Source organism: Salmo salar, chromosome ssa19 (genome assembly GCF_905237065.1).
Source record: "Salmo salar chromosome ssa19, Ssal_v3.1, whole genome shotgun sequence".
Taxonomy (NCBI): domain Eukaryota; kingdom Metazoa; phylum Chordata; class Actinopteri; order Salmoniformes; family Salmonidae; genus Salmo; species Salmo salar.
The window spans coordinates 29,352,056-29,424,144 of record NC_059460.1 but is presented as its reverse complement, the minus strand read 5'-3'; the positions used below and the strand labels follow the sequence as shown (position 1 = coordinate 29,424,144).

Below are 72,089 nucleotides of genomic sequence, written 5' to 3'. Positions count from 1 at the left end.
CTGTTATTTTAGTTTTCAGTAAATCTGACTATTCGCTCATCATTGATTTAATTTAATTATTTCAGCAATTTGAGGGTTTTCGGTATAGTTGTTTAATATTGCTGGAGCGTACTATGTCATTTTTGTTCACAGGGCATCACCTGCAAAATCTCATGTGAAAAATATTCACGTGAAACTTCAAATATCATCACATATGATTTCATGTGTGAAATTTCACATGTGAAATTAAAATGTATGTGATAAAAACGTGGAAATTTCACATGTGAAATCATGTTTTTTTCCATAAGGGATGTGTGTGCGAGTGTGTATTTGCTATGAGTGTGTGTGCATGTGTGTGCACGAACGTGAGTGCATGCATATGTGAGTGCGTGCGGCCAAAGCATGCGTGTGTGAGAGTTTGTGCATGCACCCGCGTGTGTGTATGCCTTGGCTCTCTCCTGGTGTGTGGGAAAGAAAAATACACTCTTTTGATGGAAGAAGTCATAAAGTCTGGAGTTGCGGCCACATTTCCTCTACAAGGTGAGGTTCAGATTCCATCCAGAGGAGGGGAGGGGGCAATAAGGGGAGGTGATACTCCCCGTGCCCATCCCCCCTTATCCCGTGTCCCACACCCCGTGCCTGGGGAGTCTGGAGCTGGGTGGGGGCCAGGGCACTCGACGCCAGCCTCTGGGCTCCGCGCTCAGGGAGAGGTCACTTGGCTTGCTTACACAATGGCATTATCTCAGTTCCAGCCTCGGCTACTGCAGCGGTGAGCACTTCCTGTCCCTCTGCGAGCACTTCCTGTCCTTGGCATAGTAGCACAAACTGTCCGCCTTCCAAGCAAGTTCTAACACACTGTAGAGCTGCTGGTCGCCAGACTCGCTGTATAAATGTCTGTGGGCGGCTTTCTTGGGAATTGCACAATGCGACTGCAGAGTCCTTTGTGTTGAGTTGTGAGGCAGTGGTGTTAGTTTAAATCACTGGTACGGAAGGCGTATATATGTTAGCACTCAGATCCCCAGACACACACACAGGCTATTAGAGCCTGAACTTGGTCAAAGCCATAGAAGGGCAAAGGGTTACCAATTTACTTACTACTCAAGTTTAAACATTATGGTTAATTCATTGGAAAAAATACTATTATGGATATTCCACCATACTATTTTTTGATAAATGTCTTCGATACTCTTACATGAACTTGCATATTCATTTTTCACATTTCAAGTCCCCCCCCAAAAAAGAAGAAAAAATCTGACATGAAAACTTACACAAATGAATGAATGAATATACAAACGAACAACCGAATGAATGCTAAAACACACACAGTGCATTCACTGACCTATAGGACCTACAGGAAGTGAATACAATACACGTGTGTGATAATCTGTGTGATTTTATGAATGTTTAGTCTAGGTCTGATTATGACTAGCACCTGTCTGAGGGGGAAATGGAGGGGAGGGAGGGAGAGGTGTTTTAAGGGGGAGGGGGAGGAGTGAAGAGGAGGTAGCATGTACTGTAACAGGTGTTCTCAGACATACACCTTCCACCTCTCTCCATCTTCCATCACATAAGGTGAATGCACCAATTTGTAAGTCGCTCTGGATAAGAGCGTCTGCTAAATGACGTAAATGTAAATCACCGTAAATAGAAATCACACATTTCTTAAGATGATTAATGTCACTTTCTAATTGATATGATATGAGATACCATCAGACCCTCAACCTCCATTTAAGCAAGCTGAGCTGTGAAGCAACAGCTTGTTAAGATCACTTGCACTATAGACCCTTCATTTTTTGAAGCCCCGTAGAATATAGAAACATAGCTAGCTCTCTAAAGCTGTAATAATCCGGCTATTCAGTATCATTCCTTTTTATTGCGTAATCAAAGCGATGAATGTATGTTTGACAATAATATTTATAACTTTAAAAACAAATTATATATTCTTTTTTCTTATTATCTCATGACTAATGTGCTTCATGAGACCGATAGCAGATATGAAATGTTGTGCTCAGGTTGAATGGTCAGGTTATGTTCAGATTGCTGATGTGAAAGGTTGTGTGGTGGTTGAGTGTGGTCGTGTTCATTTCCTACTTCCCTGTGTGAGAGTATGTGACCTCGCCGTTTGGAGTCCACAATCCCACAATCCCTCGTGTGAAGCAGATCAGAAAATTAACCAGGGCAAGATCTCGCTTTCTTTTCTGTCCTCAACTGACATACCTGCCAGTCAATGTTGTTACAGCATAAGAGAATGTGTTGTCATGATTAAATAAAGGCAAATAATAATGTCACTGAATACACCGGCCTCTCTTGGCAAAATGGCTGTGCGTGTGTGTGATAGTGAGTGTATGTGTTTGGGGGGTTAGTAGATTCTCTTCCTCAGGGGAATGCTGGGAACATTCCCTGGGTCAGGGGAAAGGGGTGCATGAGGATGTGTGTGCCTCAGACCAGCAACACAGAGGAAAACCTCTTCCATTGTTCTGGAGGCTTTAATCTGTCAGAGATCTGCAGGGAATCAGGTGGGAATCTCCTTGGGTATAACTTGTCATTGTTATTGTCTGTCCCACAGGGACCAGAGGACTCATTCTGATACCCCCCCCCACCCCACACACACACACACACATAGAACACTCCATCACTATGGCCTGCATGTAGTTATGATAAAAACAATATCTTGTTTATCTCCACAGGTTAGTTTAGAGATGTGTGTATCCGCCTCATCTCCCCGCCTCGCCTTCACTTTCTGTCTGTTTGATTAAACCCAGTCCTGGGTCCAAGACAAATGTTCAATATTCCTTTAGTCATGCTAACAGGAGGATGTTTGGAAACCTTTCGCCCAAAGTTGTGGTAACCTCTGGATTTGTGGACTGCGAGGGGTCGAGCAACAATAAGACGGAAACGCAAAGTAAAATAATCAAAGTCCCTTTCCTGAATACAGGACGTCTATGGTAGGTTTCTTCACTCATGTAGTGTATGGCTTCATAGGATTTAAAACCATTTCTCTTCATTACTGGAATAGAGAAAGGATGTACTGACTGATACAATGAAACTAATGTCAAAACAAACACTCAAAATGTTGAAATGGCAAATCACCAGGGATGTGATTAGAAGGACTAAAAGTAAGATAAGACTTACAGTAAGATTAGACGATGAGTCACTTTAGGTCACTACTGCAGTCTGTGATGTGATGTGATGGAGGAAGTGTGTGTCTGAAACCAAATGAATCCAGACTTCAATTAAGGTACGGTCTGATTATAGTGACCCCCACCTGTCTGTTACAGTGACATGACCTGTGATTGATAAGTCATTGTGATTGATAAGTCATCCTCGCCATTCTATGATCAAAGGGATAAAAGTCTCACTCACTCATAAATCACAATATAAAAATAGAAGCACTAGAATGGATAGTGGAATTACAGGGGTGACCATTAGTGAACCAGGGAAAGGGAAAACCCTTGTTTCCTTATTCAAATGAACAGAGGTCAGTCCCTAAAGGGAGACAATGGTTTCATCCCAAATGGCACCCTATTCCATATATAGCGCACTACTTTTGACCAGGGCCCTGTGAAAAGCAGTGCACTATATAGAAAATTAGGTGCCATTTCGGTTGTAACCAATCTCTTTCATCTTGACCACTTTTACTGCCCTGACCTGACTAAATTTCCACCAGTGACCACTGCATTGTTTTGGCCCCGGGCTAATTGTGACTGAAGTTTATCATATTTATGACTTTATCCGCAAAGACAGAGGTATGGCCGACTTCCTGACTCTCCAGGCTCCTTTTTAGACCAGTCACATTATTAGGGTCAACATTTGACGCCCCTTCTTCAAACTGTATTGTTTTCGGCAGTGTAATAATGTTCACAAACTGATAAGACCCTATCGATTTTGGGTTTTGCGCAGAGAGTGATTTGTCCCTCACACATGATTGGTGTGATTCAGGAAAAAAAGTCTTCATGTGCAGACACCTATAGAGACACTTTGGGACAGCCTGAACAGTAGCTAAAAATCTCTCAGATTTGTGTTGTGAGATGATATTGATGACTGCTGGTGAGAGGATCATAGATTGTATTTAAACGGTGGCATTGTTCCCCTGACAACTAGCCGCCACATAAGTAGTACTCTCCACAACTTCACCTGCATTTGACCATTCTGCCCTGAGAAGAAGTCCCTCAATTCATCTCATCTGTCATACATGCAGATGATGCATAATAACACCTTCCTATTTCCATTCCTATATTGCAACACATTTAGATGCCTATGCATCCAAGTTTGTGTACCTTTTAACAAACTGGTGAGTGCTGAATATGAGTTAATTCCTAATCGGGGCACTGTGGCCCATATCTGTGAATGGGAGGAGAAAGACAGTGGGGCCTTTGTATGTGACAATCAGGGTGTGAATCGATTCATCAGGCGGTCAAACACTCCTCACTCTTTGATGTGTGGCCTTTGCCTGGTCGAGGTGCTAAAGCGTCACTGCAGAACAAAACGCTGATACCCTCAAAGGTGCTAACTGAACACCATGTTGACGACTGGAGCGACCAATACCGATCAATAGCCTGTGATCAGTGGTCTACTGCCTCGCTCTCTCTCGTTCTCTCTCTCTCTAGGCACAGACAGCGAATCTGTGGATCAGTATGGTGAAGCGCGTGAGCTGGAGAAGAAGAGTTAACTCTCAGACTGAAGATAAGAGAGACACCATTGCATCCAGCTATATAGAAACACTTGTGTTTAACACACACTGATCTGGTTTCATTGGACTTTTAGACTTATTCAATACAGTGCCTTATGAAAAACTGTATGCTATTGCAATCATGCCAGTACTGTATATTATGGTTATGTGTGGTTTGTTGATTGTTGTGGATCATTGTGTATGTTGCAGATATTTAATGTCATACATTAGTTATAAAGGGATTGCAATTGGGATTTTTTGACATCATTGGTAATTTCCAGAACTTCCTCACAGACGTAGTGACTTCTCCTTTGATGGTTTGGGGTGACATGCTCCTCACAACTCTCATATCCCCTTCATGTACAATGATCACTGCACCGTCATAATGATACTGACATAATAAATATACAGTGCCTTCAGAAAGTATTCACACCTGAATTAGATTAAATAGAGATGTTTTTGGTCACTGGCCCATAATGTCAAAGTGGAATTATGTTTTTCATTTTCTTAAACAAATGAATTCAAAATGAAAAGCTGAAATGTCTTGAGTCAATAAATATTCAACCCCTTTGTTATGGCAAGCCTAAATAAGTTCAGGAGTAAAAATGTGCTTAACAAGTCACATAATAAATTGCATGGATTCACTCTGTGTGCAATAATAGTGTTTAACTACCTCATCTCTCTACCCAAAACACACATTTCTTTAGGGGGTGGATCAGCTTTAAAATTGCGGATAGATTGTTGCTTCCATCAATGTAAATGTACTGCATCATGTCCAATCCCCCTTCTACTTCCAGCCTATACAGTTGAAGTCGGAAGTTTATATACACTTAGGTTGGCGTCATTAAAACTCGTTTTTCAACCACTCCACGAATTTCTTGTTATAGTTTTGGCAAGTTGGTTAGGACATCTACTTTGTGTTCACTCATTCACTGTATCACAATTCCAGTGGGTCAGAGTTTACATACATTGAGTTGACCTTGACTTTAAACAGCTTGGAAAATTCCAGAAAATTATGTCATGGCTTTAGAAGCTTCTGATTGTCACGTCCTGACCAGTATAAGGGGTTATTTGTTATTGTAGTTTGGTCAGAACGTGGCAGGGGGTATTTGTTTAGAGTGTTTCGGGTTTTGTTGGGCTATGTGTTTATGTAGAGGGGTGTTTGTTTAGAGTCTTCCGGGGTTTTTGGTTATGTTCTATGTTAGTATATTTCTATGTTCTGGTCTAGTCTTTCTAGTTCTATGTTTAGGGTTATTGGTTTGACCTTCAATTGGAGGCAGCTGTTCTTCATTGCCTCTGATTGAAGGTCCTATATAGAGGGGTGTTTTTGTAATGGGTTTTGTGGGAAGTTGTTTTGTTTTTTTGCATAGCTGTGTATAGCCTGCATTACTGTTCGTTTGTGTTTGTGTTCGTGTTTTATTTTGTTTTTTCAGTGTTCTAATAAAAGTTAAAATGAGCACTCAACCCGCTGCACCTTGGTCTACTACATACGACAAACGTTACACTGATAGGCTAATTGACATCATTTGAGTCATTTGGAGGTGTACTGTGGATGTATTTCAAGGACTACCTTCAAACTCAGTGCCTCCACAAGTCTGGTTCATCCTTGGGAGCAATTTCCAAATGCCTGAAGGTACCACGTTCATCTGTACAAACAAAAGTACGCAATTATAAACACCATGAGACCACGCAGTCGTCATACCACTCAGGAAGGAGACGCGTTCTATCTCCTAAAGATGAACGTACTTTGGTGCGAAAAGTGCAAATCAATCCCAGTACAACCGCAAAGGAGCTTGGGAAGATGCGGGAGGAAATAGGTACAAAAGTATTTATATCCACAGTAAAACGAGTCCTATATCGACATAAGCTGAAAGGCTGCTCAGCAAGGAAGAAGCCACTGCTCCAAAACCACCATAAAAAAGCCAGACTACGGTTTGCAACAGCACATGGGGACAAAGATTGTACTTTTTGGAGAAATGTCCTCTGTTCTGATGAAACAAAAATAGAACTGTTTGGCCATAATGGATGAAGGCTTGCAAGCCGAAGAACACCATCCCAACCGTGAAACACGGGGGTGGCAGCATCATGTTGTGGGGGTGCTTTGCTGCAGGAGGGACTGGTGCACTTCACAAAATAGATGGCATCATGAGGAAGGGAAATGATGTGGATATATTTAAGCAACATCTCAAGACATCAGTCAGGAAGTTAAGGCTTGGTTGCAAATGAGTCTTCCAAATGGACAATGACCCCAAGCATACTTCCAAAGTTGTTGCAAAATGGCTTAAGGACAAGGTTTTGGAGTGACCATCACAATCCCTAACCTCAATCCTATAGAAAATTTGTGGGCAGAACTGAAAAAGCGTGTGCGAGCAAAGAGGCCTACAAACCTGGCTCAGTAACACCAGCTCTTTCAGGAGAAATGGGCCAAAATTCACCCAACTTATTATGGGAAGCTTGTGGAAGGCTACCCGAAACGTTTGTAACTGTGCTATTTCACAAAAGTTCTGAACCTATATACATTATACAGACCCTGTATGTTTTACATTTGTTATCTTGTTGTTATTAGTCCCACCCTCCTATTTAGCCAGCTCGCTAAGTTTACAAGGGTGTAGCTATAGCTACTATACATCCACGCTATGCCAGGTAGTTACATTTTTGCTGTATACCTTTATTTTACGCAGAGAGGTCCAGTCGGGTTTGGTTAAATAGTTATGTGGTTTTTGACTGGGTTTCAAGCCTAACTATGTTGTTTATATTACTTCAGGGAATTTTAGCTACTATTACGTTTGCTGACTTGTTTATTGTTAGAGGTGTATGCTAGCGTTAGTGATACCGAGGCAGGGATAAGCTACACACTGGCTGGCCGCCTAATTGCCAGCTAGCTGATAGCTTTACACTTGTGTATGTGCGTACATGTGTGTATATATAATATTTTGGGGGGGAGGGTGAACTCAGGAGGATGGTGATTGTTTAACTACTTGTCCCTATTGTATATTTGAGAGACGATAGTTATCATCTGGTAAATGTTTTCATTTATAGATCATAGCTTGATGTCTTTTTTCCTGACCTGCTGGGGTGCGTTTGTGGTCATCGCTTTTGTCGCCGTGTGGCACAGGTTTGGCACATACTTACTAAATAATCCCACATTTGTAACATTTCTGAACACTCATATAGACATATTGTTTAGCACCAATAACAACTCTGCATCCCCCCCTAATTTTATGGAAGCTCTCCTTGCGTATCTGAGGGGGAAAACATATCCCTTAGTTCAGGTGCTCGTAAGATGTATAAGGCTCAAGTAGATTTGTGGAGAATGAAATTAGAGATCTGGAAAATGAACATAGTGTAACATTTGACGACTCAACTCTACAAAAATTTGACTCAAAGTGATTGGAATATAACACCTGGACAACCCATAAAGCGGAAAATGCTCTTAGGAGAACAAAACAAAACTACTACAAACATGGAGATAAAGCAGGAAAGTTGCTTGCTTAGCAGATAAGACGAGGGGCTGCTAGTAGAGTTATTAGCTCTATTAAGCTACCCAATAACACAATTGTTCACAGTCCTGAGGAAATTAATCTAGTCTTCAGGGAGTTTTATGAAACATTGTACAAGTCTGAAGGGGATGCCCCTGCCACAATGCATGAGTTTTTGAACAAACTCAATTTACAAACTTTAACTGATGAGGATAGAGAGCACTTGGAGAAAGAGATTACATCAGAGGAAATTAGGGAATCCATTTTCAACACCGCTGGGGGAAAATAACCAAGGTTAGACCAATTCCCTATTGATTATTTTTACCCAAACTAATTGAGCCTCTTTGCAGTATGTTTAATTATGCCGTAGAGACAGAAAAGTTCCCAGACACACTTGAACAGGCACTGATCACAGCTTTGTTAAAACCTGGGAAAGATCCTCTGCTTTGTGGGTCGTATAGATCAACATCTCTATTGAACACTATTGATTCTTGCGAAACTCATAGTTCTTAGACTGGATAAGGTTCTTCCGGACTTGGTTGATATGGACCAAACAGGCTTTGCAAGAAACCGCTCATCTAATGATAATATCAGAAGATTATTTAATATTATGCATTATGTAGAGAATGACCAATAATCTGTAGTGGCGGCTTCATTAGATGCGGAAAAAGCTTTTGACCGCATAGAATGGAACTACCTGTTTGAAGTTTTACAGAGGATGAATATTGGACCTAAGTATGTTGGTCTGATTAGATTACTGTACAAATGTCCGGTAGGTCAGTTCCTGACTAATGGAAACATTTCCTCACAGTTCTCCCTATCACGTGGCACAAGACAGGGTTGTCCCGCTAGTCCGCTCCTTTTTTCTTTGGCTATAGAGCCACTGGCAGAAGCTTTTAGATCTCATCCATCCATCCATAGTGTTCGTATAGGTGGGCGTGAACATCTGGTCTCGCTAAATAGCCGATGAAATTTTGCTTTACCTCACTAAACCAGAAATTTCACTCTGAACATTAGTTGACATCCTGAAAGAATATGGGACGTTTTCAGGATATAAAATAAACCTATCGAAGAGTATAATTATGCCTTTTAACAGGGCAGCTATGCAGAACCCAATCTTAGACCAGCCGTTTTGTTTGAAACCACCGAAAATGACATATCTGGGTTGCAAATTCCTTCGGGAAATTATTAAGACATATCAACTGAACTATACTCCACTTCTCAAAAAGGTCGGGGAAGAATTGGATAGATGGTGGGATTTACCTATTTCTCTTACTGGGTGGGTCAATTGTGTAAAAATCAATATATTACCAAAATTCTTGTACCTTTTTCAAACCTTGCCCTTTCCTATTCCCAAAGTTTTTTTCAAACATCTTAATAGGAAGGTTTCTTCATTTCTGTGGAAAGGAAAACCCCCAAGAGTGAAACTCACAACTTTATGCAAACCATACTAAGAAGGAGGACTTACTCTACCTGACTTCCAGTTGTATTATTGGGCATCTCAGTTAAAGGCTGTGGGGGTATGGCAAGATACAACAAGTTCACCCTCTTGGAGACAGATAGGGGAGGAGTGTCTGACCCCTGCTACATTGGCATCTATACCTTATATTAGCCCACCTAAAGCTTTGTTAGGTCTCATAAACAACCCTTTCATGAAAAACACTTTAAATAAATGGATTGAAGTCTGTAAACAAACATTAGCTTCACTGATTACAATATATTTATTAGCATTTCTTTTTTTTTTAATCCTGTTTATCTTAATTTCCATAATTATGAGGTTCTTACTGTGGAATGCAGTGTATGGTTTTCACCAAACATAATGGGACACATCTCACCTAAAAAGTTGACTGAAGTTTGCCAAAAGCATCTGGAAGCACCTGGATGATCATCAAGACTCTTGGAAGAATGTTCTATGGACAGATAAGTCAAAAGTATAACTTTTTGGATGATGGGTTACATTATGCCTGGTGAAAACCAAACACTGCATTCCACAGTAAGAACCTTATACCAACAGTCAAGTATGGTGTTGGTATTGTGAAGGTTTTGGGATGCTTTGCTGCCTCAGCACCTGGACGACTTGCCTTAATACAATGAATTATGAATTCTGCTCTGTATGAGAATGTCAGGCCATCCTGCTGTGAGCTGGAGCTGAAGCGCTGCTGGGTAATGCAGCAAGACAATAATCCAATACACACAATCAAGTCTACATTAAAATGGCTAAAAAGCAACAAATTCTAACTTTTTGAATGGCCTAGTCAACATCCAGACCTAATCCCAATTGAGATGTTGTGGCAGACCTTTGATCACCTCCAAAGCCAATTCCTCCTTTGGCTCTTTCCTTCCAGTTCTCTGCTGCCAATGACTGGAACAAATTGCAAAAATCACTGAAGCTGGAGACTCATATCTCCCTCACTAACTTTAAGCATCAGCTGTCAGAGCAGCTCACAGATCATTGCACCTGTACATAGCCCATCTGTAAATAGCCCATCCAACTACCTCATCCCCATATTGTTATTTTTTTGTTGTTGCTTCTTGCACCCCAGTATCTTGACTTGCACATTCATCTTCTGCACACCTATCACTCCAGTGTTAATTGCTAAAATGTAATTACTTCACCACTACGACCTATTTATTGTCTTATCTCCCCAATCTTACCTCATTTGCACACACTGTATATAGATTTTTTTCTATTTTGTTATTGACTGTACGTTTGTTTATTCCATGTGTAACTCTATGTTGTTGTTTGTGTCGTACTGCTTTGCTTTAACTTGGCCAGGTCGCAGTTGTAAATGAGAACTTGTTCTCAACTGGCCTACCTGGTTAAATAAAGGTGAGATAATTTTTTTTTTAAATAAATAAACTTGAAACAAGCAGCTCATGCTTGAAAACCCACAAATGACGCTGAGTTAAAGCAGTTCTGCATGGAAGAGTGGGTAAAAATGTATTCACAGCGACGTGAGAGACTGATCAACAACTACAGGCTTGCGTTTGGTTGGAGTAATTGCAACTAAAGGTGGCACAATCAGTTATTGAGCGTAAGAGGGCAATTAAGTATATGTCATTGTTGTGTTATTTGTTCACACAGGTTCCCTTTATCTAATATTAGGTTTTGGTTGAAGATCTGATAACATTCAGTTTCAAAAATATGCTAAAGTAGAGAAAATTAGAAAGGAGGCAAATACATCTTCACAACACTGTAACTTTATCCAGCTATACCTGTATCCTTACATGTTTTACAATATAAGAACGCCTTTAATTATGGGGATTCTTTAATAAATGTGTTAAAGGGGTCTCTGCGTTCCATTGACCAGATTGGCGCACCTTTAAAAGAAATCTGATTTAATAAAGTGGATATTTGTCAAATCCGTCATGATTTATGTAATGTAACAGGCCCACAATGTAGTTACTCAAGTCTGATTTGGATATATTTGGCTGTTTTCGCTGCATAACATTTAGAAGATGTCCCTTTTCAAGTTTAGAAGAAGTGACTTCTAAATGCTAACTCCTGTTCGTATAAGCTGGTTAGCATAGCTAGCATACAGAAATTGGTGGCGGTAGTCAGTTGTTTTTAACTGTAATGCAGTTGATTGGTGACGATGATACTCAGATTTTCACCTCAACATAATGTGAAATACACATATAAACAACAGCCTAAATGTAGGCTTACCTTTTCAAATACAGTCTAATCAACTTACAGATTTATTCCATTTAAAACAATGGCTACTGTACATGCAGCTCCTCTCCATGGGCATTATGTTGTCCTATATGGTTCTTAAATGACAGAAAAAGCTGAGTAATGTGCAATGTGTTGTTTTCACACAGCTGTGGTTTTATGGAGGAAATGCACTGTGTGTGAGTGCTTCCTCTGAGCTGTTCCCTTTATACTAACGGTATATAGAAACACATATTACTGACAGGAAGATCCTACTTTATATTGCATTTTAATTGGCTGCACACCTACACACCCACACATGTTCTCATCACTCACAATGTAAGGAAGCCGTACCATTCACTTAACTCTCACATGTAGCTTCTATCAAATTCATAGCCTAAAATATGCCTTCAGTGCAGTCATATATCAAACCAGATGGTTCTTGCCAATAATAATGCCGAACAAATTATGTCTGACCTGTGAAAATCATATTTCTTTTCTTCTTTTGATGACAACTTTTTGTGGATTTTATTTAACTTTTCAGTGCAGAAATGTAATTGAATTAAGATAAGATAATTGAAAAAAAGATGACAGTTAAATGAAAGTATGCAGTTGTCTATGATGTTTATTTTCAGGTTTACTTAAGGTTGGATATCTTTTCGACATCAAGGGGACACTGCTCAGGTTAACCTCTCAGTGTCTGAGTTCACCTGATGTTAAATGACCTGTCAGAGATATTCTCTTGACAGGTCATTTACACACAATGGTGTTGAGCATCCATATCAACTCAGTAACAACTCAGTACCCTCGCCAAGTCAATGTGCCTTGAAGGCCTCAATCTGAGTCGCCTCAATCCGAATATAAAGAGCAATAACAGTTTCCTTCATGAGCACCTAAACCTAGATCCTAAACCCTTTCAAAGTCAACATTAAATAACTAAACAGTGGAGGAGTCTAATTCCATTGATTATGATTTACAGGTACTGTGTACATATTAGGACATGTTAGGACAGCCTCAGTCTCAGCAGGAGGTCCTAATAGGGATACCATACTGGGGACCAACAGCAATGTTAGTGTTGATTACTAGAATGATCAACAGGACAGTGTCTGGATATAGGCATTAAACTTAGCCTCACACTTAACTTTTGACTTTTCCACCTAACCTCAATGACCAGAGTCAGCAGACCAACTTCCCCTATGTGATATACTCACAAGATAAGAGGGAAAACTCAAAGAGAGCAACACAGTCAGAGAGAAACGGAATACTATCCACTGCCATCAGTATACACAAATACACTAAACAACATTCATACACTGACATAGGTAGCGTCCCAAATTGTACCCTATTCCCTATTTAGTGCACTACTTTTGACTAGGATCCATAGGACTATGGTCAAAAGTAGTGCAATGCATGGGAATAGGGTATGTGCCATTTGGGAAACAGTCAAAGGTATATATGGAGACCTCAGAGGAACTTGACCACTTCTGAATGTAAAACATATCTTTCCCGACATTGTGGTCGATGCACAGCAAGTGGACCTTGAACTTTGTAGTTATTGTTACATTTGTGCAGCAGGTTATAAAGCTTTCTGGCTGGGTACCATCCAAAACATTGTCTTATTGCTGGGGGCTGTGGAGTTTGGGCCCTTATCAGATGGCCTTGTGGCCTTACAATAACATTGGCTCTATCAGAGCTGGGCAGACCCCTATCTGGCAACGCTGCCCTACAACAACAATAAATACAGCATGTGAGCAACACACACACACTCAAGATGCTCCCAACCTGGGGTGTATGTGTGTGTGTGTGTGCACTCACTAAAACATGGGAATGATAATAGACTGACCATGACAGTGCTGGGCATGGTCACTATCTGGGGCCATATGTATCATTAGGATGCTGATTTTCCTAGTCTCTTGATACATACTGCCTCTGGCCAATGAGGAGAACAATCCCACTCTACCTGAGGAGGAACGTCATTTGAATGAAGAAGAGACAATATCCCACTGGGGGAAAAACTGGTTGAATCAATGTTGTTTCCATGTCATTTCAACAAAAAAATGCAATGTGATGATGTTGAATCAATGTGGAAAACTGAATGGATTTGCAAAAAGTTATCAACGTAAGGGAATTTCTTAGTTTTCTTCACCCAACTTTTAACTTAAATCCACTTACATGGTGAATTTTTTTTGTTGCATTGACGTTAGCTCACCATGCTATCTCAACCACGTTAGCTCAAACGTAAATCTAAACAAGAAGTTGAACTGACGTCTGTGCCTAGTGGGATATGCTGATGAATTGCTGAAAGCAAATTTCACATTTCAAAACCTGCTGCCACATCAACTACCACATTAATATAATGCAAGGCACTAGTAGTAGATGACATTTTTTGATTCACCAGTGTGGTGCAATAAAATAAATTGCAGCAGAATTGTGACGTAGTGGAACGTATCTCTGATGCTACAATATTCTACGGTGGGTGATGCACAGTTTGAATTTCACTTTATTAGCTATGAGGTCAATCACAGATTTGATGGACCGTTTATGATGAGGTGCAGATCTACTCCCATTGTGTGATGAAGCACAGATTTGATGGACCGTTTATGATGAGGTGCAGATCTACTCCCATTGTGTGATGAAGCACAGATTTGATGGACCGTTTATGATGAGGTGCAGATCTACTCCCATTGTGTGATGAAGCACAGATTTGATGGACCGTTTATGATGAGGTGCAGATCTACTCCCATTGTGTGATGAAGCACAGATTTGATGGACCGTTTATGATGAGGTGCAGATCTACTCCCATTGTGTGATGAAGCACAGATTTGATGGACCGTTTATGATGAGGTGCAGATCTACTCCCATTGTGTGTTGAAGCACAGATTTGCAGAGAAAATCAAAGCTACTGGTTTCCTGTGCTGAGGAAACCCCCTTTACAGAGAATGACTTTATAATGCCGAGTGCCTGGGGCTTCCTTAAAGATAAATAAAAACATAAATAAAAACATGTCCGACCACTTAACATTTATTGTTCCTCTTTCAGGCTGTGAAGTAGGAACCATATTGTTTATAATAAATAAGTCCATTAGCAGTTTTGGGCCAGGTGGGTGACAGGGGCCCCGGGATATCCCGCTATGCCCACCCCAGGCACCTATGCCTCCAGGCCCAGGGCAGAATTCTTCCATTTAAGGCGGTCGTGGCCTAGGAAGGGGGGTGCTGGGTAGTGGCGGGCTGACTAGGCTGAGGCCCTGTCACGTTTTCTCTAGTGATAAGAGCAGGAGCAGGAAGCCATGCTAGGGCAGGAAGGAAGAGCGCTTAAGCTGCCTGGAAGGTGTGAGAGAGGGAGAGAGAGAGGGGAACAGGGAGAAGGAGACTGAGGGTAGAGAGAGAATATATATATATGAGAAGGCAAGGAGAGTAGCAAGAGGAGAGATGGAGTAAGTGAGAGGAGAAGGGAGAGAAAGCAAAGCTGAGTAAGAAATTCAGTTGATTAGTTAACTGTAGTCCAACCCAATGGTTAGTGAAATCTCACTGTCTGTCTAATGAAACATTTTACATTTACATTTTAGTCTTTTAGCAGACTCTCGTATCCAGAGCGACTTACAGGAGCAATTAGGTTTAGACAGGAAACCGCAGGTTTAGACAGGTGTGAAGGACAGCCTTTTGGCCACAGAGTGAACCGGGTCTGTGTCCCAAATAGCACTCTTTTCTCTATGTACTGCTCCACCTTTAACAAAGGCCCATAGGGCTCTGGTAAAAGTAGTGCACTATATAGGCAATAGGGTGTCAATTGGGATGCATTCCTGGACTTCAGAGGGGAAGTGGGTGAATTACTATATTTGGTCAGAGAGGCCGGCGTGTTTGTGCAGGAAACACTGGTACATACACCTGTTTTCCACAGCGTCCTCATACTAGATTCGGTTTGCTCCTAGCAGAACTCAACTAGGCGAAGTGAATGTCTATGCCTCGCATATTCCCTTATAAAACCTTCGCTTGAGAAACAAGAAAACAGAGGCAATAGTATTTGTCGATCTCGAGACACCGTAGCCAGTATACTCTTCCTTAAAATAGTCAGAATTAATCTTAGATGACTCAAGAAAGCTGTCATTAATTTTGACGTTTTTGCTGAGGAGATCTTAGTCGCGCAATTTTACATCTAACTAAGATGTTTGGTGCAGTATTTCTCAGGTGAATTTTTTTGCATGAAAAAGAGTCGTCTCTTGTTAAATGACAACAAACACTTAATTGAAGAATCCCTACTGTTGACTAATCACAGATGAAGGTGCGTAGACTTTGCCTACCGAATTTAGGCTTGCCTCAATAAAATGTTACGTGTGCACGAACCCTTGAACGAAGACCAAAACTAACAAAAACTTCACAAGTTGTCATCATAATATATGCACGAAATGACATGTATGGACATTAGTTAGCATAACGCCATATAGTGGTATTAGTAGAGATCAAATGTGATAATAGGATCAAATGTAACACCTAGATACAGTGACACAGACCTTAAGTCGCTCCTACAGAAAACATATACAGCAAAATACATTCAAATGGCTCCTCCTTAATAACATGCATCCCTATGACAGCAAAAGATGAATGCTTTCGGGGAAATCCCCCACCCATCCTTGTTATATAAAAAGTGCTAATAGCAGCAGTGAAGCCCTGTCACTTGACACACCTGAACTATTTGGGTTGTCACAGTAACCGGAGAGAATCTCAGAATCTCAGCTCTACCACACATCTCTCGTTTTTTTCTGAATTCCCTCTTTTTAATCAGTCTGTTCATCTAAAAAGGATTTAAGGCGACCAATAAATAAAGCTCTCATAATGCCTCTCTGGAAATTCATTTCACGGGAAACGGGTATGGTCATGTAGGTCAATAGTCGCTGCCGCTTTTGTTTATTTTCCCCTCATATGAATGCATGTTTGGGAACTTGGAAAAAGCAATTCCTGTTAACCAAAACTTAACTGGAAATTGAACTGAATTAAATTGTATGTGCACTAGGTTTGACTATATAAAGAGCAGTTGTCAGAGCAATATAGTCTAGTAGGCCTATGGATGGGGAAAAATACAGGTTAGATTGTGGTGTTGCAAACTAGAATGTGCCTTCCCCTGGAGCTAACTGGTATAACAACACTCTGCCAAGGCACTCAGGGCTCCCTTCTATCCATTCTTCTACTTATTGACATAACATACCTATTATTGATTCAGTAGACCATCAACAACATAAAAGTTCCACACACAAATTGTATTCATATTCCATTTAAACTTATACATGCAGGCCTAACTATTCTGAGCTTGTAGGCCTTTTTAATTTTACCGCCCCATGTATACAAATATACAGTATGCTCATCAAATAATAATACATTCCTACATTTGAGACCTAATGTCCTTGAATTCACTCCTTCTTTATTGAAAGGCTTCATCTGGCGGAATGAGATAGTGCACTACTTTTGACCGGAACCCCATGGGTCCTGGTCAAAAGTAGTGCACTACATAGGGAAAAGGGTGCCATTTGAGACGTACACAGCCTTGTAATAATTAAGTGGGTGTAGTATCCTACTAAGTGGGGGTTTCTCCCTTGCTGTAAACACTATCAGGTACAGGGGCCTCCCCGGCTGCCACTAAGCAGTAAATAAATATGAGGCTATTGTATTCCTGCAGCCTAACTGTCCTTGCTCTCTCGTGCTGAGTAAACGCACACATACAATGGGAGGCCGGGCTGCTGTGTCATTTGCCATCACCCTGGATCCCCGCTCCAACTCTCCTCACCATGGGAAAGTGGCTGCGGAGGAAAGGAGAAATTAGGTTCCTAAATTAGGTTTTATATGGAGACAGCCCGCATATGTATGACAAAACAGGCATCTCACAATTTTTACAGCTTCCACAGTGATGTTTACAGTAAATATAAATGGGTCAGATTCCAACAGGGTTGCATTACTGTTGATATGATTTTGAGTTATCTTATATGGCACTCTTTGGGTCACGTTATTATAAAACTTTCAGAGGAGAAAACAACTCTAGCCCTAGGCTTGTTGTTTTGTCCTCGCAGGGTGTGTTACCTCTGGGAGGATAAACCCAAGTAAAAACTGAAAGTTGGGAGGCTTGGTGGCCATCTTAGGGTGGGTGGCTTCCTCTGCTGTGTCTCCGCAGGAAAAAGGCGGACAGCCAGTGTTCCCTGGAAGAATGCGCTAGGAGACCTTGAGGCCTTGAGCTATAGGTACTCAGACCCAGAGAGGCCCCCAGGAGGGGCACATTACTCAGGCCTGTCAATGCTTCAAGCCAAGGAGAGCTGCCCAGGCCTGCCTATGCCAGGCACAGGCGGCGGTCACTGCAGCTCCGTCCCGTAATCACAGATGACATACTTGGAGTAGTTTTCCAGATTGGTTTTCCTGTCTCTCCAGCTGCGAGTGGGCAAACAGCACAGGAAGAATAACAGAGGTTGCAGCCAGGCTCCCAGAAAGTGGTGTTTATAAACAGAGCAAAAATAAAAGTTGAAAGCTGCACTGCTCTCCTCCTGAGAGCCTCAGAGAGAGGGGGAAGTGAGGCCATATCCTATGAGAGTCCAATCTCCCTTAACACCCCCTGCCTCAAAACACCCTGCCACTCAAACCCACACAGTGTTTACAAAAGCAGTGCCACCCCGAATCACCACACTATGCCACCTCCAAATGCTTCCAAACACATCCTAAAAACATTCTGAGACCCCCAAATTACCTCCAGGTGACATTTTTATCACTACAGTATAATGCCATGTCAAACCACACACCTTAAACCAGAAATCAACATATAGACTATGTGAAATAACAACATCAAGCTCATGACTGGTTAATCAGGTGTCAGTGAGCTTTATGTGGTGGCCCTGTTTGCTCAGTCAGTTCAGGTTTACTTGGTGGCTATCATGTAGGTAGAAGATATGGCTCATTGCCATACAGTGGTGCTCCGGTCAGCATTGTGACTGCAGCTGAGAACCAGCTACCCTGCTGCTGTGAGGCTGGGGCTGTATCACTCAAGCTTACTCTGCTCAGCCAATTACTACAGATTCTCATGTCAATACAAGCTAACAGGTGCCCACCATGGAGGGGAAACAGGAGGAGGAGGAGGAAGAAGAAGGTGTTAGGGGACAGACAGATTGTGCCCCCAACGAGAGATGTTGTTGGAGTTGCTACTGGAATTGTCATTGTATGGAGATTGTATGTAGTCACACACATGCAAGCACACACTCACACACACACACACGCACGCACACACACACACACACACACACACACACACACACACACACACACACATGCGCAGGTATTGTTCTTGTCCCTGACCTTCATACATCGCTAACAGATCCCTTTACCTTTGAGAATAGAAGGTCATCCAGAGAGTGCACATTCCACAGACACATCAAAGCCCATTGAAGAAGAACTGGGAATGACAAGTCTTACATTTTATAAGCGCTTGTTATTGGGATTTAGAGTTTAAGTGTAGAGGAAGGTTATGCTTTGTTTTAACAGTCCACTATTTACCTGATATTTAGAAACAACATAGTAAAAGCAACATTTTTATTACCTAATAAATATGTTTTTATTCCTTTGGTATTCATTGAAAATGGTAGCACAAACCATCACTAGAAAAACACAGTTACACATATCAGTAAATATCAAATAATTACCCATTACCAAATGTTAGCATGTAATAGTTGATGAATACATACTAGTAATAATAATAATGAATAAGTATAATGTATTACATTTGTAAAGCACTTATAGGTTATTACATATACCTATGAGGTTATATCCTGATAAAATTCAAGTGACCTCAAACTATTTTGCTAATGAAGTGATGTCCCAGGTGTATTGAGGTACGGAGAAAGCAGGGGGAATCTTTTCCTGTGACGTGTGGACACGGCGACACACCATCTGGAAGGCTCATTAAATCAGTCTCATCAAATCATAAAAACACAACTGCACAACATTCATACACAGTACATACTCAAACGCTGAGTCATAGTGTACTCTGAGACATTCAGGAAGAGCCCTGACGTTATTTCCAGAGGACGTAGTGTAGTAGGGTAGGGTAATGGGCTTGCTAAACAAACTCCAGATGATCACAGTGCGGGTAGCTTCCTGTGAGCAACTCATAGTACATACACTGATCTAAGCGTCCAGGTGATTATAAAAAAAGAACACACACACACAATAAAAACACACACACAGTACATACGACTACGCTTAGATTGAGGATTGTGTGTGTAATCAGTTCCTATATGTGTTTGTTGACAAGCTCTGGGCTCAGGAGCCTCTAATAGAGTATTGTATCTTCTCAGCAGGTCACAGGGGCCACACCTAGACGCCCCATTCTATTCAGTCTATCTGTCAGACTAAAACCCCATTACTGTAATCAGCTGTCTGGTTTTCTGGTGGTGTCTCCCTGCTCCAAAGGCACCCACTCCACTCAATAGAAGGGTCCCCACTGTGTTCCCCCCTGGAGACCGGAGGTCCCATTTACCCATCTCTTCTCTTCTCTCCTTTTCACTCTACTATATCTCCTCTACAACATTAATTCTCCTCCCCTCTCTTGTGTCCTCTCCTCTCTGCTCTACTCTCCATTCTTCCCCTATCCCCTCTTTTTTCTCCTCTACTCTCTATTTTCTCCCACCCCTCTACCCCAAGTTAGCCTGTGAGACTCAGAGGTGGAAGCCCATTGAAACTGTTGGACTGAGACTGAGAGTGCCCTGATGAGGTTATTGTAATCTGATTGTCCAAACAAGGGCTTGATTGGAGTTGCCCCAGATAGACTCATAATTAACTGTTCTGCACTTAGATTTTAATCAGAGACTAATTAATGGGTTTTAATAGGACTGGTTGGTTTTTAAGCTTTTCATTTCATTTCAAGCACACTGCACACCTAGAGTGGAGGGTGGTCATTTTAAGCTGGAGTCAGAAATGCCTTGACATGTCTCCTTAGTGAATCACCTTGCCTATTTATTAATTCAATTATTTTCCAAGCTCTTTATGTTGTCCATTCCAGTGACACGTCTATCAAACAGCCTCTCTATTAAATTATAGAGCGAAATAACATGTGTTTCTAGTCAAGAAGCTGCTGTCACGTTCGTCATATGGAGTAGACCAAAACACAGCGGGAATGTGTATGCTCATCTTCTTATTTATTAAAGAAACAAAACAAAACACTTGAACAAAAACAACAACGAAAAACAGTCCCGTAAGGACAAATGACTATACGGAGAAACAACTACCCACAAATCCCAATGAACAAACACCCCTATTAAATAGGACCTTCAATTAGAGGCAACGAGGAACAGCTGCTTCTAACTGAAGGTCAACCCAATAAACTAAGCATAGAAATAGAATAAATAGACACAGACATAGAAATAGACTAACATAGAACATTGCCCCAAAAAAACGAAACACACTAAACAAACACCCCCTGCCACGCCCTGACCAAACTATAATAACAAACAACCCTTTTACTGGTCAGGACGTGACAGCTGCTGAGAGTCTCAAATCAGACTTTCCTGTTTCCTGTTTGACTTTTCTTCTCGTCCGTAGACAGAGAGACATTCCTGAAGGAGAATTCACGAATGAGCACTATCAGTAGAGAGCGAGTATGTGTAGCTGCAGCCCAATATGGTAACCAGACTATGAGCAAGTGGTTGTGTCGAAGGAAGTGGGTGTATAGAAAGTGAATCAGCTAATTGGGCAGATTTCTTGCCACTCAAGACTGTTTTGTATGGCTGATTGGGCTGCACGGCGAGTTGATAAGCCGATGACTAGAGTACTGGTGTTGTATGGAGGTGCCTGCCAACCTGAGGTGCTTCCCACTGGGCAGCTGTATCAAGGTATTAACGGCGGTAGTTAACGTAGCAATATTTCCTACCATGATTTTATTTCAAGTGGAATAGCAGCCGCTCCATGTGAATCTTATTACCATCTAACAAAAAGATATCAATAATAAACCTAAAAACAACCTGTAAAGATTCTAGGTAGATCTCCCATGCATAGTAGTTGTTTTTTATTTATAGGCACCGACATCATTCAGTAGGCCTCGTGAAGTTAAACTCAGACATCTCAAAATTCACAAAGTCAAACCGACAGCACATCTCGCCCACTTGACCCATCAAAGCCCAAGAAACGTTCCTGAATAAAGCCCTGATCAACCACATACCTGACAATAAGTGACAACTTCAAGCAGACTGGTGCCACCATAGGTCCCAGAGCAGTGGGGCAATTTTTGTCTCCTGGGGTCCAGTGTTTTTCCTTATCTGTTAACCTAACCAGGAAAACTCTAGACCCTTATAAGGTATGACAGCGATTAATCAGTTGTAAAAAGCTTTTATAAGGGCTATGATGGGACCAGTTTTTCCTAATCAGGTCACATGGTTTTAAAAAACTGGGGGGAAGAAAACCCTGTCAAACTAGCAACCTTATACTTGTTCATATGAATTATATTTAGACTAGATTAGAGGGGGATTTCCTCTACCCAGACACATAGACAACAAGTGATAGACAATAGAACTCACAGGGCTGAGCTGGCTTTATGCATGTTTGGATCATGTAGGCCTACGCAAATAATTACTCACATCTGTCATCACTATTATGACGATTGATTCCTTCCAGTTAATAATTTTGGATTGAAAACGTATAGGTAGCACAGCCAGCCAAATTTGGAATATAAACCAATTTTGATCACATTTACATTTTCTCCTGACACACAAATGGACTATAAATACGTAACGTTACCAATTAGTTTACCTGACCAAATGGACAGCGCACATTAGTAGTCTACAATTGTCTCGTTTTCATCCCATACAGCATGTCAGATCTCGAATGTTTAGATGTAGCCTAGGCTGCTGCAACATTTATGTAATGAGTTTTTGCTTGTGTCTGTCTGGAGTGATTATGTGTTATCATCTTTGCTACGTATGTGTTTGAAAGTTTCTTCAAGTGCAGTTGCAAAAACCAAGCGCTTTGATGAAACTGTCTCTCATGAGGACCGCCACAGGAAATGAAGACCCAGAGTTACCTCTGCTGCAGAGGATAAGTTCATTAGAGTTAACTGCACCTCACATTGTAGCCCAAATAAATGCTTCACAGAGTTCAAGTAACAGACACTTCTCAACATCAACTGTTCAGAGGAGACTGCGTGAATCAGGCCTTCATGGTCTAATTGCTGCAAAGAAACCACTACTAAAGGACACCAATAAGAAGAAGAGACTTGCTTGGGCCAAGAAACATGACCAATGGACATTAGACCGGTGGAAATCTGTCCATTGGTCTTATGAGTCCAAATGTGAGGTTTTTGGTTCTAACCGCCGTGTCTTTGTGAGACGCAGAGTAGGTGAACGGATGATCTCTGCATGTGTGGTTCCTACCGTGAAGCATGGAGGAGGAGGTGTGATGATTTGGGGGTGCTTTGCTGATGACACTGTCTGTGATTTATTTAGAATTCAAGGCACACCTAACCAGCATGGCTACCACAGCATTCTGCAGCGATACGCCATCTCATCTGGTTTGCACTTAGTGGGAATATCTATTTTTTTTCAACAGGACACCGCCAGGCTGTGTAAGGGCTTTTTGACCAAGAAGGAGCGTGATGGAGTGCTGCATCAGATGACCTGGCCTCCACAATCACCCGACCTCAACCCAGTTGAGATGGTTTGGGATGAGTTGGACAATAGAATGTTGGAAATGCATACCAGGTGAAGCTGGTTGAGAGAATGCCAAGAATGTGCAAAGCTATCATCAAGGCAAAGGGTGGCTACTTTGAAATATATTTTGATTTGTTTAAAACTTTTTTGGTTACTACATGATTCCACATGATGGAGGGAGGGTAGGGCTACCGTCTTATCGGCTCTTGACCAACCATGCTACATTACTAGTTTTTTTGCGTTGTTTGTACATAATGTTGCTGCTACCGTCTCTTATGACCGAAAAGAGCTTCTGGACATCAGAACTGGGATTACTCACCTCAAATTGGACGAGGAGTTCTTCTTCAATGAGTCAGACATGAGGGATATACTATGGACCCCCGACCAGGCCCAGATTCCCGTGATTCACAAGAAAAGGAAATGTAGGTTTCGTGGAAAGAGATCAGGCTGCCTTGTGAGGATCAGGCGACGAGTGGCTAATCTGCCCTTGCCTTCCGTTTTGCTAGCTAACGTTCAATCGCTAACGTTCAATCGATATTAAAAACTGTAATATCTTGTGTTTCACTGAGTTGTGGCTGAACGATGACATTAAGAACATACAGCTGGTGGGTTATACACTCTATCGGCAGGACAGAACAGCAGCCTCTGGTAAGACACGTGGCGGGGCTTATGCATATTTGTAAACAATAGCTGGTGCATGATATCTAAGGAAGTCTCAGGGTTTTGCCCGCCTGAGGTAGAGTATCTAATGATAAGCTGTAGACCACACTATCTACCTAGAGAGTTTTCACCTGTATTTTTCGTAGCTGTTTACATACCACCACAGACCAAAGATGGCACTAAAACCACACTCAATGAGCTGTATTCTGCCATAAGCAAACAGGAAAACGCTCATCCAGAGGTGGCGCTCCTAGTGGCCGGGAACTTTAATGCAGGGAGACTTAAATCAGTTTTAACCTAATTTCTATCAGCATGTTAAATGTGCAACCAGAGGGAAAAAAATTCTAAACAACCTTTACTCCACACACAGAGACGTGTACAAAGCTCTCCCTCACCCTCCATTTGGCAAATCTGACAATAACTCTATCCACCTGATTCCTGCTTACAAGCAAAAATTAAAGAAGGAAGCACCAGTGACTCGGTCTATAAAAAAGTGGTCAGATGAAGCAGATGCTAAACTACAGGACTGTTCTGCTAGCACAAATCAAATCAAATCAAATGTATTTATATAGCCCTTCTTACATCAGCTGATATATCAAAGTGCTGTACAGAAACCCAGCCTAAATCCCCAAACAGCAAACAATGCAGGTGTAGAAGCACGGTGGCTAGGAAAAACTCCCTAGAAAGGCCAAAACCTAGGAAGAGAGGAACCAGGCTATGAGGGGTGGCCAGTCCTCTTCTGGCTGTGCCAGGTGGAGATTATAACAGAACATGGCCAAGATATTCAAATGTTCATAAATGACCAGCATGGTCAAATAATAGTAATCACAGTGAACAGGTCAGGGTTCCATAGCCGCAGGCAGAACAGTTGAAACTGGAGCAGCAGCACGGCCAGGTGGACTGGGGACAACAAGGAATCATCATGCCAGGTTGTCCTGAGGCATGGTCCTAGGGCTCAGGTCCTCCGAGAGAGAGAAAGAAAGAAAGAGCGAATTAGAGAGAGCATACTTAAATTCACACAGGACACCGGATAAGACAGGAGAAATACTCCAGATATAACAGACTGACCCTAGCCCCGCAACACATAAACTACTGGAGCATAAATACTGGAGGCTGAGACAGGAGGGGTCAGGAGACACTGTGGCCCCATCCGATGATACCCCCGGACAGGAATATGTTCCGGGATTCTTCCGATGGCATTGAGGAGTACACCACGTCAGTCACTGGCTTTATCAATAAGTGCATCGAGGACATCGTCCCCACAGTGACTGTACGTACATACCCCAACCAGAAGCCATGGATTACAGGCAACATTTACACTGAGCTAAAGGGTAGAGCTGCCGCTTTCAAAGAGCGGGACTCTAACCCGGATGCTTCTAAGAAATCCCGCTATGCCCTCCGACGAACCATCAAACAGGCAAAGAGATCGAATTGTACTACACTGACTCCGACGCTCGGTGAATGTGGCAGGGCTTACAAACTACTAGAGACTATAAAGGGAAGCACAGTCGAGAGCTGCCCAGAGACACGAGCCTACCAGAAGAGCTCAATAACTTCTTTGCTCGCTTCGAGGCAAGTAACACTGAAACACGCATGAGAGCATCAGCTGTTCCGGACGACTGTGTGATCACGCTCTCCGCAGCCGACATGAGTAAGATCTTTAAACAGGTCAATATTCACAAGGCCGCTGAGCCAGACGGATTACCAGGACGTGTACTCCAAAAATGTACTGATAACTGGCAAGTGTCTTCACTGACATTTTCAACCTCTCCCTGTCTCAGTCTGTAATACCACCATGTGTCAAGCAGACCACCATAGTCCCTGTGCCCAAGAACACTAAGGTAATCTGCCTAAATGACTACCGACCCGTAGCACTCACGTCTGTAGCCATGAAATGTTTTGAAAGGCCCAGTCATGGCTCACATCAACACCATTATCCTAGAAACCCTAGATCCACTCCAATTTGCATACAGCACCAACAGATCCACAGATGATGCAATCTCTATTGCACTCCACACTGCCCTTTCCCACCTGGACAAAAGGAACACCTATGTGAGAATGCTATTCATTGACTATAGTTCAGCGTTCAACACCATCGTGCCCTCAAAGCTCATCACTAAGCTAAGGACCCTGGGACTAAACACCTCCCTCTGCAACTGGATCCTGGACTTCCTAACGGGCCGCCCCCAGGGGGTAAGGGTAGGTAACAACAAATCTGCCACGCTGATCCTCAACACGGGGGCCCCTCCGGGGTGCGTGCTCAGTCCCCAACCTTTCGGTTACTGGTCCAACACATTAAAAACTAGGCTACCTGCCGCCCCAATGCCTCCCAATGCTTCCACATGCTTCCTTCTTTTCACTCTGTCATTTATGTCAGTATTGTGGAGTAACTACAATGTTGTTGATCCATCCTTAGTTATCTCCTATCATAGCCATTAAACACTGTAACTGTTTTAAAATCGCCATTGGCCTCACGGTGGAATCCCTGAGTGGTTTCCTTCTTTTCCGGCAACTGAGTTAGTAAGGGCGCCTATATCTTAGTAGTGACTGGATGTATTGATACACCATCCAAAATGCCCTTCTTTGCTAACCATTGGAATACCTTCCTGGTCTTTGTGGTTGAACCTGTGCTTGAAATTCACTGCTCGACTGAGGGACCATACAGATAATTGTATGTGTAGGGTACAGAGATGGATGGGGTGGTCATTTAATAATCACGTTAAACACTATTATTGCACACAGATTGACTCCATGCAAATTATTATGTGATTGTTAACCACATTTGTACTCCTGAACTTATTTAGACTCGCCATAACTAAAGGTTGAATACTGACATTTCAACATTTAGTTTTTAGCTAATTTATACAAATAAAAAAATAAAAAACATAATTCCACTTTGACATTATGGGGTATTGTGTGTAGATCAGTGACAAAAAAATCTGAATTGACATGTGATCCACTTTAAATTCATGCTGTAACACAACAAAACGTGGAAAAAGTCAAGTGGTATGAATAATTTTTGAAGGCACGATATATTTATGCATCAGCACAATAGTGCACAAGGATGGATAATTCATAATATTTCCTACTTCACAAGTAGATTCACTCATTATAAATCTTAGAAATGGAATGAATTGTTTCCAATTGTCCTACTGGTGTCTGCTGTTTACTGTTGATCATATGAATCCTTTCACTGCTATCATTGACACTGTCTCTGTTGGTCCTTCAGGAAATTCCTGAAACGGAATATTGATTGTTGCTAATAGACCAAATTACAACAGAGATACACAGTAGAGAAATGTAGGATTAGTTTAGAGAAGGGATCAACAAATTGTGCATGAGAGAGAGAGAGAGAGAGTAAGAGAAAGAGAGAGGAAGAGGGAGAGAGAGAGATTGAGAGAGAGCTTCTAAAAGGAAGCGATTCCCAAACCTTCCATAACAAAGCCATCACCTATAGAGAGATGAACCTGGAGAAGTGACCGATGGCAAGCTGGTCCTGGGGCTCTGTTCACAAACACAAACAGACCCCACAAAGCCCCAGGACAGCAACACAATTAGACCCAACCAAATCATGAGAAAACAAAAAGATAATTTATTTCTTTGTACTCCCTGACGAAGGCCATGCAGCCGAAACGCGTCGGATTTTTAAAAACATTGTTTCTATTGAACATGCCATACTAATAAAGGCATTTTAATCAATTATATGAAGAGTGCCTTGGTCCTCCTTTCTTTTTGATGACCAACTCACCCCTTTTACCAAAGAGCACCTTCTGTCTACCAGCATTTACTATTGTGTACCTTAGTAGCGCTTCCCTTTCTCCTATTTCTACTAATTACGACACATTGCAAAGAATGAACAAAAAAACTGAGCAAACTAGAAAGCTATTTGGCCGGAGGGGCCACAGTGGCAGAATACCTGACCACTGTGACTGACCCAAAAGTAAGGAAAGCTTTGACTATGTACAGACTCAGTGAGCATAGCCTCGCTATTGAGTGAGGCCACCGTAGGCAGACCTGGCTGCCAAGAGAAGACAGGCTATGTGCACACTGCCCACAAAATTAGGTGGAAACTGAGCTGCACTTCCTAACCTCCTGCCAAATGCATTACCATTTTAGAGACACATATTTCCCTCAGATCACACAGACCCACAAAGAATTCGAAAACAAATCCAATTTTGATAAACTCCCATATCTTTGGGTGAAATACTACAGTGTACCATCCCAGCAGCACGATTTGTGACCTGTTGCCACAAGAAGAGGTTAACCATTGAAGAACAAACACCACTGTAAATACAACCCATATGTATGTTTATTTATTTTCCCTTTTGTACTTGCACATTGTTTCAATACTGTATATAGCCATAATATGACATTTGAAATGTCTCTATTCCTTTGAAACTTTTATGAGTGTAATGTTTACTGTTCATTTTTTATCGTGTATTTCACTTTTGTCTATTGTCTACTTCACTTGCTTTGGCAATGTAAACATATGTTTCCCATGCCAATAAAGCCCTTTGAATTGAATTGAATTGAGAGAGGAAAGTAGAGATTTCAAACCTTCAAAATATCCTGTGTATTGAGCTTGTTGTTGTATTTATGTGTGAGAGAGATAGTGTCTCTCAGTCACACATAAACACACACTGTCTGGCGGTTTTACATGAGTATCATGGGAATGGACCTGACGTCAGATTTCTTCCATTCATTCAGGGATCTGTGGGTTATAGCCTGGAAGTGCTGAGCGGAGCAGCTCTTTAGGCCCCTAATCAGCCCTCTCTCCCTGGGCAGGTCGCTGGACCTCAGTCCCCTGGCCTCCATCTTGCGGTTCCCCCTTCCCCACAATTAATAACCATCCCTGTCATTATTCAATGCTTCCTCATGTGAACCCTCAATAAAGGATGCATAAAAAAATATGTGTTGGTAAATTTGAGTGTGGAGTGGGGACTTGTGATGTGTTTTATTGTAGCATTCGTTGATTGGCTGATGGAGCTAACCTGCCTGGCCCTATGCCCAGTCAGGTTGGGGCAGAGTGAGAGAAACATTTTCATAAATGGATAAACATTTGGCAGCCAGAGGCATATGATTCGGGAGATGTGTGGATATTTGGCATAAATTTAGAGCCTTTGTGAGATGTTTTAAAATGAAACAGGAAGTGTGGAGGTTTATGCCCCTGGCGCCCACCCTATTTTCCTCCCCTCGCCCAGTCAAGAAAGACATAGGCCCAGAGATAAAACAGTATGTCAACAGCCTGGCTTCTGCCAACGGCTGGGCAAGCAATAAACCCAACAGCCTCTCAGTCCACTCCAGTTTGTTGACATAAGTAATAAATATTCCAGATCATTTGTTGCCAGTCATCCATCAAAATATAGCTTTCTTTATAAATGAATCTGTTGAAATGTTGTATAATTTAGTGCCCCACACATTTTAATCTGTTAATTGTATAGCATTCACTTAAGAGTAAGGATATCCAAATGTAAGGTTATTTTAGATGTATTTATTTATAAGAAATACTGGGTTGGAAACATTCATCAATAAGAATACATTTTGACAAAAACAAAATATAAAATATAAATAACAATGCTAAAAAATGTAATCTTTAAAACATGTAATAACATTTCCATACTTCTAAATAGTATCAAATAAGTTGGGAAAAAACTATCATTTAAATGAATACATTTTGGAGTTGACATAGACAGGTTGGTTGTTTAGCAACTAAACCGAAGCGTGCACAACTATGGGGCAAAACAGACAGGGTTGGCTTAGATTGCTGACAACATGTAAACTATATTTAGTCTCCAAATGTTTATTGAAAACATAAAACCTTTGCACAATGAGCACTTGTTATCTCTCAAATACATGGTTAGCTAGCTAGAGAATTTTTGCCATATTAGCATAGACATGACATGAGTCCAAACCCCTCAAAACAATAAATGGTATCAATAACAAGATACAACGAGCTGAAACGAGCCACCTACGATTCCCCACATGGCAGCTTCTTGTCATGGTTCCTAGCTATCTGATCGTTCAGAATCATAACACAACACAGCCTTCTGCCTCATCGATGAGAGTGCCTCATTTTCATGACGTTGTCAGCCAACCCATCTATACTGTACACACAAAAATAGCTAAAATCTTTGCCATATATGGCAAATTACATAATTCAGGCCTCCCGTAGGCTGCCTTGCTGGTGATAACTGTACTCCATTGGCTCAGGCCTGCATGGGGGCGGGCTCAGGTACTGTTCAAACTCACTGCGGTCCAGATCATACAGCATATCTAGGTGAATCTGCTCCAGATAGAACTCCAGAGAGAGGTCAGTGGAGGAGAACAGCTGGAGGCCCTGGGCCATGAAGTCCCCCTGCTCCCAATGAGACACAGCATAAGCTGGGCTGGGGGCCTCACACTGCTGCAGCCCATGCTGGGTAGAGTAGTATGGATGAGGCTCTGCTGGGTATGTCCCTGTGTTAGAGTATTCTTGAGGCTCGTTAGGGAATGTGGATGATGGGTCTGGGTAATTGGACCTGTTTGGGTAGGTCCCGGGCATATGGGAGAAGTATGCCTGGGAGTTTGGGTAGATGGCTGGGTTTGGGTAGGCTTGCTGCTGATGGCACTGGTTCTGGATTAGGTAGTTGAGAGGGACCAGGGCCTCCACAGGTAGGGCTTTGGGGCCCTTCTTCAGCTGCTTCTTCCTGCGGGGCCGGTACTTGTACTTGGGGTGGTCGATGGTGTGCTGTACTCTCAGGCACTCTGCTTCCTGCATGTAGGGCCGCTTCTCTGCCAGAGACATGGCCTTCCAAGTTTTACCTGCAGCAACACAATCATATTAGTTATTAGTATAGAAACACCACAAAACACACAATATGCATGCTACATTCAGCTAACTTGTCATGTCTACCCTCATCAAATGGTTAATAGGCTAATAATGATTTTGGTAATAGTTGAAATATGAATAGTCTCATAATGGTTTTTAATTCAAATGGAAATTATGTGAATAAAACTTACCGAGCATTTTGCTGAGTTCTTTGTTCTCTAGTTCAGGGTTGAGTTTGGCAAGGCGTCTGCGCTCCTCCTTGGTCCAGATAATAAAGGCGTTCAGCGGCCTTCTGACCCGTGGCTCTGCCAGTGGTTTCGGCTCAGGACTAGAGCAGCTGGAGTCGGAGTTGACCGAGAGATGACAGGATGGGACAGAGCCGAGGGACTGCACCTCGGACATCTGCTCACTCTGGGAAGACGTACCGCAGAACTCGTCGCTTTCAAGCATGGCTTTCGTTGTGCAAAGATCGGAATGTGGGGGGATCCGATCAAAGTACATAGTTATGCATCTTTTTTACCTTTGATGTAGCTTTGAGGTTACTCTCCTACTCCACTAGTGATGGACATTGGCTATATGCGTTCCCGGGTGTCTATCCACCAATAGTAGGTCAGGAGGAGTGGATTTAAGGTGTCAAATCAAGGTGTTCTCTCAAGTCCGTGATAGTTCTTGATGCTTCGCTCAATCCATCATCAATCAATCAAATGGCCATTTAATGTTAAATAAAAATAATACATGTAGGTCTATTATTTGCCTATCGAAGAACAAAAATATTTATATATATATATATCTTTTTTTTTTTATGATTCGTGATAAATGTTCTCATGATTCGGTACAATGACTGCTCGATTGGATCACGACAATCTTGGCAAATGTGACATAGGCCGTATTTCCCTTTGAAGTTGAAGGCTAATAATAACAACGTATCCATTATGGATTTACCTTTCATGAAGCTGGCAAATTCCTATGCCTAGCCCTATGCCAAATGAATCGGATGCCTACTTTATTCCCCTTTTCAAATATCTTTCCGTTTTTCTATTGAGGCCTTACTTCACTTTCCTCTGTGTGTTATAAATACAATTAAATCAATTGGACATCCATCCTCTATCAAAGTTCTCTGGCAGAACTTTCGTTATTCATTATTTAGTTATTTATTACTCATTAAGTCACGTGCCAATTGCCCGCCCCTCAAATCAAATCAAATCAAATTGTATTGGTCTTATATACACCTGGTTAGCAGATGTTATTGCGAGTGTAGCGAAATGCTTGTGCTTCCAGTTCCGACAGTGCAGTAATATCTAACAGTAATCTAACATTTCCACGACAACTACTTAATACACACAAATCTAAGTAAAGGGATGGACTAAGAATATATACATATAAATATATGGATGAGCGAAGACCGGGCAGGAAAGGCAAGAAGCAATACATGGTATAAAATATAGTATATACATATGAGATGAATATTGCAAGATATGTAAACATTATTAAAGTGACTAGTAATCCATTTATTAAAGTGGCCAATGATTTCAAGTCTGTATGTAGGCAGCAGCCTCACTTATCAGGTCCACTGTCTCTCTCAAAGCACGTTTTACACCTATGGGGACACTGAAACAAACGTGATCAAGGCAGGTTTATTATAGGATTATGTACACACATATTTACCCCCAACAAAAGAGATATCTAAACGTTTGATAAGGGCGCATGACAAGCTTATCTTTGTGTGTGACAGTGGCCTATTTCAAGTCGATTCATCAGTAGGCCTATAATACAATAGTCTATGGAGCTAAAGCCATCTTGGACATTCTGTGGGTTTTCATTGGTTAGCACAAAGAAATATCCAGTATGTAAAAATATATACGTAAGAAAAATATGAAGCCTATTTTAAACAGGCCTTTTTGACATCTTGGCCATGTTCGTGTTGCCTTTGCCTTGTCAGGTTTTTCAGAGTGATAAGATTTGCACAGGAAGTCCTAAAAGGTCAAGAAGGAAAATCTATTGGAGTTGTGTGGGACAGTACAACCCCCCAGGGAGCTAGGGCGAGCTTGTTTTCATATAAACATTCATTTTCACAACTCGTGATATTGTTCATGAACTCACAAATGTAGATATTAAAATGACCTCAGTGCGTCAACAAACCCTGGCTGTGAAGCGCAGCCTTTGAATTCAGTCAGTGTATTCCTTTTGATTTGCAATTTGCATGACCAGTCTATTACAAAAAAGGCCTAACATTATAGAATTCCTCATGGTTTCATATGATAATCCCACTCTATTTTCGTTGATTACACATCTGATTATACATCCCATCAACTTCAACAAGAGGCTAGTGTCATTACAGCAGTTTATGCAGATGTAGAATCAACAAGACACAGGCGAACGCCTGTCATCCATTCTGGTTTGCACCACCTGTCATGTTTTGTTGTGGCTAGGCATTGTGAAAATACACACGACACAGCAGTGTCTTCATTCATTTAGGCCTTCACCTGCAGTGTTTTGCAGTGACAGATGAATTGCTGAATATGTCTTCAGGCCCCGTAAAAAAAAAAAAAAGGTAATGGAAGTTGACACCTTGATCAAACAGACGAGTCAGTTCTGATGTTCCCTCGGTTCAGTCAACAACGGGGTGATCAAGGTTTCTTTTTCTTCTAGATGATCCTCTTTTAGACTTTTCAAAGTCAAAGATCAGTCTGGGCGTCGGCGCAACAAAACTTTGAGCCCTGAGGTGTATGTTTGTGAATCGATATAACGTATGTTTGCTTATTAGACAGTCGAATGATAGCAGAACGAAGTAATCGAATTTAGGCGCTCCAATTAAAGCATAGGCTGATAGCAACACGAAATATGTGTTAGTAGACTATAGCCCTATTTGTTCGAATTGCTCTAACCCTATAGTTAAAGAAGTTAATAATATTTTGTCACATACTGCATTCATGATCTCTCACAGGATTCGTTAATCAAGATTATGCGCTTGACATTGCATATGAAACGAATCAAATTAAGTTATTTAGCCCAATAAAAATACAAAATGATAAAAATAAAAAAACATTTTTTATTAGCGTACTTTAGAAGCCTAATATTAGCCTAATAAAACACATAAACCATTTAAATATTAGTTTCGGTTGACATTTCTGTAAATAATGTTTGACATTCAAAGTAGGTATCTTATTTCCCCCCTTAACTCTGGTATCTATTTACCTTTGGCATTTACTGGTCAGAAAATAAAAACGTGATTTATTTTTATAGTTGTTCCAAATGTTCATTATATTCTTAACCATTATTTTGTTATGAATTGCAGGTAGATGTGTGTAATCTCATTGGTTTCTTAATAAATGAATGGATGGCAGTTGACACACAGTAGGCCTATCATTGCATTGTTTCATGCATGCCATTGTGAGTGTTGAAATCCAAACAGCTAGGGACAGTGATGTTGCTGAATGGTCACTATAATGTTTGAATGGGGATTGTTCTCTGAAGATTCCCCATCACAATGTTCCATTGTATTGGACAGAAGTCATATATTGAGAGACTCCTGAGACACTCTCTGTCTTCAGTATGATTTGGAGTGAGCCAGGATTGGCCCAGGTGGAGAGATCAGCATTGGAGGTCTCCAGGGGTCTCCCCTACAGTCTCTTCACCCGAAGAGCACCTTCTCTGGAATGGGTCACCTTCTTCATGGATGTAAGAACAAGGATTCCCGCTATGACAGTGTATTGGATGTGGATGAACCTAGGACATGCTGGAGCCAATGCAGTCCCTTGATGGACCAAGGATGTACAGTACAGTAGGAAGAGGAAGCTCATTGGATAGGTCAGAACAAAGATTCTTGCTATGACACTGTCTTCGATGTGGATGTACACTATCTACAACCTAGAAAGGTTCTTCAGCTGTCCCCATAAGATAACCCTTGAAGAAACCTGTTTGATTCCAGGTAGAACCCTTTAAGGTCCAGGTAGAACTCGCTTGGGTTCAATGTAGAACTCTTTCCACAGAGGGTTCTACATGGAATTCAGTAGGGTTCTCTTATGGGACAGCTGAAGAACCCTTTTGTAACCCGTGTTGGATATGCTGGAGCCTATGCTGTCCCTCAATGGACCAAGGACATACAGTACAGTAGAACGAGGAAGCTCATTGGATGGAGTGACATGAGGCTGATAGCCATGCCTGGATATAATCATCATCACCACCAATGGGACCATCTTGTATTGTGTCAGTGTGGTTTGCATGCAGGGCTTACGTTTGTATGTGGTGGAACTGAAAGTAAAATGTTCCCATCCTAGGATGATCTTCACCAACTATACTTTGAAGCTCTGTGTATTCAAGTAATTCCAATGACAAATGTGTCACTGCAAAAAGGAGACATAAGAAAGAATATTTCTAACAAGAGGATGTTTGTTGACGAAGCTCTTATAAAACAGTCCCATGTGGAGATACAGGTGAGTTTCCTCACAGTGGTTCATCATAGGAACTTGTGATGAGGTTTGAGCTGTGAGCTGCATTGTTTCGTAAAACTGTGTGAGAGGGAGTGGAGTGGAAATCTGGTGACTTTTGTTCAGACTCCTAGTGTATTGTATGGGCTCAGCAGGCTGCCATCAGATACACTGTCAGGCTAAGACACTATTCTATGTAACAGCCGTGTTCCCCTCCTCTCCCAATTCTATTCAGCAGGCTTGCCCCCTCCTCTATTCCTGCACCCAGTCAGTACTAATCATGTGTCTGAGCACACACCACATAGACCCTGGCCTCAGCCCTGGGTGCTAGCCCCAGCACTTGTAAACAGTGCCCTGCCCTGTCCTACGTGGGGATAGCTGAGACGATTACACGCCCCCTGGGGTGGCTGGGCTTAATGTAGTCTCATTAGCTGAACACAATGATGTCCCCACCTCTCAGAGCAGATAACACACCAGACCCCAAACAGAATTTACAATGGTACAACCACATCCTCAGACCACCACATCATTTTTGGGATAATGTCATCATGATTACTTCTTTATTAGGGTGATTTGTGCTTTTACGTACATTCTAAATAGCACATCTGCTTTTCCTTAAGTTTGGTTTTCAACATGAAGTTTACATCCACATCTTGGTAACTGAAATAAGACAAAATAATAACAATATCAAGGTATTTATATTACAGTGTTGTAATACATTCAGTGATGAGGAAGTACATCTAAACAGTATAACCAGCACCTTTGCAAGAGCACAACACAGCTGGTTTAAAAAAAGAAAAGACACCTCTAGAGATTCAATAGGAACCAATGATGACTCTGTCCATTGTGTCAGCCTACTGTGTCATGACGCAGAAAAAACATCAGTGTTCATATCCCATAAACCCATTCAAACTTTATTCCTCCCTAGTGAGTTATCCATAAATGTCTTTCATTGTAAAGTGCATTGCTCAGCAGCTCTGAAATACACTGTTGAAGGAGGCATCAAACCCTTTCGAATCAATTCTATTCTTTGCAAATTAGGAATTGTATTCTGGACCTGGCTCTCTGATAAGACCCTTATCTGTTGAATTGAGGGGTTTGTTTATTGTGCGGACTGTTGAGCTTTGGCATTTGATGAAGTATTGTATTGCCACAGCAGGCTATTGCACTACATCCAATACAGCAAGTCTCAGTCACTGAGCCTCTCTGCCGTTCTACCCAAGCACTGCTGTCATGGAAACTGTATCTCATCATGATCCTACGCAATGTGCCAGATTCTCATATTTTACCCAAAGGTAAAGACTTGTCCCCTAGTGAGTGTATAGCCCCTTGATTTGACCCACTGCTCCTCCCTGTCCTGTCCCCAGTCTTGTCTGTGTGATCTGCCCATAGCCCAGGTCCCCTGGCAGACAGACAGATAGAGCTCCATCTTATTGTAATTGTCTCTAATTATTAACTGGTCTAGAATCAGTATCAATGTATAGCCCTCACTAGACCTCTGAGATACCATGATATCTGTGTCTGTCCTAGATGGCCTACTCAGAGATAGCAGATAAGTAATCAATGCTCTGATCTGGTCTGCTCGGACAATGACAATATTTGAATGTTTAATTAGATAGTGTGAACTGGGCAGACTATCAGACTCAGGCATTAGGTTATTTGTAGCACAAGCCATGGTAAATGCTTGATCCACTCCCGGCAAATCTTTTTAGTCTTAAGTAGGAGAAATGCTTAGACCACTCGATTGACAGGCCATGTGAATGAAGTTTCGAACAAATGTTTAGTCTGGTTAAAGTGTAATTTAGTTTAGTCTAAAACACTTAAGTCTACTACTATACAAATGTGGATGCTTTCTGCGTAGATACTTTAAATTCAACATTAACTCCAGAGCAGGGATTTCAGAGAAACCTCTCAAAAGTTTAAACAGTCTCTTCTTTTTTTAAATGTTCAGACCTGATCCAGATTAAAAAGGATTTCTGTTGCTTTGAAGATAAGGACTGCAGCTCTGCCATAAACAGTAATTGTGTAGTTTCTTTCCTGTGGTGTGATTTATTTAAAGTATTATGCTGTAAGGTTTCAGACTTGTTTCCCTGGCAGGGCCTGCCATGTGTGTACAGTATCTACTACGTGTGTATGGAGTTTATTATTGGCAACAAGATGCCAATCCTGAGATCCTACCCCCCACATCCACACACCCAGAAAAACACTCATGATGGCCTTCGAATGTGACATTTGTGCAGTGTATACAGAAATAGCATAAGACATTTACAAATGTTATAACTATACGCGTAGTAAGATTAGGACATTTACATTTAAGAAATTAACAGTTGTACACTAAAATTCCCCCAATATTGCAATTGTAAAAGTCTAAAAGGATGTTCAGATCTATTCCACCTTTGGCAATTGATATTACAATACACCCAAGCTATTTGATTTAAACACCGAAGATAATACAGATAAAATAATACAAATAAATATTAAGTTATTTATGGAGAACACATATAGAAGAGGCCGGGGAGTATGACTTTTCTGATGCCATTTATTCTGGAATGCCAATGGGGCAGTATGTTGTAAATTCAATAGCTTACCTCTGTTGGGAAGAATATGTATAGATGACTACACAGCATAAATATGCGTTGCTTAAAAAAATGTATCTGATCAAATTAAAATCATTTGGAATGATGAAGAAATGAAAGGTGATTAACTATATGGATGTTGTTTTGCATGTGCACATATTAGCGATTGCATCAAAGAAGCCCTTTAGTCAGATGCATGTTTTCTGAACTGGGGGTGCACTCTAATGGTGGAATTCCAGAAATGTGATGTGGAATACCTTGTCCTCTTCCTGTCTGAAAGGGTGATCATTTAGATAACAATCAGGAAGTGTTTTTGGAGCATTACATTAACATCATGACATTTTTTAAATACCTTTTACATTTCAGTCAGCTTTAGAGCATAACAGGGGCAAAACTGCAAGTGTGTGCCTCAGATTGTGTTACAAACAGGGGGTGTAGAATCATTCCAACGTCCAGGCAGGATACAGCTGCCTATGACTAATTTAAAACCCCTTCTCAATCTAAGGCAAGCCTTTTCACATGTAACACACAGCAGGCATCTGTTTCCTGTTTCCATTCAGAGTTTTTATTTTCCTTATTTCCCCCTCACCTGTTGGGGTCTACGTTCCTTCCATCATGTTGATTATTGGTGTTTCTCAGTAAGAGGACCTAAAGCACCGCCAGCAGATGTGATCATTACAGCACTTTCATCTGAGACTGCCGTGCGGTCGTTAATCAAAGTCAATACATTAGTCAAAGTGTGAGGTATCCCAAGGCTATCCCTCTTCAGTGTATACCATATATACAGTACCAGTTAAAAGTATGGACACAGCTACTCATTAAATGTTTTTTCTTTATTTTTACTATTTTCTATATTGTAGAATAATAGTGAAGACATCAAAACTATGAAATAACACATATGGAATCATGTAGTAACCAAAAAAAAGAGTTAAATCAAAACATATTTTATATTTGAGATTCTTCAAAGTAGCCAACCTTTGCCTTGATGACAGCTTTGCACACTCTTGGCATTCTCTCAACCAGCTTCATTAGGTAGTCACCTGGAATGCATTTCAATTAACAGGTGTGACTTGTTAAAAAGTTAATTTGTGGAATTTCTTTCCTTCTTAATGCGTTTGAGCCAATCAGTTGTGATGTGACAAGGTACGGGTGGTATACAGAAGACAGCCCTATTTGGTAAAAGACCATGTCCATATTATGGCAAGAAGAGCACAAATAAGCAAAGAGAAACGTCAATCCATCATTACTCGGAGACATGAAGGTCAGTCAATCTGAAAAATATCAAGAACTTTGAATGTTTTTCAAGTGCAATTGCAAAAACCATCAAGCGCTTTGATTGAACTGGCTTTCATGAGGACCGCCACAGGAAATTAAGACCCAGAGTTACCTCTGCTGCAGAGGATAAGTTCATGAGTTACCAACCTCAGAAGTTGAAGCCCAAATAAATGCTTCACAGAGTTCAAGTAACAAACACATCTCAACATCAACTGTTCAGAGGAGACTGCGTGAATCAGGCCTTCATGGACGAATTGCTGCAAAGAAACCACTACTAAAAGGACACCAATAATAAGAAGAGACTTGCTTGGGCCAAGAAACACAAGCAATGGACATTAGACCGGTGGAAATCTGTCCTTTGGTATGATGAGTCCAAATTTGAGATTTTTGGTTCCAACCGCCGTCTGTGTGAGATGCAGAGTAGGTGAACGGATGATCTCTGCATGTGTGGTTCCCACCGTGAAGCATGGAGGAGAAAATGTGCTTTGCTGGTGACACTGTCTGTGACTTATTTAGAATTCAAGTCACACTTAACCAACATGGCTACCACAGCATTCTGCAGCGATACACCATCTCATCTGGTTTGCGCTTAGTGGGACTCTCATTTGTTTTTCAATAGGACAATGACACAACACACCTCAAGGCTGTGTAAGGGATATTTTACCAAGAAGGAGAGTGATGGGAGTGCTGTATCAGATGACCTGGCCTCCACAATCACCCGACCTCAGTCCAATGGAGATGGATTGGGTTGAGTTGGACAGCAGAGTGAAGGAAAAGCAGCCAACAAGTGCTCAGTGTATGTGGGAACTCCTTCAAGACTGTTGTAAAAGCATTCCAGGTGAAGCTGGTTGAGAGAATGCTATCATCAAGGCAAAGGGTGGCTACTTTGAAGAATTTAAATAATAAAACAGATTGATTTGTTTAACACTTTTTTTGTTACTACATGATTTCATAGGTGTTATTTCATAGTTTTGATGTCTTCACTATTATTCTTCAATGTAGAAAATAGTACAAATAAAGAAAAATCATTGAATGAGAAGGTGTGTCCAACTTTTTGACTGGTACTGCATATACAAAAGTATGTGGACCCCCCTTCAAATGAGTGGATTCGGCTATTTCAGCCACACCCATTGCTGACAGGTGCATAAAATCGAGCACACCGCCATGCAATCTCCATAGACAAACGTTGGCAGTAGAATGGCCTTAATGCCTCCTGACTGGTGCAGTGGCCTAAGGCACTGCATCGCAGTGCTAGCTGTGCCACTAGAGTCCAGGCTGTCGCAGCTGGCCGCGACCGGGAGACCCATGAGGCGGCGCACAATTGCCCATCGCGCTCTAGCGACTCCTGTGGCGGGCCGGGCGCATGCACGCTGATACGGACGCCAGATGTACGGTGTTTCCTCCGACACATTGTGGCGCGGCTGGCTTCCGGGTTAAGTGGGCATTGTGTCAAGAAGCAGTGCGGCTTGGCTGGGTCGTGTTTCAGAGGATGCATGGCTCTCGACCTTCGCCTCTCCCGAGTCCGTACGGGAGTTTCAGCGATGGACAAGACTGTAACTACCAATTGGATACCATGAAATTGGGGAGAAAAAGGGGTAAAAAAATTCGGAAAATAAAAAAACAACGGCCTTACTGAAGAGCTCAGTGACTTTCAACGTGGCACCGTCATAGGATGCCACCTTTCCAACAAGTCAGTTTGTCAAATTTCTGCCCTGCTACAGCAGCCCGTCAACTGTAAGTGTTGTTATTGTGAAGTGGAAACATCTAGGAGCAACAATGGCTCAGCCGCGAAGTGGTAGGCCACACAAGCTCACAGATCGGGGCCGCCGAGTGCTGAAGCGTGTAAAAATTGTCTGTCCTCGGTTGCAACACTCACTGCCGAGTTCCAAACTGCCTCTGGAAGCAACATCAGCACATTAACTGTTCGTCGGGAGCTTCATGAAATGGGTTTCCATGGCCGCGCAGCCGCACACAAGCCTAAGATCACCATGCGCAATGCCAAGCGTCGGCTAAAGTGGTGTAAAGCTCACCGCCATTGAACTTTGGAGCAGTGGAAACACGTTATCTGGAGTGATGAATCATGCTTCACCATCTGGCAGTCCGACGGACAACTCTGGGTTTGGTGGATGCCAGGAGAATGCTGCCTGCCCCAATGCAGTGCCAACTGTAACGTTTGGTGGAGGAGGAATAACGGTCTGTGGCTTTTTTTTCCATGGTTCGGCCTAGGCCCCTTAGTTCCAGCGAAGGAAAATCTTAACGCTACAGCATACAATGACATTCTAGACAATTCTGTGCTTCCAACTTTGTGGTAACAGTTTGGGGAAGGGCCTTTCCTGTTTCAACATGACAATGCCCCCGTGCACAAAGCAAGGTCCATATAAGAAATGGTTTGTCAAGATCGGTGTGGAACAACTTCACTGGCCTGCAGAGCCCTGACCTCAACCCCATCAAACAACTTTGGAATGAATTGGAACGCCGACTGCGAGCCAGGCCTAATAACCCAACATCAGTACCCGACCTCACTAACCCTCGTGGCTGAATAGAAGCAAGCCCCCCCAGCAATGTTCCAACATCTAGTGGAAAGCCTTCTCAGAAGAGAGGAGGCTGTTATAGTTGCAAAGGGGGGACCAACTCCATATTAATGCCCATGATTTTGGAATGAGATGTTCGATGAGCAGTCGTCCACATACTTTTGGTCAAGTAGTGTGCGTTACCTAACCTCCATCTACTCCTCCATTCACTATAAGCATTGATCATAAAGCATGGTGCCTTTCTTACAGAGATGTACAATAGAAATACATTATTTTCAGATTTTGGCTGAAACGCCCCTAAGACGAATGAGAGAACCATGGCATTAAATTAAATACATTTAATACAGTATACACAGTACATCAGTTGTGTTGAAAAAGTTGTGCTAAGAGACGTTTATTTTAAATCACCCATCATGACATTTATGTACATAAACAGAGCATGTTTATTTTAATCATTTTTAAGAATTGTAATATTGGAGTAGTTTGTCGTCAGTCGGTTTCAGAATCTTTTTCTCTGCCATGTTGACCACCCAGCCTGGCGAGAGGCCAAAGAAGATCTGTCTGGGGTCCTTCCTCATAAACAGCATGTGGAACAACTCGTCTTTGGAAATGTCCGGTAAAACGTAGCCATACTTCTGGGCCAAGGCTATCCGTGCTTTTTGAATCTTCTCTGGGTCTGCCAGGTAACCACGGTTGGCAGCATCTGTGTAGTACGGGACCATGTCCTCCCCAGGCAACATTCTCTTTGGAATGGGCTGTCCACTTAAGAAGAACGGCACAGGCTTACACAGGACTGCTACAGACAGAACAAAGTAGAGAGTTACTACCCTTCCAAGTGTAAAATGTAAGTGGTGTCATAGCAAGATGATTCAAGTTTTGGCTTAATGTGTTTCTATGGAGTAACACTTTACAATAAGGTTCTATTTGTAAAGGGTTTATAAAAGGACTTATTATCACGTAAATGCATTATAAATCATTAATAGGTTATAACAAAACAAAATACCTCCAGCTATTAACCATTTATAAATGCACTTACAAATGCGTTGCATAATCATGCAACCTTATTTTCAACGGTTGCAAAGTTAAACAATAGTTTTTTTCTCACTTTTGGGTATGATGCATTCTTGTTCTTTCCCAGGAATAGAAATTATTGTTTTTCAGACCAATGGTCAACTCCAATGATGTGTCTTTTTTTTTGTGTGTGTGTGGGGGGGGGCAGATCAGCTTTAATATTACAGATAGATTGTAGCTTCCATCAATGTAATTGTCAGCATCATTTCCAACCCCCATATATATTTTTTTGTCAATATATATAAAATATATTTTTTTCTTAAAAATATATTTTCCCCTAAACCCCAATGATGTGTCTCGCCCCATGTTTGAAACCCTGATGACGCAAATATATTTTGGGGTAGCTTAATGGTTAGAGCATTGGGCCAGTAACCGAAAGGTTGCTGGATTGAATCCCAGAGCTGACAAGGTAAAAATCTAAGGCAGCCCCCCCGCACTTTAAATAGAAAAATACAATTGGTACACTTATTTATTCCAGGAATGAAAGCTTCATCTCAAGATCACAAGCCACATTATTGGTGCAGTTTGCTGGTTTCTGAAAAACTTCCCCAACTTTGGGAGATCTGTGAAACGCGCTTAAAATAAAGACGACCTGGAAGGTGCACAAAATGTTGTGTTGGCACTGACATCATGTGACAGTGCGTCGTGAAGAATCATGATGGACGTGGCTATGAGAAATGTGCGAAGACCAAAGAGATTGCGCAAAATAAATGTTGTTCACAAGATACAAATGTTGACAGCGGAGAAAGGGTAAATTCTCTTGCATTTTCTTTCAGTTTTGAATACAGAAGTTCTCCTGGATGATTTAGCATGCTGCTCAGCTAGCTAATGTTTGCTAGCACATCTGTCCTGCCTACATAGCTAGGAAACGTTAGCTAGCCCGCTAGCTAGCAGTAGATAAAACCTGAAATGTATTTTTTGAATATAGACATTCTGCTAGACGATTTAACACAAGATAATCTTTGGCATGATATAGCTAACTAAATAAGTTAGCTGGCTAGCTGGAAAACGTTTGCTGGCTAGCTGGAAAAAGACACCCCCTGGCCAGAAGGTTTCCACTTTCTTTTAAGGTATATTTTTTTGAAGCTATAAATATTGGTAGGCCTAGCTCATTAATAAATGGTCAGTAGGGTTCCATTTTCTTTAAAGGTTCTAGATCTGTCATTTTCATTGAAAGCAAGTCTAATAAGTGGTAGATCTGTTCTATGTGCGCTATTTCTATGCTTCCTGTTTTTACCATCAGTTTTGTACACCAGCTTCACACAGCTAAAAATACAATATTCTGGGTTATGGGAAAAGTGGTTTAGATGGTTCAATGATTGTCTACACAATGACTGCTTGTTTTGTCACAAAACTGAAATTAGGCAACCAGGAAATGGCAGAGCAATTTCTGCATATTGGACGTTTAAAGGAATCTTTTCAGCAGTAAATATTGGTAACTAATTTGTTAATGGTCAGTGGATTGCCACTTTAAAATAAGGTATCATTTGAGAAGTTATAAATGTTCATAGATCTATTACTTAAAATAAGGTATACTTTTAGCAGTTATACATGTGGGTAAATCATTTATAGATTTGAGAGTTCACTCAGAGTTTAGACATACTTATAGGACAGTATTGGATACTCATCACCACATACATGAGAGAAGATTTAACACTTTGTTAAACATGTTCAGCCAATGAATGCTGGTTATGAAGACCAAAACATTCAACGTTGTAGAGGATACCTCCACTGTTTTACCAACCAAAGGTATTAGGGTTACCATTTCACACCAGAGCGTTCACCATACTTGGACTATCACAGAGAAGTGGTAAGTGTGTGTTGATATAATCTGGTAAGGGGGAATAATTTAGTTATGTCCTGGATGTAAATTTGGCCAGGGCATCAGGGTTTCAAACGTGGGCCAAGACACATCATGAAAACAAAGCTCTTCTGTTCCTGGGACAGAGCACCAATGCATCACACCCAAAAGTGAGAAAATAACTATTGTTCAACTATGTAACTATTGACAATAAGGTTTCATAAGGGTTAATCTTATAAGCATTTGTAAATGGTTAATAACTGTAGGTAAATATTGTCTCACTATTTGGCAAACACTGACCAGTTATTGCACTATTTTGACCAATGCGATGACGATTTATTATTAGTTTAATACATTTTCAAATGATTAAATAACATAATTATAACCCCTTTATAAACACTTTACAAATGGATCCTTATTGTAAAGTGTTACCCACTACGACCTTACCATCACTACTACTCACCGAGACTTCTAGGGTCATAGAAACCTGTAGTGACGATCCCTCCGTTTCTCTCAATGGCAGCAATGGCCTCCTCAGACGCCATCTGAACTTCTATGTTGACTTTTGCTGCAAAGATACCAGCACCCTGATAACACACATAATTGGATGCAAGAATAGAGAAAATACATTTTCAATCAATACAGAACAAACCTACAGAACAGAAAAAAAACTGCCTCTGGTCTAGCATAATCACACTACAATCTAATTAGCTAAATACTGCCCCTTACTGGCAAAAGATATGTGCACTAAATAACAGATCTTCCTTGCTTTACATAAACATAAGTAATCAACTGCCTTGCTGGGATCGTGCTTCATCCCCAAGCTTCCGTAACAATGAATTCACCCCCAAATCAAGCGGATACACAGTCACGACAGCTCATAGGTGTAAATGTAGCCAATGTAAATACCTCGCCAACAAGCTGAACACCATAGTCTCTCTTCTGGGGCTGGATGGTCACTCCCCTGCCGTTGACCAGCTGTGTCAGGTCAATGGGCTGAGTGGGGTCAATCCGGCCCAGGTCAATCAGATACTGCAGCCTGTTCAGGGTCAGTGGCTGGTACTGAGCCCGCCGACTAGGAAGAAAAGCACAAATTTGTGAGCATAATCTGTCCCTAAACAAACGGCTATAACGTATAGAAAATGTGATTGACATCAAGGCAATAACAACTACAGTACAGAGATACAGTATGAAAAGCTACAAAGCCTTACTTTGTTGCTTCTCAGACTGCATCTCGGTGTTGTAACGTTATGACCGTTTGATAGTATGACCGACAGAACATGGCGTGTTCAACAATGCACATGGGACAACAATGTATTAACCTGTGTCCCTCATTGTAGCCGTATTTGGGGATGGCTAGATAGAAGGGAGTCTGACCCCCCTCGAACCCCAGGCGAGGTCGGTTGCCTCGCTGCCTCTCCCCTTTGTGACCCCGGCCACTTCTGTTTCCTCCATGTTGGCCTCTGCCGCGCTTCTTCTCCTACAAAATGATAGATGAGACAGAATATGAATCACATCATCATTCTTTCTTAACTATTAAGGTTTCATAATATATTACATGTGTAACAATTGACATATTACATAGTAATCAAAAGTTAATTATTTGTCATTGTCACAATGAATTCATGCAATGAATTAGCTACAGATTGTATGCCAGATAATGTGATTTTACCAAAGATTTTTTTATGTCCATTATTTGGCGGTACAAGGGCCATGCTTCCCAGTTGTGATGTAACTTAAGCATTACAATGATTGTACCAGATAAAGAGTTGTCTCTTAAATAATGATGCAAGTGTTTTTCCCAAACAAGCACATGGAGAGAACGTTTGCTAAGTGTGTAGTTAGACCATGTGTTGCTACCGGTAGGATCAAATGAAAAGCAGTGCTGCTCTCGGATCAGCTTTCACTATTCAAATCTTTCCTTAGCATTATAATTACTCCACAATATTGACGACGGATCAGTTTCTAGAGTGATATTACGACCAATGGCTGGAAAAATTGAGGCGGGTTATTCTAAATGCTTACCCTATATTAATGCACTAAATTAAGATTTGGCACATCATTGCGCACATGTTATACATCATTACATATATTTAGCCAAAATCTACAAACAGTATAATAGAAGTCATTTGATTGAACATAACATTTATTTTAATGTGATTGAAATGTACAGTGCACTCGGAAAGTATTCTGACCCCTTCACTTTTTCAACACTTTGTTACGTTACAGCCTTATACTAAAATGTATTAAATTGTTGTTTCCCTCATCAATCTACACACAATACCCCATAATGGGGCCTCCCGAGAGATGCAGCGGTCTAAGGCACTGCATCGCAGCGCTTGAGGCATCACTACAGCCCCAGGTTCGATTGCAAGCTGTGTCATAGCCAGCCGTGAGCGGGAGATCCATGAGTCGGCGCACAAATGGCCCAGCATTGTCCGGGTTAGGGGAGGGTTTGGCCAGCCAGGATTTCCTTGTCCCATCGCACTCTAGCGACTGCTTGTGGCGGGCAGGGCACCTACAAGCTGACTTCGGTCTCCAGTTGTCCTCTGACATATTGGTGCAGCTGGCTTCCGGGTTAAGCGAGCAGTGTGTCAAGAAGTAGTGCGGCTTGGCAGGGTTGTGTTTCGGAGGATCGGTGGATACATCTCATTATTGTAATATGTTTTTATATTCGATGACGTCAACAGCTGGTATTTAACGGAGAGAGATGCTATGACATATTTAGTGCATTGAATTCAAAACGTTATCTAACCTGACAAAATGTAATTTAAATTTAAAAAAAAAAATACAGTGTAGTGATATGAATATCTGGTTAACTAGTGGAACCAGTAAGCTAGGTAGCTAGTAAGGAAACCTGAGCTTAAAGAAAGAACTGGACTACCCTAAACCGAAGAGGTTGTGATCAATATGATGAACCCGTATTCACATTTACAAACCTGGTGATATAAATCGGGGTGAACGTAAAAATCACAAATCGACTTATTACTCAAGAGTAATTTAGCTAATTCTTAACATTATCATTTGATTTAGAAAGAATAGGACGCCATCAACTTCCAAGTCAATGTAGCTATATACCCGAGCAGTGTTTTCAAAACATTCAGTACTTTCATGACATTCACTTGACCTCCTTGTATCTCAAAATGCCAGGGGTTTACAAAACATAACTAAAAGAAAAGCACCGTTTTTATTTTGTAAATACTGTAATTCAGATTTAATTCTACTCCAGGACACTCACTCCTGTGATTCAGATTCTAGCTTTTGGAAATTACAATGGGGAAATACTGTTTATTAGAGTCACGGGTCTAACCACTCAGCTGGTACTATGATGTTGCTTCATAAGTTTACAGGTGATACTTCAGAGTTTGGTGTGTCCAAAGATGGGACATGGGTACAAGATAATGCTTGTTTTATTATATGCAATGTGAATGGGTACAATTCTCACACCACAAATAAGACTTTATTTTTTGGATCTTGCTGATAGGCTTACTGAGCTGCAAAACAAGTATACAAATGCATGGCTTATAATAGCTGGAGACTTCAATGAAACACCTGATAACTCTTTAGATAGATTTCCACCTAGAATAGTTCTGAGATCTCAGAATAGTGACATTATCACCTCATTTTGCAGTAAACTGACAGTGGTTGATACATGGTGTTTCTTTAATACAAGCTTAAACAAATACACCTGGTGTAATAGGTCAATGATGGTCAGATCCAGAATTGATCTGTTTCTCATTTATCCCCCACTTTTACAGTATGTACAATAAGTAAGTCATAAACATGCTCCTTTGACTGATCATACAATTATTTTGTTGAAGTTAGAATGTTCTGAAAAATCCAGTGGCATTCGAGGATACTGGAAATGTAATAATTCACTCCTAAATGATCCAGTCCTCAACAAGAACATAAAGAACTTGATCATAGACTTGTTTAATTCAAATGATTTAGAATCAAAGCATGGAAGTGGGAAATATTTAAATTCAAAGTGAGATCTATCCCCATTACACGCAGTAAGGAACTAAAGAAGCAAACATTTTTGAAAGAAGGATACCCTTTCAGCAAAGGAAGAATGAGATTTGAATACAATGTCTCTGTATTCAAATCTCTGGAGTAGAACTAGATCAAATGTACATGGATTTAGCTAAAGGGCCCTTTATTAGATCTAGAGCAAAATGGGTTGAGGAGGGTGAGAAAAACACAAGCAATTTTTTTGCTCTTGAAAAAAGGAACTATAAGAGCAAATCTCTTTCTGCCGTAAATATTGACAATACCTTGTGTAAAGACTAGAGGTCGACCGATTAATCGGAATGGCCAATTAATTAGGGCCGATTTCAAGTTATCATAATCGGTAATCGGCATTTTTGGACACCGATCATGGCCGATTACATTGCACTCCGCGAGGAGACTGCGTGGCAGGCTGACTACCTGTTATGCGAGTGCAGCAAGGAGCCAAGGTAAGGTGCTAGCTAGCATTAAACGTATCTTATAAAAAACAATCTTAACTACACATGGTTGATGATTTTACTAGTTTATCTAGCTTGTCCTGCATTGCATATAATCGATGCAGTGCCTGTTAATTTATCATTGAATCACAGCCTACTTCGCCAAATGGGTGATAGCGCATTCGCGAAAAAAGCACTGTCGTTGCACCAATGCGTACCTAACCATAAACATCAACGCCTTTCTTAAAATCAATACACAAGTATATATTTTTAAACCTGCATATTTAGTTAATATTGCCTGCTAACATGAATTTCTTTTAACTAGGGAATTTGTGTCACATCTCTTGCGTTCTGTGCAACAGAGTCAGGGTATATGCAGCAGTTTGGGCTGCCTGGCTCGTTGAGAACTGTGTGAAGACCATTTCTTCCTAACAAAGACAGCCAACTTCGCCAAACGGGGAATGATTTAACAAAAGCGCATTTGCGAAAAAAGCACAATCGTTGCACGAATGTACCTAACCATAAACATCAATGCCTTCTTAAAATCAATACACAGAAGAATATTTTTTTAAACCTGCATATTTAGCTACAAGAAATCCAGGTTAGCAGGCAATATTAAACTAGGGAAATTGTGTCACTTCTCTTGCGTTCATTGCACGCAGTCTGGGTATATGCAACAGTTTGGGCCGCCTGGCTCGTTGCGAACTAATTTGCCAGAATTTTACGTAATTATGACATAACATTGAAGGTTGTGCAATGTAACAGGAATATTTAGACTTATGGATGCCACCCGTTAGATAAAATACGGAACGGTTCCGTATTTCACTGAAAGAATAAACATTTTTTTCCCTAAATGATAGTCTCCGGATTTGACCATATTAATGACCTATGGCTCGTATTTCTGATTATATTATAATTAAGTCTATGATTTCATAGAGCAGTCTGACTGAGCGGTGATAAGCAGCAGCAGGCTCGTAAGCATTCATTCAAACCGCACTTTCGTGCATTTGCCAGCAGCTCTTCGCTGTGCTTCAAGCATTGCGCTGTTTATGACTTCAAGCCTATCAACTCCCGAGATTAGGCTGGCAATACTAAAGTACCAATTAGAACATCCAATAGTCAAAGGTATATGAAATACAAATGGTATAGAGAGAAATAGTCCTATAATAACAACCTAAAACTTCTTACCTGGGAATATTGAAGACTGATGTTAAAAGGAACTGACAGCTTTCATATATTCTCATGTTCTGAGCAAGGAACTTAAACGTTAGCTTTTTTTTACATGGCACATATTGCACTTTACATTCTTCAACACTTTGTTTTTGCATTATTTAAACCAAATTGAACATGTTTCATTGAACATGTTCAATTATTTATTTGAGACTAAATTGATTTTATTGATGTATTATATTAAGTTAAAATAAGTGATCATTCAGTATTGTTGTAATTGTCATTATTACAGATATATATATATTTAAAATAAAATATATTTAAAAAAAAATCGGCTCTAGTAAAGCCGACCTCTAGTAAAGACCCTACGATCATCTCGAGCTTTGTGTAATCTTTCTATGAAAATCTGTATAAATCAAATTAATGGGATTGAATGTGAACCATTTATGAAACACATCCATGGCCACGTTCCAATTATTTCTGAAGAGTTCAAGTCCATATGTGAAGAGGAGTTTTCTATTGTTGAGATTAGAGATGCTCTTAAATCTATGAAGAAGGGCAAAGCACCTGGAACAGATGATCTTTCTGTGGAATTCTATTTACACTTTTGGGAACATTTAGAGGGACCAGTATTCAACATGTTCCAAGAATGCCTAGCTAAGGGTGAGATGATTAGCACCATGAAACAAGGGCTTATTTCCTTAATACCAAAACCTGATAAAGATCCCCTTTTCATAGATAATTGGAGACCTATTACATTATTAAATACAGATTATAAATTCATAACTTTGGCATATGCTGATAGACTTTAAAAAAACACCACCTTGTTAATGAAACCCAAAATGGTTTCATGAAAGGTCACCACATCAGCTATAACATTAGGTTAGTTTTAGACTTGATTGATTACGCTGATTCAGTTGAATCAGAGGCTATTATTCTATTCCTTGACTTTTGTAAGCATTTGATACAATTTAACACAAATTCCTAATACATTCGTTGTACACTATTGGTTTCGGAACTAGCTTTGTCTCTGTTATTAATATATTTTATAAAGATATGAAAAGTTCTATTATGATTAATCGTAACACATCTAAAATATTTAATATTCACCGTAGTGTACGCCAGGGTTGCCCTATTTCAGCTTTCTTATTCCTTTTAGTTGTAGAATTACTATCTATTAGCATTTTAAACAACCCTGAATTAAAAGGTATTTCAATATTTGGAAAATACATTTAAATATCTCAATTAGCAGACGATACAGCTATTTCTAAAAGACAAAGATCAAGTTACTACTGCATTTAATATTATCAAATCATTCTCTTCTGCTTCTGGTCTGGAACTTAATTTAAATAAATGCGAAATATTATCCGTACATAAGTCAAATTACCAATCTGTTGAGAATATTCCAGTGAAAGATAATGTGAAATATTTAGGGCTGCACATAGCAAAAAAAAACATATTGTCCATCAACATCTCAATTTCTCTCAGAGATTATAGAAAACAAAATCCATCTTTAATAACTGGCCCCAGCGTGGCCTCTCTATTATTGGAAGGTTTTATTGTCCAAAGCAGAGGATCTGTCACGTTTTGTCTACCATGCGCATTCCCTATTTGTAGTGGATCAAACCAGCAAGGATATGAACAAAACTTTCCTAGACTTTATATGGAAAAACAAACAATGCAAACTTAAGAAGTCTGTAATATCAAACCAAAGAGCTGATGGTGGGCTCGAAGTACTAGATTTGATTGATATCAACAATTTCTTTAAAGTAAACTGGATAAAAAGATGTATGCTTAGCTCTGAATTTATATGGTACTTCATTCCCTGTCATATTTGTATGAAATTGGGTGGTCTTACATTTTTGTGGAAATGCAACTATTCTCCAGCAAAATTACCCATCAAACTGTCCAAGTTTCATGAAAAAGCCCTTTCAGCCTGGAAAATAAGTTATGTCCACAACTTCTCCCCACACAAGGCACTTTCGTGGAACAACAAAGATACTGTTGTTAAAAACAAGTATTTGTTCTTCCCCAAGTGGTTTGAAAGAAATATTATATTTGTGCTTGATTTATTTGATAAAAAAGGAATTATTCTCTCTAATAGAAAGTTCTTAGAAACATACAACTTCCAAATACATCAAATAATTTCATTCTATATGCAAAGCAATACCTTCAGGCCTTAATGAAATGTAATTTGTGTTTAGTATGAACATGTCAAGATAGATGCACAACTTACAGCGCATTCAGACCCCTTCCCCTTTTCCAACTTTTGTTATGTTACAGCCCTATTCTACAATTGATTCAATATTTCTTTCCCCTCATCAATCTACACACAATACTCCATAATGACAAAGCGAAAACAGGTTTAGACACTTTTGCAAATCTATAAAAAAAACTAAATGACCTTATAATAATAATATAAGTATTCAGACTCTTTGCTATGAGACTTGAAATTGAGCTCAGGTGCATCCTGTTTCCATTGATCATCCTTGAGATGTTTCTACAACTTCATTGGGAGTCCACCTGTGGTAAATTCAATTGATTGGACATTATTTGGAAAGGCACGCACCTGTCTATATAAGGTCACACAGTCAACAGTAATTTCAGAGCAAAAACCAAGCCATGTTGAAGGAATTGTCCGTAGAGCTCCGAGGCAGGATTGTGTCGAGGCACAGATATGGGGAAGGGTACCAAAACATTTCTGCAGGATTGAAGGTCCCCAAGAACACAGTGGCCTCCTTAATTATTTAATGGAAGAAGTTTGGAACCACCAAGAACCCGATGGTCAATCTGACAGAGCTCCAGAGTTCTTCTGTGGAAATGGGAAAACATTCCAGAAGGCCAAACATCTCTGCAGCACTCCACCAATCAGGCCTTTATGGTAGTGTCCAGATGGACGCCACTCCTCAGTAAAAAGCACATAACAGCGCACTTGGAGTTTGCCAGACAAGATTCTCTGGTCTGATGAAACCAAGACGGAACTCTTTGGCCTGAATGCCAAGTGTCACGTCTGGAGGAAACCTGGCACCACCCCTACGGTGAAGCATGGTGGTGGCAGCATCATGCTGCGGGGATGTTTTTCAGCGGCAGGGACTGGGAGACTAGTCAGGTTTGAGGGAAAAAATGAACGGAGCAAAGTACAGAGAGATCCTTGATGAAAACCTGCTCCAGAGCGCTCAGGACCTCAGACTGGGGCGAATGTTCACCTTCCAGCAGGACAACGACCCTAAGCACACGGCCAAGACAACGCAGGCGTGGCTTCGGGGCTTCCCGGACTTGAAACCGATCGAACATCTCTGGAGACCTGAAAATAGCTGTGCAGCGACGGTCCTCATCCAAACTGACAAAGCTTGAGAGGATCTGCAGAGAATGGGAGAATCTCCCCAAATACAGGTGTGCCAAGCTTGTAGTGTCATACCCAAGAAGACTTGACAGCCAAAGGTGCTTCAACAAAGTACTGAGTAAAGGATCTGAATACTTACGTAAATGTGATCCGTTTTTATTTTTTAATACATTTGCAAAAATGTCAAAAAACCTGTTTTGCTTTTTCATTATGGGGTATTGTTTGTAGATTGATGAGGGGGGAAAAAACAATGTAATCCATTTAGAATAAGGCTGTAAGGTAACAAAATGTGGAAAAAGTCAAGGGGTCTGAAGACTTTCAGAATACACTGTATGTTAGAAGGTTTCCCCCTGTTGGATTAGAAATTTAGTAAATGTAGAAACTCCAAGAACAAGATCTCTCCTACGGGGAAATTCTTCTGGAATGCATTTATTACTCAAATTAAATGGAAGAAAGCGTGGTTGCTCCCTCACAAATTTTGTATATCAAATAAAGTAAAATAAATTAACTTCAAAATCTTGCACAAAATTAAGGGGTCGCGGGAATGTGCAAGAATATAAAAACAAATAGAAAAATATTATTTTGAAAGGTAACCGCCGCACCGAAACTTTTATTTTGAAAGGATACCGCTGCACCACTTATTGTTGCTAACTTAACATAAGCAGTGCGTCCGGTGAAATGGCTAGCTACGTTCAGACTCCGATGGTTTTCGCCCTGCACTCACTCACTGACCCAATACAATAACGTTCTCGCCCCCGCACACACATTTCGCTACACCCGCAATAGCATCTGCTAAATTTGTGTATGTGAACAATAAACATTTGATATGACACACTGATCCAATAAAAATGTCATTCTGCAACATTGTTTTGTTTTAAATGTGACACGTCCAATCAGATAATACAGATATTCTTCTGACAGCCAGCTTGATTGATAGCTAACTATGCAGATGTGTTCTGCAGGCATTGCACATGTGGATAGTTGGCTGTCATTTAACTCATGTAGCTATAGCTGTCTGAGTAAAATCATGGACAAGTTCTTAAAACGTGCAGCTTCATTCTTCATTTACTGCTGCTTCCAATGTCAACAAGGCAAACAACCTGGTCCATGTCAAGAAGAGAAAATACCTCCCCGACTTCATCAAATATGGTTTTACATAACATGTATAGAAGAGAGGCAGGGTGAGAATAGACCGCAATGGGTCCTATGCAATGAGCTAGCTAATGAGAGCATGATACCCTCCAAAATGAAAAGGCATCTGGTCACCAAGCATCCAAGCCACAAAGATAAGACAGCTGACTTTTTTAAAAGGAAATGTCAATATCTGGAGGCCTCACAAGATTAATTTAACAATGTATGCACGGTACAAGAAAAGGCACTTCGCACATCATACCTTGTGGCCCAGCGTATTGTTAAGTGCAACCTGCTGCATTGACATGTGCACTAAAATCGTGGGAGTCAGCCGCCAACAAACTTAAAGCCATACCCCTATCCAATGACACCATGAGGAGAATCCAGCACATGTCTGAGGACATAACGCACCAGACATCAGAGTGCAAACGTCCATTATGCACTGCAGCTTGATGAATCCACAGATGTGGCTAACCATGCAATTCTAATGGTCGATGTCAGACACGTCTGGGATAATAACTTCGAGGAGCGGGTCCTTTTTAATGCTGATTTGCCCACCACCACCGCAGAGGCTGTCTTTAACACAATGGATATGTACCTGGGCTCCGTGGGACTTGCCTGGGGTGGGTGCATTGGTGTGACCACTGATGGGGAAGCTGTCATCATGGGAAAGCCCTCTGAAGTATTACAGCAGATCCTGGAGAGACCACCGAGTGCGACGTGGAACCACTGCTTCCGACACAGGGAGGCATTGGCAGCGAAGGACATCGTGCCTGAGCTCCACGCCACTCTCCAGAATGTGATCAAGTGTGTCAACTATATACAAAAGAGTTTGATGAAAAGCAGGTGTTTCCAGGCCTTCTGCAGGGATATGGGGAGCGAGCGCCAACAGGTGCTTTATCATGCAGAGGTCCGCTGGCTTTCCAGGGGTAATGTGTGGGTCGCTTTTATGAGCTTCGAACATTTCGATTGAGAGGAATGGCTCACGCAGGTTGCCTACCTGGCAGATATTTTTGATCATCTGAATTCACTCAATGTGTCAATGCAAGGGAGGGAGGGGGCACAATCGATTTGAACAAAGGGACAACATGGATTTGCAGTTTGGGCAAGTTTCTAACTAGAGAATTGACATGTTTCCCAATGCTGATTTTGAGATTCAGAATCTGATCAACATAGCACATTGTGATACACTGAAAAAAAAACTTAAACAGCATCTTGTCAAGCTGCAGGGAAAGTTTTGCGACTAATTCCCGGAGGAGAGCAACTACTTCCCGGTGGAGAACAGGAGACTAGACGACTGGACACCGGACCCCCTTTCGAGTGGCGATGGGAAGCGTCACATTGCCAAGCAACGAAAAGGATCTGTTGGTGGAGCTGTCATTTGATCGCGGACACAGCCACAGTTCTAATGCAGAGTAATGGGAGAGTATCCTGGTCTCGCCTGTAGTGAAGCATGCTACCGTTCAGCACTGCCTATCTGTGTGAAAGTGGCTTCTCTGCTATGGCTGTGCTGAAAACTAAAAGCAGAAACAGACTGGACAGCCAGCACGACCTCCGAGTTGACCTGTCAACCATCACCCCAGACTTCAATAAACTTATCAATCTGAAGAAACCCCCAGCTTTCCCACTGATAGGCCACACACACACACACACACACACACACACACACACACACACACACACACACAATAAATAAATAGGTTAATGAGTTATTGTTCACTATGTTAATTTTTAGTGTTCATTAATTCTGACATTTATATTACATTTTATTGAACTGGTTAAAAACGTACACCTTTAAAAAAAACTTTTCAAAGCTGTGAAACTATTCACATGGTAATTGATGATTAAGAATTCCTAATGATTGCTGTTTTTTCTATTTTAAGCACTGGTATGTGTTACTGTTCATTAACATTATTGGGCTGGTTTTGATGTCATGTTCTGAGTCTGATCATTTATTACACCCCACAGGTGAACTGGTCGGCTAATTAAATGGCTTATTCTCTTGAACTGATAATACATGTCTTCTCAGTTAATCCAGGCTGCATCACATCCGGCCGTGATTGGGAGTCCCATAGGGCAGCACACAATTGGCCCAGCGTGGTCCAGGTTTGGCCGGGGTAGGCCGTCATTGTAAATAAAAATGTGTTCTTAACTGACTTGCCTAGTTAAATAAAGGTTACATTTAAATGATTTTGAAAAATATTTTAATTACTTTTTTAATAGCATAATAGTAGACAGTGAGACAGTCTATTTTGCAAGTAAAGCCTGCCCAAGAAGGCAGCTGCAATCCAACATTACAAAATGTAATCATCAACAGTCCATAATATTGGGTCGCGACTCAATTGTCATTGTCAAATTTGGGTCCCCAAGCAAAACCAGTTGAGGACCACTGACTTAGAGGACATATGACTTTTCTGTGATAAAGAAGGGGAAACTATTACACACATTTTTTATGTGTGACTCTGTGAAGTTATTTTAAGTATTTAAGAGTTAAGGATTTACATGTTTTATTTTATTAATAAGACCCATCTATTCAAATGAAAACAAAACTTCTGAATTAGTTGTTAATTTCTTCATTCTCTCTGGTAAATTTTATATACACACAAACAAATATTTTAAATCTGTCCCCAAATGCAATATATTTCTACTTCAAATCCAATATTTAATAAAATCTCTAGAATTAGTCAATAACAAAAAAAACACCACTATTCTTACAACTCTATCATAGGTTTGTACATTTGTAACCCTTGACCTTATTTTATTTTAGGTACTTTAACTTTTGAAACTCAATTCATGTGTAGTGATTTCTTATTTTTACTTTAATGTTATTTTATGTTTCTTCAGAGCAAATATACGTGTAGTGATATCCTATGTTTTTGTTGTTACTGTATTGTCATTTGAAATGTAATAATAATAAAAAAGGATTTAAAAATAATAATACAAATAAAGATGCTATGACATGAACATGCATAGCCATCTCGAGACAACTCCGATGTAAAGTGTTTTTTTCTCAAAGTTGCTGGGCTGTCACATCTCCTATTTATACCAGTACACTCGTAACAACTCAAGCATTAGGAAACATCTATTTGATCAAATAAACCTCAAGTAGCAAATAAGCCATTATTTTTTGTTGTTGACCAAATTCGACAGCAAGAACTCCTTGCTTGGTGGGCGAAAAAACGCCACCTGTTGGAGGGAGACAGATTTTACGCCGAGTTGGGCCCTCTTTTCCTCTTCATCTCTGGCTAGTCTAGCCATGATAGCTAGCTTGCTAGCTTTTCAGCAACTTTTGGCTAGCTAATAAACGCATACTTACAGCTTTCTTTGTCCCCGGTTCCGGTCGCAAGTTTGCTAATGTAATACGAGGCAAATTCTGCAAAATATCTAATGCCTTCCCACCAGGTTTTTTGGTAAAAGACATTGTCCTCTCCACATGCCAAGGACAAAATCAGGAACCATGGATGTGGCTCACGTGACGTGACACAATCCCCATGCCGGAAGCGGAAGTACCATTGTTTCACTGATTTTTGGAACATCTAAATTTCCTACAGCTTGATTGGATTTTAATATTGTCCTATCCATTGTGTTTACCAGTTAATGAATGTGTACTGCGCTCGCTCTCTGCCAAACTGATGCCCGCGACTACGTAAACAAACTGTACCCTCATTACTATCGCAAATCATAGGGCCAAGGGCGATACAAATTGAACGCTTTCTTCCTATCCAAGCATACATGGTCAATTCTGTTGTTGAATGCCAGCTACGTACGTTGTATGCAGTGGCGGTTCTAGCTTGTATGGTTCCCTGGGCGAACCCCCCTTCAGCGCCCCCTCCCCTGCACCAACACATTTTTTCCAGACATTTGGAACAACACAAATAAATAATCATAACATTTAAAACTATATAAATATAAAAAATATTTATAAAAATAAGACTCATAAATATCAAAAAGAAGTAACAAAGACAAATAGAAACAAATTTGTGTTGATTTGGCACTTGAGCATCAATACATTACCCATCCCCCAACACTGAAAACCAAGAGTCAAGACTAAATCAATTCACCTTGGTGGTGTGCAGTACTGTACAAAGTTAGAGGTGCGCTATTTCCCCCGCTCTCCCTACCTCGGGCTTCCAGTGGGGAGACCTGAGGTCAACCTACCCCCACCCCCCTCCCCATCTCGTACTTCTGAGTGGGAGACCTTCCCAGGCAGTAGCCTGCCTAGCTCACAAACTAGAATCAGGGCACCCACTCCGACAAGGTTAATTGACCCACAGTCCCACACAGTGACATGATATCATTGACGTAATGTGCAAATGAGCGACAGAAAACCGATCACGTAAATGTCACCATTCCGTTTTTTTTTTGGTGCGGGCGCCCCGTCCCGCCCCTGGCAAGATGCCGCCCTGGGCGGCTGCCCATGTCGCCTATACCTAAATCCGCCACTGGTTGTATGTGCGGTAATAATACGTCAGTGCCGTTGCCTGCTATTGTACCTGCCGCTCGGAAAGCCACTGCAGCGGTGAGTGAGGGATGTTTGGCAGCGAGCATTGAAGGCAACAGGCATGTTGTTGCAGACAATAACTTCCTCTCACATTATTGTCTCACATACGTCTGTATTCCCAGTAAATGCCCCCACCGTGGGCTGCTAGTATCAGTTGTCTTAGTGTAGGGCTGTAACAAAAGCCTGTACAGTAGCTTGCAGGTGGAGGGTTGAACACCCCAAACCTAGACCTACAAGCCATTGACATTGAAGTGTTGTCAATAAATCTAACCACATTGTGCATTTATGTATCTCTTTTGCATTACAGGTGATATTTCTTCATGGCCTGGGTGACACTGGGTATGTGCAGAACAGCTCATTCATTTCATCCCTCATTTTACTTCTACCACTCACCATTGACCCAAGAGTTAACTGTCATATTTTTTCCATTTACTGTAGTCTTAAGTTCATAAGATGTCTTTTGCTTTTGTTCATAGCCATGGCTGGGCAGAGGCCTTTGCTGGGATTCTGACACCATATGTGAAATACATGTGTACTCACGCGTGACTACCTCTGTGGACAAGCAGGCTCCTGTATTTGGAGATTGTTGATGATAGTGATTATTGATTACATGGTGTTAATGGTATATGCATTTATTAATGACAGTGAAACTATTTCATTTTATTTTAATTGTTCAGTCCAATCAGGCCTGTTACATTAAACGTGGGCATGTCCATGCCCTCCTGGTAAGAAGTCAAGTTTATTTAATTTTATAAAAAGAAGGCAATATTGAAGAACGGTAGCCGATTTGGGTTAATCACTCTATGTTATAGGTTTGACATCATCAGATTGCAAACAGATGCAGAGGAAGACAAAGCTGGTATTAAACAGGCTTCAGAGAAAAGTGAGTCTACATCGTTTGGATGTAGCTGCACTAGGGCATACAGTATGGTCATGTTTTAAACTGTATGAACCTGAGCTGGATTCTAGTTGAGTTTGATTTCATTGAGTGCTGCCTGTCTTCTCAATTAAAACGCTGATTGATCAAGAAGTGAAGAATGGAATAACATCCCACAGAATTGTTCTTGGTGGGTTTTCTCAGGTAGACTAGCCTATGACAACAAAAACCTGTAAAACAACACTGAAATGTACGAAACTCAGTGGTAAGACATAGCGATAGTAATTATTTGTGTGCTTTGGTGTATACAGGGTGGAGCGTTGTCTCTCTACACTGCTCTCACGGCCCAACAGAAGCTGGGGGGAGCGGTTGCTCTCAGCTGCTGGCTCCCTCTACAGCACACCTTCCCTCAGGTATAGGCTATCCTGCATTAGAAGTGTTGTGTGGTGGACTTAGGCTATAAATAAGATCCATTCTATTGTTTTGGAATGTAAACAGTCTATTAGCTTGTTACTTTACCAAACCACACAAATCAACAATGGTCAAAGTAAATTCCAAGACATTGACAAAATCATTCTAGAGACGTTGCAAGTCATAGCTGATTTTAAATATAACCCTAACGGTGTCCTTTCTCAGGCGTCGGCCAACTCTGCCAACAAGGAGATGCATGTCCTGCAGTGCCATGGCGAGGCGGACCCTCTGGTGCCCATAATGTTTAGATGTCTCACAATGGAGAAACTGAAGACCCTCTGCAATCCATCCAACATCACCTTTAATACTGTTAAGGGAATTTTGAATCCCAATGATAATAATTAACAATCAATAAGCTTTGACTAATCCCCAAGGTTTGTAAGACACTGGGTTAAGAATAATTAGGCAAGGACTCAGCTTTCTGCAAAAGGTCTGTACAGTTTATTCAGAGAATGTTCTGAAGTCAAAAATTAGGACTCAGTCCTTTTATAATACACACATACATTCCTATCTTTAGACCACTCCCTTCTCAAACAACCAGTACTTTTCCACTAACCACAAAGAACCATAAAATTTGTCAAATTCTTCAAGGCTTTCACCCCCCCCGTTGGGACCCTCTTGGTTTGAAACAGTCCAATGATTTTCTATTACCTACTCTACAACTACACTCTGTTTACATCCCTACTAAAGCATATAACATCATAGTATTTCACAGCTAACAGATCTACCCCCATCCTGGTTTTATCTTCTCATAATTATCAAACTTTTCCCCCTATCCTACAATTTCAGAGTGGAACACTTAAGTCATCATCCTAACACATACAAATTATTTTAACAATACTTATCCCAGAATGCCTCACAGTGCCTGCCCTGAGGTTAGTATGGTTTGTACAGCAGCTGAGTGAATTCTGTAATATGGTTCAACTTAGAAGATTGGCACTTTTTGAAGTCTTTAAACATGCATAATGGAGTTTATATGAAATGTATTATATTTTGTGTAGTAATACTTGTCTCTCTTGCGTCCAACAGGAAATTATGGATATCAAGAAGTTTATTGAAAAGCAGCTTCCTCCAATCTAAGGCTTAGACCTACTGCCATTAGAGCTCATTGAAGGTGACTCCTGTGATGCTCCATAGACTGTCTGAACCACATATCTCACTCAATATAACCTGCTGCTAACTCTGACTATCAGAGACATAGTCAGGGACAGGCCTTAGGGCTAGCTAGAGACAAGCCAAGGAGAGGGACACCATAACTTCAAACAATTGTATTCTCTGCTGGAGCCTGGTGGAATCTTCAGTATTTTAATCTGTTGCCAGTACTGTTGTCAGTGTAATTATTTGCTATTGAAAAGCCATCTCTTCCAGGGAGTATTTTTTTGATTGTATGGTTTGAAAATATGAATCTTAAAATGTTGATTTGTTATGGGGAAATAAAACCCTAATATAATGCAATAGTAAAAGAAGACGACAACATAAAATGATTGTGCTTCATTCGATTTGTAAGAATTGAAAGCCATTTTCTGTTAATTCAATACACAAATACAGTATATGAATGGTCACATACTATTTATTTCGTACATGTATGTTCCTGTTTACGTTTTGACTGAGAAAGAAATAGGACTAAATTAGCATCACAGTATTCATATCACAGGCAAGATCTTTTTCCAGATATCAGCTCACACTGTACGTAAAAAGTTACTATTCTTTGAGAAGAGCAGAAAGCACCACAATTTAATATCAAGTGTGTTCAACTGCTGCACCATTTTTGTGATATTTTATTCAAACTACAGTACCAGTCAAAAGTTTGGACACACCTACTCATTCACCTACTCATTTTTATTTATTTGTACTATTTTCTACATTGTAGAATAATAGTGAAGACAACAAAACTATGAAATAACACATGGAATCATGTAACCAAAAAACTACTAAACAAATCAAAATATATTTTTTATTTTAGATTCTTCAAAGTAGCCACCCTTTGCCTTGATGACAGCTTTGCACACTCTTGGCATTCTCTCAACCAGCTTCACCTGGAATGTTCTTTCAACAGTCTTGAAGGAGTTCCCACATATGCTGAGCACTTGTTGGCTGCTTTTCCTTCACTCTGCGGTCCAACTCATCCCAAATCATCACAATTGGGTTGAGGTCGGGTGATTGTGGAGGCCAGGTCATCTGATGCAGCACTCCATCACTTTCCTTCTTGCTCAAATAGCTCTGACAGCCTGGAGGTGTATTTTGGGTCATTGTCCTGTTGAAAAACAAATGATAGTCCCACTAAGCCCAAACCAGATGGGATGGCGTATCGCTGCAGAATGCTGTGGTAACCATGCTGGTTAAGCGTTCCCTGAATTCTAAATAAATCACAGACAGTGTCACGTAAAGCACCCCCACACTATCACACCACCTCCTCCATGCTTCACGGTGGGAACCACACATGCAGAGATCATCCGTTCCCCTCCTCTGCGTCTCACAAAGACACAGCGGTTGGAACCAAAAACTCAAATTTGGACTCATCAGACCAATGTACAGATTTCCACCGGTCTAATGTCCATTGCTCATGTTTCTTGGCCCAAGCAAGTATCTTCTTCTTATTGGTGTCCTTTAGTAGTGGTTTCTTTGTAGCAATTCCACCATGAAGGCCTGATTCATGGAGTCTCCTCTGAACAGTTGATGTTGAGATGGGTTTGTTACTTGAACTCTGTGAAGCATTTATTTGGGCTGCAATTTCTGAGGCTGCTAACTCTAATGAACTTATCCTATGCAGCAGAGATACCTCTGGGTCTTCCTTTCCTGTAGCGGTCCTCATGAGAGCCAGTTTCATCATAGCACTTGATGGTTTTGCGACAGCACTTGAAGAAACTTTCAAAGTTCTTGATATTTTCCGTATTGACTGATCTTCATATCTTAAAGTAATGATGGACTGTTGTTTCTCTTTGCTTATTTGAGCTGTTCTTGCCATAATATGGACTTGGTATTTTACCAAATAGGGCTATCTTCTGTATACCAACCCTACCCTGTCACAACACAACTGATTGTCTCAAACACATTAAGTTAACTTTTAACAAGGCACACCTGTTAATTGAAATGCATTCCAGGTGACTACCTCATGAAGCTGGTTGAGAGAAAGCCAAGAGTGTGCAAAGCTGTTCTCAAGGCAAAGGGTGGCTACTTTGAAGAATCTCAAATGGAAAATATATTTTGATTTATTAAACACTTTTTTGGTTACTACATGATTCCATATGTGTTATTTCATAGTTTTGATGTCTTCACTATTATTCTACACTGTAGAAAATAGTAAAAATAAAGAAAAACCATGGAATGAGTAGGTGTTCCCAAACCTTTGACTGGTACTGTATGTTAAAGGTGTAGTGATAAACGATTTAATGCCAAGGCACTTTCCCATGTCTTCTTAATATTAAGTGAAATTAGATTTAATTAAAAATAACTGAAAATGCTTTAAGTCTGACAATAGAACTACACAAATGCAGTGCTAACAGATACAACATGCTTTCCCCTCATCAAACTATAGAAAAGTGCAATGTCAAGTGCTAGGCAATATAAAAATATAAATATATTTGGAAACATCTTGCAATCTGAAATGGAATACAGCGTATGTTCTTGCTCGCTTTGAAGATTTTGGAAAGCCAATATTTAAGGTAGTAAACAGTAGTTACACCTTAATGTAGACATTTTTGTAAATAGAGCCTATTGATCAATCAACATGTGAACTGTAACTGAAAGCTGGACCTAAGATACGCAAGTGTCATCTAAAAGCAATGTGTAGAGTGATTGATGGAGAATGAGAGTCTATGGCTCTGTGGCAGGTGGTGGTTCTTCCAGGTCCTGCAGTAAATCTGCATACGCTGTAGAATTCATGTAGCGTGGGTATGAGTCTCTCTGCATCAGCGTGTAGATCTGCTGCTGGGCGTCCTCAAACGTGTGGGACGTGGGCTCCAGCATGTTCTTGTTGATCACATCTCGAACACGTGAGTCCAAACTCACCTGGAGAAGTAATTTAACAACCAGAGAGGTTGAATAAGAGCAGTAGCGGTCTAATGAATAACTATAATAAGTAGGAATTATGTGAAATCTAGAGTAGTCTTGCTGAAGCAAGTCACACTAATAAGAATACTCTATGGAGAAAGCATTTTAGGCTTACAGCTATAAATGAGCACAATTATAGGATACTTCAGTCTCAAGAAAGGCCAAAGCAGTGTAAGCTCACCTCTTTAGGGGAGAGGATAGAAATGAAGTCCTCATAGATCTGTCGTACTCTCTCCTCCACCACAGTTTTGTTGGTCTCCTTTTTGAGCTCTTCACAGGCCAACCAGAACATCATGTTCTCTTCACTAAACTCTGTCCTTAGGAACTGTCGGAAGCAGCCCCGCCCTGCGGGGCTCTTCATCAGCCTCTCAAACGACATGGTCCACATTGTCGCATCCTCCAGAGTAGGCTTGGGGCTTCAAAAAAGGGACCATGCTCTTTATTTCATACAATAGATGTAGTTGAGAATGTTTAATGTTGATGTTTCAGCTCTAGCTCTATATAATTACATATAGAACTCAAAACATTACATTACATATTAGTAATTTAGTAGAGATTTGTGTCTAGAGATTTTATTAAACAGTCTCAACCATATCCCCTTTTCTTGTTTTTCCTAAACTATGTAGCTAACCCTATAGAGGATATTTACTGTGTAGTGCTGTTACCTGTCATCACAGTTTGCGATTTCCTCTGTCCTCCTCTCATAGGTGCTTCTTTGAATCCTCTCATCCTCTGTCATAACAGTCAGACTGAAAAACAGTGAAAAACGGAATAGAAATAGAAAATGTACTGTATGTACAATGTAGGGTTTTCGGCTATTGTCAATTGGTGTGGAGGGTAGCAGGCATGTTGTTTGTTCCAAACTGTGAACAACAGTGGTGGTAGGTGCACTTGTCCCGGATGCGTGAGTTCTGCAGGGAGGTCTTGCGTAAACACTACTGTCATCCAGTCCTTAGAGATGTGCTGTAGTTAATTTAAACACCTAGTGTAGCAGTCACCTGTAGCCTAATTAAAAGCAGGTGAGAATCCACCACATCTGGGCTCTCCAGCCACACACTGCAGCTCTGCGACAATTAGCACAACTTAATTGAGGTTGATGTGGAGACAGAGACTATTCCCACTCCCTGAGGTGTGAATTAGCATGCTCTTATTCTGCACACAACAGGTAGTGCTGTCCTAAGAGAGCAGTCAGAGGAAGAGGCACAATTCTTGCTTACGTATACATCTATGACTTCAAAACATAAATGTCCCTGTGGGTTTTGTCCACAGAGACCGTGTGTAGCTGGCAGATGCTCCGTTTTTATGCCTCTGTTTGTGTCCTGTGCAGAGTATATTGTACAGTTCATTCGGGAAGTGTTCAGACCCTTGACTTTTCCACATTTTGTTACGTTTCAGCCTTATTCTAAAAATCTTTTTTTTCCCTCATCAATTTACACACAGTATCACATAATGACAAAGCAAAACTGTTTTTTCTAAATTTATTACAAATAAAAAAAACAATATACCTTATTCAAACCTTGTGCTCTGTGACTTGAAATTGAGCTCAGGTGCATCCTGTTTCCATTGGTCATCCTTGAGATGGTTCTACAACTTGATTGGACAATTAAATTGATTGGACATGATTTGGAAAGGCACACACCTGTCTATATAAGGGCCTACAGTTGACAGTGCATGTCAGAGCAAAAACCAAGCCATGAGGTCGAAGGAATTGTCCGTAAAGCTCCGAGACAGGATTGTGTCGAGGCACAGATCTGGCGAAGGGTACCAAAAAATGTCTGCAGCATTGAAGGTCCCCAAGAACACAGTGGCCTCCATCATTTTTAAATGGAAGAAGTTTGGAACCACCAAGACTCTTCCTAGAGCTGGCTGCCCGGCCAAACTGAACAATCGGGGGAGAAGGGCCTTGGTCAGGGAGGTGACCAAGAACCCGATGGACTCTCTGACAGGGCTCCAGAGTTCCTCTGTGGAGTTGGGAGGATGTTCCAGAAGGACAACCATCTCTGCAGCACTCCACCAATCAGGCCTTTGTGGTAGTGGCCAGACGGAAGCCACTCCTCAGTAAAAGGCACATGAAAGCCCGCTTTAAGTTTGCCAAAAGGCACCTAAAGACTCTCAGACTGTGAGAAACAAGATTATCTGGTCTGATGAAACCAAAATTAAAGTCTTTGGCCTGAATGCCAAGTGTCACGTCTGGAAGAAACCTGGCACCATCCCTACGGTGAAGCATGGTGATGGCAGCATTATGCTGTGGGATTTATTTTAGTGGCAGGGACTGGGAGACTAGTCAGGATTGAGGGAAAGATGAATGAAGCAAAGTACAGAGAGATCCTTGATGAAAACCTGCTTCAGAGCGCTCAGGACCTCAGACTGAAGTGAAGGTTCAATTTCCAACAGGAGAACAACCCTGAGCACACAGCCAAGACAACGCAGTAGTGGCTTCGGGACAAGTCTATGAATGTCCTTGAGTGGCCCAGCCAGAGCCCAAATTGAACCCAATCGAACATCTCTGGAGTGACCTGAAAATAGCTGTGCAGCAACGCTCCCCATCCAACCTGACAGAGCTAGAAAGGAATGGCAGAGAAGAATGGGAGAAACTCCCCAAATACAGCTGTGCCAAGCTTGTAGCATCATACCCAAGAAGACTCAAGGCTGTAATAGCTGCCAAATGTGCTTCAACAAAGTACTGAGTAAAGGGTCTAAATACTTATGTAAATGTCATATTTCAGTTTTTTATTTTGTAAACATTTGCTAAAATTTCTAAAAACATGGTTTTGCTTTGTCATTAAGGGGTATTGTGTGTAGATTGATGAAGGAAAAAACAATGTAATCCATTTAGAATAAGGCTGTAACATAACAAAATGTGGAAAAAGTCAAGGGTTCTGAAGACTTTCTGAATGCACTGTATGTAGGTTGCTCCAGATTAGAGGCGTCATGCCCCCTCAGAGATGTCCTGTAAAATAGAAATAATAAAAATGTGTTTAATTTTTTGTTTGTTGTTTCTCTGTAATACTACTATCCACCTAGCAATTTTATGAAGTTGGCTTTAGCTAGCCCAGATATGTTCCCAATCTCCCAACCTCATAACTACATACCAAGAAGCCATTTCAGGCTATCAATCAAGTAGCTAGCTTGTCTAACTATCTTAGCTGGCATGCCGGCTGTCGGTGGACTTTCGAAACACAAGCAATTACTAAATCCACTGAATATGACTCACATTCCTTTCAATCTTATACCCAGATTTGAGCATATTTAGTTTCTTTAACAAAATAACTACAGAGGATACAGACAGCTCAAGCGGTATGCTTAGATATGCAGAAAAATAAACATATTTTTGACATAGAATTAAGTATAATGATTATGGCTCTTGATTGCAGGAAAGACCGTTTCAGGTGTTTGAAAAATGCAAAATTCTCCAACTTTCTGACTGGGGGCTTAGTCCCCGTCCAGACCACTCCCCAGCCATCTTCACACACTTGGTGCCCCCTCAGATTTTTGGGGTGCATGACGCCCCTGCTCCGGAGTGCAGAGTTTTGGTATAAGCATGGTATATATAATGTAAGGTAGCTATGGGTTACGTCTCAAATGGCACCCTATGGGCCCTAGTCAAAAGTAGTGTGCCATATAAGGAATAGAGTGCCATTTGGGACACGAACACTTACTATGGATAGTATAGTGGTACCTACCAGGAGCAGCTGCAGCAGCAACACCAACAGAAACAACAGGCATTGGAGGCGTTGGTGGGCATGTTCCCCATCCTGTGCTGTGATTGGAGGACACTGGCCGCGGCTTCCTGGTGTACTTGCATCTGTCTCTTGCGCATCTCCAGCCGCTCTGACCCCATGCGCTGCAGACCAAGACACACAACACCACGCTGAGGTTGTAGGTGAGACAGACTCACAATACTGCAGACCCCCCCCACTCACTCCCACTCAGAAGTACGAGATGGGGAAGGGAGCGGGGGTAGGTTGACATCAGGTCTCCCCACTGGAAGCCCGAGGTAGGGGTAGCGGGGGAATCTATCAAATAGCGCACCTCTAACTTTGTACAGTACTAATGCAATTAGTAAAGTCACACTACGAAATGCTATCAAATAAACCACAATTCATTCATAATACTGTGAATATATAGTTTCACAGACATATTGTTGCATTTTTTCTGGTTTTTGCAAAATCGTTAGGAATAATATTAAACCTGTCTGCACACCACCAAGGTGAATTGGTTTAGTCTTGACTCTTGGTTGACAGTGTTGGGGGATGGGTCATGTATTGATGCTCGAGTGTCAAATCAACACAAATTTGTTTCTATTTGATACTTCTTTTTGATATTTATGAGTCATATTTTTGTATATATTTATATAGTTTTAAATGTAGTGATTATTTATTTGTGTTGTTCCAAATGTCTGAATAAAAATTACAGTTAGTGCAGATTGGTGCTTTTTTTATGGGGGGGGTCGCCCAGGGAGCCATACAAGCTAGAACCGCCACTGCTTGTACAACATCTCGAAACGACGTAAAAATAGTAGCCTACTGAGGGAATCCCCACGGCATGTCGTCACATCAGCTATAGCGCGCATGTCTTGCGGAATGCTCTGACCACTTCAACAAAGCAGAATGATCGCTGTGAGAACTTCTTTTCACTGTCAAAGCTATAAGTTATTATAGCGAGAAATGTAGTACCAGTTGGCTATGCAAAATACCGTCATTGACATTAATACATAAACATATATAAACTATATATAAGCTATTAAACGCCTATTACCAAGCTTAACATTCGCAGGATCAAATCATTTTAACGCGCTCTGGGATGAGACATGCATGGGATGAGAAAGACGAGGCGTTGCTGCCTCTATCCAAGCATCCTCAGATACAACACAGATGGAGACTTGGGGGTTAGAGCGCTTTTGTTTTTTTTTTACCATTTATTAGGTTCATCAATATTGACAATATTTTAAACGAAATACTGTATGCTGACATACAGTATAATAACGCATAAGCTGTATTTTTCTTTCAAGATGGAGAATATGGCATCTAATGATCTGATGCAAATTATGACTACAGCAGCAATAAATAAATAATTGACCATTAAATTCGGTAGCTATTTCCAAAAGATAGAACGAGATTGTCAAGAAACCATGCTGGCAATAATTATCTAGTGTCCATCATTTTCCATTTAGATTGCTGATGTTGAATCTAATTCAAATTTTAGCATTCAATTATATTTCAAAGAGGAAATTCCAATGTAACTGTACTCACTGTGTCACCATGAATGCCAGAATACAGGTGATTCTTGCCTCAATCACATCCGTCTGCACTGTGTTGCAATTCGTTTGCTCCATGCGCATGCGTTTTGTTTCGATGCAAAAAAAAACAATGTTTTGCAGCTGAAGCGTTGAAGGGTAGACCAGCTTTTACTGGAGGCTTCAAGCAATGTTTGATGATGCTCTCATATGCTCATCTGTAGCATAGCCTACTTCACAACCACTGAATGAAACCTATACATGATCCACCCACCATGAGTAGCTAGGTTTCCATCCAATTGGCGACAGGTTTTCATGAAAATATTGTAAAATCCACATGTCGAAAATATGCGCAATATAACCACCAGTATTGTCACCAAACGGACTTGTTCCAGATACAAATCAGTGCATGATGACATAGTGCACACAAACATATTTGTTTCGCTTAATATTTCATTGTACCAAATCAAATGTCCATCGCATTTTCCAAAACTGTTGCATTAAATAACAATAGCCTTCTCTGGTCTTGACACGTGCGTTCTAGGCAACAACAGATACAGTGCGGGTAGGATGTGCGGTTAGGCTAGCCTACATGATGAGTTTATTATAATAATAATATTTGTATTTGTCAAACAGCAGTCAAGCATCGATCTGATCATCATGTCTCCAGAACAAGACCCTCGATATTTATTGGAAAAGAGCATCAAACTCATCACATTGCACTTTCACAACCCTGTGAAGTTCATCATCATTTATTTCATCTGTAGCCTGATAAACTGCATGGTTTCCTGACAGGTCGCAGTGGGAGGACCACACAACATGTAATCGCGTGACTCCATGTGTACTTCGATACGATGGTTATTGTATCAATATTTGCGCATGAAAGCGTTTCCTCCTACATTTCTCGCATTAATTTTACCGACACAAATAGATCCCACCTTGTCAAGCATATATTGTTTTGTAGACATTTGTAAGGTGTACCGATACATTGTATGTTTCCATTATTCCTGTCATGACATGTTTTTACCCAACATATACTTTATGCGCATAAAAATGTTGGATGGAAACCTGGTTAGTGATAGAGATTTTATTCTATGAATTCATCATCAGGATACAGTATACCCCCTCTGTAATTCACATAAAGAGCACAAGATGTCACCAAAATATTTTCCCAAAACGTACCCTGGCTGCCACTGCTGACGCTCAACAAAACATTTCCTCCGCGTTGTCACAACTTTTGGAGATATTTCAAGAAAACGATTTTGTGAGAAGTTGATCGCATTTTTTGAAAATTTGAAAAACTTGTAGATATATTACAATGAAGTTAGATCTATAATTGTTTTTTTTAAATATGCAAGTAGGAAAGCCTTAAAATTAATAATCCACTTGTTTAGAGAGAAAATGTAGATACTTTGAGTAAAGTAGTAATATGTTGGATGAGTGTGTTGAGGGCAACTAGCCTTTTAGCAATTTTACACACCATTTTATGTCATTTTGATGGATAGCTAGCTACGTTTTTAAGACAGAGCTTTTCAATTGGCATCTCTCCCCCTGTTTTCAGTCACAGGTGGGGACTGGATTAGGTATGAGCAGTGCAGGAGGTGGGCTCATGAGTTGTGGTCCAATTTGACTGGGGATAGCTTTATTTGTGATTTATGTACAAATTAGAATTGTGCAATAGCAGAGCATAAGAGAGTTGCCACACCAATGTTACACTGAGTTAATTAGTTAAGTTATTGTTATTAAATGTTATATTCCAATGTTATTTAATTTTAGAAGTATATTCCAATAAATATATTTCTTTATGAATTAAAAACAACTTTTGAAAACCTTTTGCTCATGAATGTAATTTTAAAGACTGCTGGGATTTAAAATCTTGCATTACTTAAATAAGATTTAGTGCAATTTTACATAATGGAATATACGGGAAAGGAACAACAAAGAAAGAACAAAGAAAATTAAAAAAGAGGGACTTTACATCAAATCTCCTCATAGTGAGGATAGTAATGGTGACATGTGCAACACCATTTCCCCCCCATATTTTATTGAAATAATTAAAATAAGACAACTAGAATTAGCTTTTAGGTATTACTTACTAAAGAATTTCTAAATAAAACAGAGTAAATGGATTTTAACACACTTGGGTGAAACCCTTTGCCATAATCTTCTACCGGTGTCAGGTTTTGAAGGTAAGACCCAGATGCAGACTGTGTCAAAGTAACAATGTTTATTACAGCAACATGGGCAGGCAAACAACAGGTCAAGGCAGGCAGGG

The 72,089-nt window shown here is 40.8% G+C and overlaps 4 protein-coding genes across 8 annotated transcripts; 1 reads left to right on the top strand and 3 right to left on the bottom strand.

Moving 5' to 3' along the window:
* Positions 1–30,182: 30,182 nt before the first annotated feature.
* LOC106578720 (transcription factor Sox-17-beta.2) lies at positions 30,183–31,421 on the bottom strand. The gene is made up of 2 exons (XM_014157844.1): positions 31,101–31,421; positions 30,183–30,902 (listed from the first exon to the last, which is right to left on the bottom strand). Exons 1-2 carry the CDS (start codon positions 31,408–31,410, stop codon positions 30,259–30,261), a joined length of 954 nt encoding a protein of 317 aa, XP_014013319.1. The 5' UTR covers positions 31,411–31,421; the 3' UTR covers positions 30,183–30,258.
* Positions 31,422–42,041: 10,620 nt separating this feature from the next.
* On the bottom strand, positions 42,042–58,179 carry LOC106578690 (39S ribosomal protein L15, mitochondrial). 2 transcript variants are annotated; one of them, XM_014157794.2, is made up of 5 exons: positions 57,996–58,179; positions 45,913–46,070; positions 45,500–45,665; positions 45,054–45,177; positions 42,042–42,514 (listed from the first exon to the last, which is right to left on the bottom strand). In XM_014157794.2, exons 1-5 carry the CDS (start codon positions 58,098–58,100, stop codon positions 42,177–42,179), a joined length of 891 nt encoding a protein of 296 aa, XP_014013269.1. In that variant the 5' UTR covers positions 58,101–58,179; the 3' UTR covers positions 42,042–42,176. The 2 variants fall into 2 exon arrangements, with proteins under 2 accessions (XP_014013269.1, XP_045558142.1); XM_045702186.1 differs by having other exon boundaries at positions 42,042–42,511; positions 57,996–58,165.
* A 950-nt stretch (positions 58,180–59,129) lies between these two features.
* LOC106578721 (acyl-protein thioesterase 1-like) lies at positions 59,130–61,608 on the top strand. 4 transcript variants are annotated; one of them, XM_014157846.1, is made up of 9 exons: positions 59,130–59,198; positions 59,488–59,519; positions 59,657–59,722; positions 59,858–59,905; positions 59,993–60,063; positions 60,170–60,261; positions 60,369–60,470; positions 60,736–60,854; positions 61,542–61,608. In XM_014157846.1, exons 1-9 carry the CDS (start codon positions 59,130–59,132, stop codon positions 61,606–61,608), a joined length of 666 nt encoding a protein of 221 aa, XP_014013321.1. The 4 variants fall into 4 exon arrangements, with proteins under 4 accessions (XP_014013321.1, XP_014013320.1, XP_014013322.1 ...); XM_014157845.1 differs by having other exon boundaries at positions 60,694–60,854; XM_014157847.1 differs by lacking the exon at positions 59,858–59,905 and having other exon boundaries at positions 60,694–60,854.
* Positions 61,609–63,837: 2,229 nt separating this feature from the next.
* LOC106578722 (regulator of G-protein signaling 20) lies at positions 63,838–69,916 on the bottom strand. Its single transcript, XM_014157849.1, has 5 exons — positions 69,831–69,916; positions 68,262–68,422; positions 65,244–65,327; positions 64,760–64,994; positions 63,838–64,536 (listed from the first exon to the last, which is right to left on the bottom strand). Exons 2-5 carry the CDS (start codon positions 68,417–68,419, stop codon positions 64,342–64,344), a joined length of 672 nt encoding a protein of 223 aa, XP_014013324.1. The 5' UTR covers positions 68,420–68,422; positions 69,831–69,916; the 3' UTR covers positions 63,838–64,341.
* Between the last annotated feature and the right edge of the window lie 2,173 nt (positions 69,917–72,089).

Bases quoted from the DNA above. Each gene is read 5' to 3' on its own strand.
- LOC106578690 (XM_014157794.2), bottom strand. From the start codon at position 58,100: ATGTCTTTTACCAAAAAACCTGGTGGGAAGGCATTAGATATTTTGCAG. The intron at 45,666-45,912 runs GTTAATACATTG...TTTTCTTCCTAG, and splicing joins GGCTACAATGAGGGACACAG to TCGGCGGGCTCAGTACCAGC. The intron at 45,178-45,499 runs GTATTTACATTG...GTGTGTTATCAG, and splicing joins GTGTTCAGCTTGTTGGCGAG to GGTGCTGGTATCTTTGCAGC.
- LOC106578722 (XM_014157849.1), bottom strand. From the start codon at position 68,419: ATGGGGTCAGAGCGGCTGGAGATGCGCAAGAGACAGATGCAAGTACAC. The intron at 64,995-65,243 runs GTAACAGCACTA...CCTTTTTTGAAG, and splicing joins ATCGCAAACTGTGATGACAG to CCCCAAGCCTACTCTGGAGG. The intron at 64,537-64,759 runs GTGAGCTTACAC...TTACTTCTCCAG, and splicing joins CTATCCTCTCCCCTAAAGAG to GTGAGTTTGGACTCACGTGT.
- LOC106578720 (XM_014157844.1), bottom strand. From the start codon at position 31,410: ATGTACTTTGATCGGATCCCCCCACATTCCGATCTTTGCACAACGAAA. The intron at 30,903-31,100 runs GTAAGTTTTATT...GTGTTGCTGCAG, and splicing joins AGAACTCAGCAAAATGCTCG to GTAAAACTTGGAAGGCCATG.
- LOC106578721 (XM_014157845.1), top strand. From the start codon at position 59,130: ATGTGCGGTAATAATACGTCAGTGCCGTTGCCTGCTATTGTACCTGCC. The intron at 59,723-59,857 runs GTGACTACCTCT...TTAATTGTTCAG, and splicing joins AAATACATGTGTACTCACGC to TCCAATCAGGCCTGTTACAT. The intron at 60,262-60,368 runs GTAGACTAGCCT...TGGTGTATACAG, and splicing joins TTCTTGGTGGGTTTTCTCAG to GGTGGAGCGTTGTCTCTCTA.